The sequence below is a fragment of the Fistularia commersonii genome, chromosome 14, assembly GCF_037954325.1.
Source record: "Fistularia commersonii isolate RoL2024-O1a breed Wild chromosome 14, RoL_Fcom_v1.0, whole genome shotgun sequence".
In the NCBI taxonomy this organism is placed as follows: domain Eukaryota; kingdom Metazoa; phylum Chordata; class Actinopteri; order Syngnathiformes; family Fistulariidae; genus Fistularia; species Fistularia commersonii.
In genome coordinates this window covers 8911182-8971608 of record NC_141297.1, presented here as the reverse complement: position 1 = coordinate 8971608, position 60427 = coordinate 8911182, and the positions used below count along the sequence as shown (strand labels likewise).

The following is a 60427-nucleotide window of genomic DNA, read 5'->3' as shown; positions in this document are numbered from 1 at the left end:
CACACCTACTGGTGCAGCCTAGACACATCATCAGGGATGTAACCCTGATGTTTTTGATGGCTTTCTTGATTGCGCAGTCCTCTTATTCCCAGCACCCTAAGAGCCTTGCAGATCGACTGGCCTGCGAATATTCAGAATCCAACCTCGATCTTGCAAAATCTAAATCAGAAATTCAATGCCCAGTCTTGGTTGCGAAAATTATTTTCAGGAGAATAGAAGAGTAGCTTTCAGGTAAAAAAAATGCTTAATTTGCCATGTTTTTTTTATCCAGTTCAGTAGAAACGGATATCGCTAACCAAACGGAACGAGAGCCCCCGGCTCACTAGGCTCATGAGACAATTGCCAAGATTGAAAAAGACAACAAAAAACACAAATGAGTTCATAATTCATTTTTCTTTTCGGCTTTACCGCTGAATATTACTGGACTTGATGAATGACCGTGTCGGTCTTGCTCCCCCTCGTGGTCACAGTAGGAAACTGCAATTCCACAGAGCCGGAGCGTCACTTTTTAGTTTACAAAATGAGTGTTTTATGTTATTTTTGACCTAAACTTGACTCTGAACTATTTTTACCCGCTCTCAGTCTGAATGTAGGCGGAAAATCTCCGCATTTTGCGGTACGAACTGAGGAGACCGTGAAAAACCCGTGGTCGACGTATCAAGTTCACCAAAGTTTAACCAGGAACGGATATTCTTGTGTCAAGCAAATAAGAGCCATGCGCATTTAGTCGTTTTATATCGAATTATCACATTATTGGATTATACCCCGCCGTCATATTAAAATAAATGATTTAAATTAACCTAAAAAATTCTCTAGTAGTATAACATATCGGAGTCCATCTGACGGTTCCGAAAACTCTTAATTTGAAAGTTTTAGCTAGCGCTCTGCTGCGAGCCACGTTAGCTTGGCACCGCTAGCAGCCACGTTCGAAAGTCTGCGTGGAGCGATTACTATTCCAGATGAGAGAAACATGAGTGGACTTTGGCTGAAGTCCCGAGCTCTCTTCGGCCGTGGAATATGAGCGGAAAGCCGGCTGGCCCCCCGATCCCTCATCACCAAAACAGACGGCAGCTAGCTAACATCAACTTCCTACTCCTTCCACCGCGGTGATTTTGCTTGGCGTTTAGCTCCGGTTGTTTATTGTCTGTAGAGATAACCGGACCGGCGTCCACTCGTGAGCAGGTAAGAGTCCACGGCTCAGTCTCCACGAAATTTTCCACTAGCTGTTTTGCAGGTTTGAATTGTACTTGTTTGGTGCAAAGTGATACAGATTGTTTGCAGCCGTGGGTCTTTTCTTTCTCTCTAAAGCGTTTATATTTATTTCAAAATAAGTTCAGTTCGAAAATCCCTGCAATTTGTCTGTTGCCCGCGTCTCCTGTAATCAAAAACTTGATGCAAAGAAAACAAATCAAAGACAAGCAAAGAAAACGATGATATGCAAACATTAAAAAGTAAGAAATGAACGTCTGTCTTTTTATGATAAATATGACATTATGTTACTCTGGTTTCAAAGTTTCACCTCAACAAAGCTATTTACCTAACCCATGCACCTTAGTTTTTTTTCTTTTGACTTAAATAGATGTTTCCCCCCTTTTTTACTAGTTGCTTATTGCAAGTGTTTAAATTGTTTGTTCTAAGCTTTTCCTACTGTTTTATTCCTGTTGTGAAATCCTGAGTGTGAAATGAGAAATAAATACTCCACTGCAATTTCTTCTGTCACCTGAAAGGCTTTTTTTCCCCCTCCTTCAAGGAAGACATAAATACTATCAAGTATTTTCAGTGCCCCCTGCAACTACAAACCCTTGAAGGAATCAATGACTGATCAGAAAATGGACTGACCATCAAACCTCAAAGAAGGACCTCGACACAACCGTCTCATTCCCCTCCTGTTGCCCCGCATCCCACCCGGGGCCCTCAGGTGGCAGCAGTGATGCCAGGCAGCAGGCAGGCCACCAAGCACCCACTGTGGCGGCTACTGTCACCATTTCGTGCCCGGCAAGAGCGAGTGGTGCTGGCCCGCAGCGAGAGCCTGCCAGGGGAGCAAGTGCTGAAGATCACAGTCACAGAGACAACAGTGATAGAGGCCGAGTCGGGCGTCTGGAACTGGCGCTCTCTGAGCTACTTGGGCCTCTGGTACTTCTTTAGCTTCTGCACCCTGTTCCTCAACAAATACATCCTGTCGCTGCTGGAGGGGGAGCCAAGCATGCTAGGTAAGGACACAGAACAGTGTGTGTGTGTGTGTGTGTGTGTGTGTGTGTGTGTGTGTGTGTGTGTGTGTGTGTGTGTGTGTGTGTGTGTGTGTGTGTGTGTGTACGTATATATCCACACACACATATATATATAGAGGACTGAATGTATAGTAATATGTATTTGGCAATATCCACTTATGGATAATAGTACAAAATCCAAGGCGATGTTGATGCTTAAAATTTAAGGTGAGGCATAAAGTTATACGTTGCTGAAAAAAGAGCACTATTTTACTGAAATGTTTGCAAAGTAGATTTCTGTAGAATGAGAAAGAAAGTATAGAATGAATATATCAACAGCTCATCCCAAAAAGTTATTCTTGCTTATGTCACCTCAGATTCATGCCCAGCAACAGTGTTTGTTTTGTAATCTACTTAAATCCTGTGAGCACACATTAGAGATTTAGATCTTAGTTTCAGTTTTACAGCTCTCATATTTGAAGTACCTTGTACCATATCTTAGTCAGATATGCACTTGCAACAGAGATCCTCTGACAGCTTGCATTTTTTTTTTTCATCAAAGCTACTTGTGGTTATATTTTTGGTCTATGTTTTCATAAATAAGATTGTATATAGTTTGGCTCTTCAACCTTAGCTTAACAGCTGCAATGAACAGACATTAGGCTGCTATTCCTGCCCATTAGAATAAACCTGTTCAGCAAGCTATCAGTTTGTTTTTGTACCTGGGCCTAAAAAGGTATCAAGCTGTGGTTTTCATTTTGGATATCAAGGCAGCCAATAGTTGTAGATGGCTATTTCCTGCAAGTGTATCCATCAATAATATGTTGTTGTTTTACTCTCAGGTGCTGTTCAGATGCTCTCCACCACTGTCATCGGCTGTCTCAAGATGTTTGTGCCGTGCTGCCTCTACCAGCACAAGACAAGGACCGAGTATCCCTCTAATTTTATCATGATCATGTTGTTTGTTGGACTAATGAGGTGTGTTTCTCTTGCTCTCTCTAGTGCTTTGTCGCGCAAACACACACACACACATTTATATGTGCCTTAGTCATCATCAGTCACGGGTTCACAGATGCTTTTGTAGCGCAAGACATTTTAATAAATAATCTGGCAGTATGGCCTGCCAGACAAATCTGACAGTTTTGTCATCCACATACATAAATCATCTTTCTGTTGGGCAGGTTCACCACAGTGGTCTTGGGCTTGGTGAGCCTGAAGAATGTTGCTGTGTCATTTGCAGAGACAGTAAAGAGTTCCGCACCAATCTTCACCGTCATCATGTCCAGGCTCATTCTTGGCGAGTACACAGGTAGAATACATGCCAGACTTTCTTCCACTTGGAAATAACTAAAACTATCTTCTCATGGGTTACATCAGGGGTCGGCAACCTTTACCACACAAAGAGCCATGCGGACTAATTTCCCTACAGTAAAGAAAACACCGGGAACCACACAACCCTTTTCAAATTTAAAATGAATTAATACAGCATACATTTTTTTTTCTTTTGCTTTTTTTTGTATTTTTATTAAATCAACGAACAGAGGCAGAGGAAACAAAATTGGTTTTCTGCAAGCAACAAAATATTTTGAACTCTGAAAAAAGACGTTGGGTTGAAGATTGCTTTTAAGCAAAATACTCAGTCTATTTGAGTTCTTCTTGTTTTTATTTAAAAAAAAAAAAAGTTGAACTTAAATCATCCACCTGTAGCAAACAAAAAGTGCCGTTCTCTCAGTGTGCTGTCATCCTTTTACTGGTGCGTGCAGTCGCTTATTAACAGCGACAACATTTTTTTAACATTTTATTTAGATGGAACAAGATCACCATAATCTTCAAATTTAAAATTACACTTTAAAAATGAACAAAGTACAATAAAATACATTTTGATAAAATACTCGTTATCATAATCATTTTCAAAAGCCATAGGGAGCCGCGTCAGAGAGGGGTCAAAGAGCTGCATGTGGCTCCAGAGCAGCGGGTTGCCTACCCCAGAGTTAGATTTTCAAACAAATCTAACATATTTTAACCTTCCCTACTTATTTCCGTTTTATGCATACTTTAGAAAGACTAAAGTGACTGCAATGTTTTCCCATTATGTGTGACTGTGCAGCCCTCAATGTATTTGATTGAGGCACCTTTTCCTCATTTCCAGGGCTGTGGGTGAACCTCTCCCTGTTCCCTGTCATGGCTGGCCTTGCACTCTGCACAGCCACAGAGATCAGCTTCAATATGCTCGGCTTCTCTGCTGCACTTTCCACCAACATCATGGACTGGTACAGCAGAATGCAGCACAGTCTTTCCACTGCATGGTGCAGCTTTACCTAAACCATTTATCTCTGCTTTCAGTTTACAGAATGTGTTCTCCAAAAAGCTTTTAAGTGGAGATACATACAAGTTCAGGTAAAGACAGCAATTTCATCTACAGTCTGTTTGACTATAAAATCTGCTGTAACAAATTCAAAGCCCGTGGGCTTTCCACAGCCCACCAGAACTGCAGTTTTACACGAGTGCCGCAGCGGTCATCATGCTCGTCCCTGCCTGGGTGTTCCTCCTGGTAAGTCAACATCGTTTGTCTTGCTTAGGATTGCAATACTATTAGAGCTTCTGACGGCCATAATTGCAGAAAATGCAGTTGCATTGTGATTCATGATTACTGGTAATATTCCTCAATATATGAAAGCAGGTTTGGGTTGAAGAAATAACTTTATTTTGACGTGAAATCCTAAACACATTTGTTTTTAACAAATTAGTAACTTTTAGAGCTAATATAAACCCAAGGGACCACTAGCCAGTGCTTCCACAAACCCAGATAAATTCAGAGGACAGGCATCCTACGTAAAACCTGTGCCAAACTACATATTTGAATAAAACCTATGACTTCCATACTGCATGAGTCCAGGCTAGGGTAAGCAACGACCGCCATCAGTGAGGAGAAAGTTGTACTTGTGAGCAAAAGACTGGAACTGAGAGTAGAAATTTTGAATGTTGCGTCAACAACTCGAAAAACAAGAAAGTTGGCTGATATGAGTAAGAGAATGGGAGGTAGATATACTGTGTGCCAGGAGACCAGGTGGAAAGGTAGGCTAGAAGTTTAGGTTGTTAGTATTGTTGGTAAGAGAAACAGAGTAGGGGTCATCTTGAACAAGGAGTTGGTTACGAATGTACTGATAGAATGATGACTTAAGTCTGAACCTAGAAATTGATAGTGTAATGTTCAAAGTCAGTGGCTTCTCCCCACAGCTAGGATGTGCCTTAGAAGAGGAGCACAAATTCTGAAGTGAGTTGGATGAGCCAATGCTGAATATCCCCGTGTTATTACAGACTAAAATGCACATGTTGGTGCAGACAGCAGAGCAATTAAGTGATTAAGTGAGGGGCAGAATTGGTATCCAAGATAGGAATACAGTAACAAATGGTGGTAGACTGTGTAAAGGCAGGAACATAAGGTAACTTATACGAGCAGAGGCAGGTTTACTACATCTTATATAGACAATGTGCTATGAACTAGACCATAAACTGCAAAGAAGAGTTAGGTTCAAAGGATCGCTGGTGACAAGGAAGACGAAGAGGACAAAGACAATAGTGTGATCTTGAAGAAAAGTAGATAAGAGCACATGGTGGTGGAATGAAGAAGTGCAGGAGTGTGTACACAGAATGAGTTTGGCTAAAAAGAAGTGGGCCACTGAGGGTAATGTAGAGAGCAGACGGTAGTACAGGGAGAAGCAGCACAAAGTGAAGGTAGAGGAAGGGCAAATGCTATGTATACATGCTATGCTGTGTTGGACAGTAAGGAGGGAGAGACTGAGTTATACAGGTTGGCGAGATGAAGATGTGAAGGTCAAGTTGATGAAGGATAGAGGATAGTGTGTTGATATTCATTTTGTATTTTTTCAAACCTTTTACTCTGATATTTTATTATTTATTTATTATTTGCTAATCGAAGTAAGTTTGTGGAAGTTTATTTGTGGAATATTGCAGATGATATTTGTTGTTTCCAGGACATTCCAGTGATTGGGAAGAGTGGCCGTAGCTTCATCTTCAGTCAAGACATTATTCTGCTGCTACTCTTCGACGGCGGGCTGTTCCACCTGCAGAGTGTCACTGCTTACGCGCTCATGGGACGCATTTCCCCCGTTACTTTCAGGTAAATGATGGGCAAAAACACAAATATCTGAAAAGCAGAAGATTTATATCCATCTTGTGCTCCGAAAGCCTTATTACCAAGGATGTCCACTAAAGCTTCTGTTTCCTACATATGGTCATACTGCTTTCATTACCCATAAGACCTTGTTGAGCCTGAATATCTTTTAATCAATCACCTGAATTTTTGAAAAGGTAATTCTGGAAGTGGTCCACATATGCTAGCATGATTTTAGATTCTTCGCGAGATGACCTTGTGCTCCTTTCTATAGTTTACAGTAGTTTTTCAGTTTATCCCATTCACTCCAGATTTATAGTAGATGCATGTTAGTGTAATCTAGAGCATTCAAGTCAGTGTGAAGGCATACTGAGATTGTAGCAGTAGTTCCGTCGAGCCACACGTGATTACCCTGTTACATCAAGACTATAATTTGACTTGATGTTGGCTAGTATTATCACAACAGTAAGGAAGATAAATATTACATTACATTGACTTTGGTCACTTTCCAAATCCGAACATAACCTGGGGTTTCACTGCCTTACCATTGTTCATTGGGACCACTGCATTTTGTTTAATATTCATTTTCTCTACTTTATGTCCACTTGAATCGAATCTTCCATTTGGTATCTTTGTCATGCTTTTTAACAATATATTCAGCAAGGCACTCGGTGAAGGACTTAGATAATAGATGTGATCGAGAACCCTTGTGTGCTGAGATGACAAAAGTCATCCCGCTGCTGAAACTCATCCCACCAAGAATCAGGAATAGGAACGATTTGTGTTGTGAGCACAGCTGCCGACGCAAGCCCTCTCTTGGATTTGTTGTGAGAAATTGGGAGTAGCTGGTTTGCTCACAGCCTTGAGCAAGGTATCTCAATCAGGTTTTTTTTAAAAGACCAAAATGATTTTCTTCAGCATCAACACTAATTATGCCCGTGAAGAAGACACCTGGATCATGTTGGTCACTTTAAGTGGAAATTGACATCTTTAGTTTCGTAAAGATGTGAACCAAGAGACCTCTGCCAGTTCTGAAGAAAACAGTTGCCATGATAATATTGGTCAGTGAAAAGTAGTGGTAATAATAATTCTCTCTATGACAGTGTTGCCAGTACTGTCAAGCACGCCCTGTCTGTGTGGCTGAGTATCATCGTGTTCAGTAACCACATCACAGTCCTCAGCGCCACTGGCACCGTCCTCGTGTTTGTCGGAGTGTTCTTATACAACAAGGCCAGGCAGATCCAGAGAGCAACCCTGCAGGACATGGCTGCTGAGCAGAACCACAAACCACTTGTGCAAGAGCAGGACTTCCAAGCCAAACCATCCGAATAGAAACTGAACCACTGGAAACGTAATGCTACCTGGAATGGGATCAAGCCGTTGACAATTTTCTCTGTTTGGATGCGTTTGTACTAAATGTTGTACACGAATCAGCTGTAGAGGACCAACTCGGAATGTTTCAGGTTTCATGTCACTTTCCAGAGTGACTGCTTTGCTGACTGGTCCGGCAGAGCCAACGCCACTCCGGAGGAATCTTTCTTCCACTTTATTACCTAACTACACCTCTTAGAATTGAATCACCTGGTATCTTTTGCCATGTCAAATACTTATTTAAGGAAAGGGATGCCCAGAGTTCTCTTCATATTTTAAAGGGAAGTGATTTTGGTAAGCCTTTATCTTGCGTTGGCATTGTGTGTCTCATCTGTGGTAAAGCTGCTGCTGAATCTTGGCTATTGTGAAAAAGCTGTGGATCCTCATCGTTGAAATGTGTGATGGTTTTAATCTACACTGTATCATACAATGCACAGTCGCATCTTAATATGAGATGTGAATCTGGCTCTCTGCCTGAGACGAGAGGCTTCTCAAGCCAAATTTTCAAGACTTGCTGTTTGACACATTTTACCCAATGTGTGGAACTTTGGAAAGCCACATACTGCATTCTAGGAATGCTGATCATCATCTCCTTGGATCTATGAAAACAGGGGACCATTAACAAAGCTAAGACACTGAAGTGATATATTCAGTTATTGTTTTTATTTTTGTAATTACAGTTATGAATCATGTCCGACAGTCAGATAAGAATTGGCAAAAAAAACAAAATATAAACAAGTTTGTTTGATAAACTCACATCAGTCATAAACCAACTCTCATTCTGTTCAGTTATATTTGTTTTACTTGTTGCAGTAAGAATGTTCTTGTATGACGTTTAAACATTTCTCATAAGAAACTGCGCTTGTAGCCCACAGCAGTTTTATAGCACCGTTAAAATCCATTAATACCACTAGTTCGTAACATTCAGCAGTGTGCGAAAATGCAAAATCATGTCTTACGTTGAGTGCTTCCCTTTTCTAGTCCTGAAACTTATCACAGCACCCATGTTGAGCATGAAGCTTCTCCCAACTTTGCTCCTTCCTTGTAATAAGAGTATCTTGCTGTAGCAGCTGCAAACTGCCAAGAAATGTAACATGATTCTGTAGCTACACCTGTAGTGCTTCTGGTCTCCTTTGCATTTAGCTTCAATGACTCCAGGGTTACCATGAGCCCGGAGTAACAGTCCATCAGGTGTCTTGTGGAGATGTTTATCTTGAGCACATTGACTGAAATTTGGGTTGTGTTTTTCTTGTCATGTTAATTTTTGTGCCTCGATTAACAGTATTTTTTTTTTCCCAGTTTGCACTGGAAGTTTGTCGTCCGCATTGAATAAGACCAGAAAGTTTGACTAAACATGGACGTTTTACTATCAAATCTACATTAAAAGCATATTCTCTAGTAATAGTTACTTCTTGTTATTGTTCGAGAAATTCTTTCTCCATGAAGTGCTTTTACCAGATGTGGCTATGCTCTAATAATCTCTTTGAACATTTGAAAAAAAATATATAAAATTTCATTTAACTTCCATACAAGCCTTTCAAATGCTGCCTCAAGCCCGCACGTTATGTGGTCCTGCATATTTTCATTATTCATGTTTTAACTGTGGAAAATACTGAATATGTTTTGAACAGTAATGGAATGTGCATCTTGTAAAAATCTTGAATTGTAAAAATCCGTGATACATTTTCATGTCAATCTGACTGCAGAGAATAAAAATGAACGTGGTTTTTATCAGATTTTCAAGGAATCTTTTTTTTTTTTTAGTAACTTAGTACAGTATTGATTAAATTACACTGGTGAAGTATTGTATATTCCATGAATGGAAAATTGGTCAGCGATTATAAAAGTCTTCTAAGAGACTAGGAACTCAAAATCTTACATCTGTTTTGTATTCATAACACCTCTTGAAGAGGATGTTAAGGTTTTCAAAGTTAAATAGACACTTTTTTTGTTCATTAGATCAGCTTTGTTTATTTAGGATTGAGCTGATCATGCAGGCTGGCTTGGTGTTCTAAAAACTAAGGACATGCAATCTACAGAACGTGAGGATCAGAAAGGTCAACAAATTTACAGGCAAAAACTCAACACAACTTCAGACATACATTGAAATCTTGACGATCGCTATCAACAATTGACTGTCTTAAGACGTTTTCTCTGTCCTCATCACAGAGTTTATTTGCAGCTTTTAATTATCCTTGATGGGAGACATACATCTTTAAGTTGAACAGTGCTGCTTGAGGAAAGCACATCTCCCTTTAATCTACCAGGCTAAATTTGATGAAAATCAGTCTCCCAAGTATTCCTATTATGTTGTGTGATGGTCTACGGCAGGGTTGGGCAAACTTTTTGGCACAAGGCTCGCATTGACTTTTAAAATATGACAGGCGGGCCGGGTCAGCACAAGATACGATACATATTAAAAAAAAAAGTTTTTGTTAACAGTACATATCAGACTCATCTGACATTTGCTTTGAAAATAAAACCAGCTTGGTTTTGAAGGCTCTGACGTTTGCTTGCATTTCATGCACAAGCTTGTTTTTCCCTTGTAGCTTCATGTCCAGCTCATTCATGTGTGTCAGTATGTCCAGAGTAAAGGCTAAATCACAAAGCCAACCTGTGTCATTCAGCTCAGGAAAATTCTCAAGAAGCCCCAAAAATGAACTCATCTCCTGTTTGAGCTTCCACATTCATTGATCCAATAATTCAATGATTCCCATTAAGTATCATCTTTGGCGGGCCAGATGTGGCCCGCGGGCCGTAGTTTGCCCATCCCTGGTGTACGGATAGACGTGTTCTGGGTACACAACCCATGTTTAACAAAGCTACTGTCCATCACCAACATAGAATTTCACTGATCAAATAATGTAACTCCTAAATTAAAATGTTAGCCAACCAAAGGTAAAAAAAAAAAAAAACATGCCGATAACAGCACTGTAGAGCACATGTCTCCATTTCTTAATAGTTTATGCGAATAACATTCTACACTAGTAAAAATATACAGAGCCTATCAGAAAAAAAATCATGTATATATATATGAGTAAAATAACAGGATTCCATGAAAACAACTCACATGGAATTTTGTCCCTTGTGTCCCATTTGATTCAGTCTCTAGAGCTTTTCTATAGCTAAAGATGCCCATGGCATTCCACGGTAAATCTTAACACCACAGAAATGTTTTTATGTTGTAAGGCAACGGGTGCATTCTTTCTTCATAAAGCGGGGGGTCATCAAGCCATGGGATAGAAAATGCTCATCAGACTTTCGTAGCTGAGGAAGGTCACAGCATTGACAGGAAAAGCCCTCACGCTGTTCAGTAGGAGGCCTTTGAAGAAAACTCTCACTCCTTCCTCATGGACACTTACCCTCATGCAGTGGATGACACCTTTGTACACGCGGCCCCCCGCCCCTGACATCTGGAGCCGGGCCTTCACCACATCCATGGGTGTGGCGAAGGCCCATGTAATGACACCTGCCACACCGCCTGCCATCAGTATTGCAAACGTACCTAAAGCCGGAAATGTGTTCACTTTAAAATTGAGCCAGACCTTCTGATTTGCAGAAATGTTGTCAAGAGTTTGATACTGAAGCTAAGAATTATGAAATTCTCGCTATTAATCCTGAATGAATCCAACGTTGATCCCTACAGAGAGAAATTGAAGTGCAGTAGTGTAGCTTTTAAGGAATCAAAGATTTCAAAAAAAAAGGGGGTCGGGATTTCAGAGAGTATCACATAATTACAAATAATAAATCAAATTCTGGATAAAGATTAGAAACAGTTTACAATGAATAAATGTAACTTCAAAGTATCAACTATTTAATTAGCATAAATTGCTGTCCTGTATTTTCAGCGATATCAATCATTTCCATTGACTCAACCTGAAATATTTGGTGTGACTATTTAACTACATTTCTGTTGATGTTAATTTTTCTGAGAATTTTAGGCATTTGGCCGGCACCTTATGATTTGTGGAGTCTTAAAAGTTTCGGAACCGTTGTTTTACACTGACCTGGTTGCTTGCCGCTCTCCGTCAGAGCCATACGAGTGACCTCATAGGGTAAAAAGTAAAGTCCGTAGCACGGGACGTCTCTCAGGGCGAGGGCCAGCCCACCTCTGAAGAGGCCCCGGGGCCCCTCCTCCTTCAGGATGACTGTCACACAGTGAAAAGGTCCACGGTATCTGGCAGCGGTTGTCTGACCCTGTAGACGCACCTTCACCAGATCAACGGGTGCAGTGATACACACCTGCATTTGGATTATTTAAAGGGTCAGTCAAATCCTCTGTGTCCTGTGACTCGTTTCTACAAATCACCACAGAGGATGGCACAGACAGAATTTCGTATATGTTACGTGTATAGGTAATACTTTGCCACGGCACTTTCTGCCTGATAAACATCAGAAAATACAATACTCAATCACATTGCATAGCAACCTCCACAAATCTTCAGTTTCAAATATATCCCTTTGTTATTAGGTGGGATAACACAAACATTTTTTGCATATGATGCTTTATTTTTTTGTGGATAAAATTATAGGATTAAATAATCATAATAGTCATTTGCATTGATTTGCTTTGACTACTATTCACACAGAATGAGTCACTACATGATATAAAAATGGTTGTAATTCTGATGAATAACGAATACCAATACTTCATCCTTCTCTGATGTTTTTTTTACAGTTGTAATTAATTGATATTAAATATTTTGGTCGGAGACGCTCATATGTTAATGTGGGCCGCAGCGTTCTTAAGTAATAACAATCCTTTTTTTCATGGTATTTACTTGGCTTTACGGTTTGTAACTAGTCTTTGTATTGAAACCAGTCACTGAATACGTTCGTACCTGCACCAACCCTGAGAAGCAGCCGGCAGTGAAGACATGAGCGGCCGAAGCCGACTTGCCTTGACTGCGGTCGCTGCGCTGAGACTGACTCAACTTATCCAAAGCATTGCTGTAGCAGCCAAAGACAATGGAGTTGGTGAGTCCATTGGTCAGCACCGGAAACCCCATACCCTTGAAGAATCCACGAATCTGTGTATGAGAAGGTGGCAGCACGTAGGGTTAAGACAGTGTTGAAAGGAACGCTCTGCATCAAAAAACTGGAAAGACCGTCGCTAGGAAGAGTTAGTGGCTTTTGAGACAATCTTCCACAACTTGGATCGGTCCAGGGACAGATCAACAACCAATCCATGTGACCTCAGTGACCCATCACTCAATGGAAGGGGTCAATGATCCTAAAAAATGATGGATGGCTGACAGTTTTTACAGACAAGAAACAAATTTTCATTCATAAAGAGCTATGTGTTGACAATAACAAAAGTTTACATGACATGAAACCTACCCCTTCATGAGTGTATGTTTTGGCGACACAGTGAAGTATCCCCTTGTACAGAGACTGAGCCTGAAGGCGCACCTGCAGATAAAACACAAGGTGTCAGAATAAACTACACTACACATTTAGGGTCAGTGAGTTGTTGTTTTTTTTTTTTTTTGTCCTGCAACCTTCACTGTGTCCAGTGGATGTCCCACTGTGATTCCCACAGCACCTACAACAGTCACATCAGCCCAGAGTTAGTTCACAACATGTAAACAAATGTAAAAATATGTAATCCAATATTATTGCTGTGAAGTCTTTTGTATGTTTATATGCTTATTACCTGAGATGCTCCCAGCTATAAATTCCAAAATAGTCATGACCGTTCAACCTATAATAAAGACAGGGTTCAGCCCTTATATTGTTGAACTACATTGTTATAAAACAGCACTTTGCCAACTTATACTAAACCTTCATTGTGTTAGATCTTTTATAGAAAATCTTTTTTTTTTAAATGATTGCATCTGTATTCTATCCCTGCCATTCTTCATAGTGAAAAATAGAGAAATGAACAACGGGAAAAATAAACAATGTCGGTAAAATACACTTTTGGTAAAAAATGAAATAAATTTAAAAAATATGTATATATACTTATACATATAATTGAACGCGAGCAGACTATGGATGGGTAGTTTTCAATTATTTTCAACGAGGTTTTCCTCGATCCTTTCAAAAAATAAAAGATATCTTCTAGTTTCACAAAAAGGACATGGAGGAAAATGCAAAAAGTTGAAGGAGGCGTTTCCACAATTATTCTTAACACCGCTTACCTTCTGACCCACAAAACACCACAGATGTCCCATTAAACCATGCGTTTATCAGTTCCGTTTACAACCCAAATGTTTTGGGTTTTTTTTTTTGTTATTGTTGTTGTTGTTTTTATTCTACCTCTAAACTGCAAACGTGCACAAAACTTGTTGGAAATGGCATACCTTCGGCTGCAGTCGCATCACAGGCTGGATGTCCCGGTGGTTCGAGGTTCAAGTGAAAATAGTTGCAGTCTCACTGTCGGCCTTCCAACTCGAATGAGCCGTCAATCACTCGGTACCGTTTCCTGTTGGACTTTTCACAATAAGAGCGCCATTCGGTACATGAAAAACACTCACTGCGGTTTAAAACTGGGTTTGACTTGGGCTCCCTTCCTCCTACTCACCCTACTGATAAAAACACATTTTTATTTATTAACTTGTATTTGACCAGGTGAAAAAAAAAACAAAAAAAAAAACTCTCTTTCGCAAGGAGGCCAAAGTATAAGCGGCACATGTCCTAAGAACATTTTTTTTTCAGAAGTGATAGTAAAATTGAAGAAGGTGACATTTACAGTGAAATGTGCAATGGCTGTAACACAACAAGGAAAAAAAAATACTGTCATATTAATAGAGCACTAAACTATAAAGCTGCACTTGAGTGTTTTTTTTTTTTTCGGTCTGGAGCCTACACATAATATTACAACACTTAATAAAAATTGAATCTTAATTCTTGAAAAAGGACTTTTATCATACATAATCACTTTACATGCCCTTTGTACTCTGTGAGAGAGATATGGAGAAGAGAAGTTTGAATGACAAATCATATCATGAAACTAATAATATTGCATTTAAGGTTGTATTAATAATATTCCATTGTATCGAAGAAGCAGGGAAATGGAAAATACAAATTAAGTGAAATGGCAGTGTTGTTTTTACTTTGCGATATTCTCAGTGACAAAAGCAGAAAAGGAACATACTATGCGACACTGACAGCCAACATTGGTGTTTGTGTATTAAAAACTGTGCAAAAAAGTACATCTTATACACTGGTATCAGAACAGATGTGCGAGTGCACAAGACCAGGTTGCCACCAGGGAGTTGGGACTATGTGAAAAAAAATATTACTGCGGAAGCCACCACTTAAATGCTACGACAACTACTTACTATTATCCAGGGCCCCTGTCAGTCCTTCCAATTGTCAAATCTTTTCTCCCATAACAGTTTCCCTGCACAGGACTGACATCCAACCATTTGGAATTCATTTCCTTTTGATGCAGAAAAATGCCATCAAATTGTAGTTGCTAGTTGATAGTTGGATAAAGTAGTGAAAGGTTAATAGAGTGAAAGCATTGGAGATAAACGGCAAGTTGTGGGCAAATCAGTTATGAGACTGAAGAGACTTCTAGCCTTTTCTTTTATGGTGCATGACTTTTTCCACACTACCAACAGAAAACGATTGCATTATCACTGTTGTAGAAGGTCAAATACGGGAGATAAGTACTCTGGCGGTCGTAAATTCCAGCAGCCATGGAGTCCACTTTGTGATCCATCCGTATTTTAGCGATGGATCAAACATGTCAAGAAAGGATGTCCATAACCCTGAAACAAATGAAAAAAAAAATTAATTACAGTAAATAACTCAGTGTGACAAGTTTCCATAGGGGAACGAGTGGTTTAACTTGGTGTAGAGTATCCTGTCAGGTTACCTTGGATGTGTAAAACAGAGAAGAATTATGACAGATTTATGACACAGAGACAGGAGAGAAAATGCCTTTCTACTATACAAGAACCTAACTTTGAAATTCATCATATACACTCAGCTGCTGGCATGTTCTTCCTCATTCCAAAGACTACAACAGGTCATCCAAATACTACCAAGATGTGAAGTTCTTTCTCCAGCAGAAAATAGTCATCCACTTTTTGGCATTTTTGTTAGTAGAAATCATTGCACTGTGTATCATCTTCCATCCCTAGATTTCCCCTTGAACTGTGGTATGATACATCCAAGCATCCAGGTGAGTTGTAGAAGGAGAAAGCCCCAAGTCCAGGCATCAACATCCTATCGTTGATGTTTCAAGGACAAACACGCTAGTTTTGATACCTGAATAGGAAATGTCTTTGGCAGACCCAGTCAAACAGACTGGATTTGAAGCTATAAACCCGGTGAGGATTTAGCTGTCGAATGTTTAAAGACCCACTTTGCAACTTGTATAATGGCTTTTTTTCACAGTAATGTTAATTGTTAAATGAAAATCTCTTAAAAACAAAACAAGTAACATATTCAACCATTTCACAGGCTGCCCATTCATAATTGCGTCCATTTTCAGAGTAATTGCTCGAACAGGTTTAAGTAAATAAGCCTTCAAAAGCTGTAACAAATTTGTGCTTATAATGATATAAAGAGCAGATAATGATCACAACAGCTTTTTAATAATATCACTACAATTTGACACATGAAAAAAAAAAACATTTAAGAGTGTGTTTAGATATATGGTCCAGATATAAACACATTGAATCGAGCGCTTGAGGCGGACTTGTTTACGTCATCATTATCAGACGGCAAGCGGAAGTAAACAGCCAGTGTTACGTCATCAAAACGCGCCTTGAGCCGAGAAAGATTTGGTTGAAGCTGCGTTTCGGAGATTTTCACATTATCTTACCGTTTTGTCCGTGTTGACGGGCCGCGGCAAACCTGGGCTATGATTTAAGTTTGGCTGGTTCGCGAATGTTTAAGACTTGAACGCGATATCTTATTTGACATTCCAGAGAAAGTTGTCTGAAAACAAAATATGACAACTCTAACTAGGCAAGACCTGAATTTTGGTCAAGGTGAGTCTACCTCGTCTCATTACCCAGACCAAACATCTGGTGCCTGGTTTCTAGCAGTTTCTTTATCAACGTACCTATTTATCTATGTGCAGCTGTGAAAATAATAACGGTATATATGGTGTAGTGTCATACAAACCAAGAGTGTATTTCAATCAAAATGTGCTCTTCAAATATCAAGGCCATTATATGAATCAGATGACTGCCATAAACTAGCTGTTTCTCTTGCTAGTGGTTGCCGACATCCTGTGTGAGTTCCTGGAGGTTGCCATTCATCTCATCCTGTATGTCCGTGAAGTTTATCCCTCTGGAATATTCCAAAAGAGAAAAAAATATAACGTTCCTGTGCAGGTGCTGACAAATATAAATTTCATTGCTACATTTACAAATACAAATACAAAGGCCTGATTTTTAATTCACGTTTCCCCAACTTATTGGCTGTCTGACGGTGTGTCCATCTTCTAGATGTCATGCCACCCAGAGTTGAATCAGTATATCCAAGATACCCTTCACTGTGTTAAGCCACTCATTGAGAAGGTAGGAATTGGTGGGCTAGCTAAGGTATCAAATGCCAACTGTCCTCTTAATTGTTTTCACTTAAAGATGTTTCCATTTCCTTCTCAGAATGATGCAGAGAAAGTGGTTGTGGTCATCATGGATAAGGAGCACCATCCAGTGGAGAGATTTGTGTTCGAGATTTCCCAGCCACCACTGCTGTCTATTAGGTTTACATTTTTCACCATAAAACAGCATGCTTAAAGAAAATAACCCATTTATTTTGCTAGGCAATATTAGTGGAAGGACTAACTGCCTTTGTGTTTCTTGTCACAGCTCAGACACATTACTGTCACACGTGGAGCAGCTGCTGAGAGCATTTATTCTGAAGATCAGTGTGTGTGATGCTGTTTTAAATAATAATCCTCCAGGTAATAACATCATCTATTGCTTGTATAGAGCTCTCGGTCAATTGATGTATAGCGTTCAGGCATTTTACACATGTGTTTGGTGCAAGGGCTTTTTTTTCATTCTTTTATTTATTTTTGTGAGTCTATATCTGAAGAGTTTCACTCTCTTGTGTCAGCTCCACCTGCAGCTCTCAGAGGTGGGCTATTCAGTCTTGCCTTTTACTTTTTGCCGTTTTCTTTCATTAGTGTGGAAGAATTAGCACTAAAAAACACAATCTTTCTCCAATTCTATCTTCATTATACAAGTACAGACTTCCTTTTCAGATTGAGGAAGTTTGACCATTGCAGCCCAACTGCAAAAATGTTCCCAAAATATCAAAGACATGTTTTTCAATTATTTATCCGGCATGTTTGTGTGTTATATCATTGTGTTGATCCATGTTAAATCCATGTTCTCCATGATCCATGTTCTTTTGAATTACAATAGAGAAAAATATCTTGATTGTTGAGTGAGATCTGCGGGGCCGATCCATACTTTTTTTTATATCTAAAGAAAGTGTACTGTAAAGCAGGACTTGACTTGAAATATCTTTGTTGCCTTTTATGCCCACAGGTTGTTCATTCACAGTTTTAGTACATACCAGAGATGCTGCTGCACGAAACATGGAAAAGATTCAAGTCATCAAGGTAAGGTTTTAAGACATACCAGGCAATGCCAGATCAAGTCCCAGGTGATCTGATCTTCATGCAGATGCCGTGTTGTTTAATTTGTGTCTTAGGACTTCCCTTGGATAGTTGCTGACGAGCAGGAGGTTCACATGCAAGAGTCGAGACTCATTCCATTGAAGACAATGACTTCTGACATTGTGAAGGTGGCCATAAAAATTTCAAATAAATGAGACGGACCATTTAACTGCAAATGCACATTTGTATGTCAATGTCAGCCTTATTATTGCATTTAATGTTTGTAATGTGAACAAGCAACAATGTTCTTAACTGTATGTTTGGTCAGATGTCGTGAGTGTAATTTTTTTGCAAAACAAAAAGAAATGCAGTTCACCTTAGTGCGCAGGATACCTGATCATACACTAGGAGCACGGTAAAATACAGTGATAGGTTTTCAAAGACACTGAATTATGCTTTGAATATACAATGGTTTTTCATTCTCTAGTTATCTTACCACAGGCTACCTTCAGATAATTCTGCAAATACATGGTAGTGAGACAGAGATGATGACTCCAATTCATTTTTTACAACACACAGATACATTTTGTAACAGTTGAATGGTCCCGGATTATAATCTCCCTGAAAATATTAAATCTACTGAATCTAAAGAAAAATACATTTAGAATGTGAAATCAAAAATTTTTCTCATCTCAAGACCATTACACTTGTTTTTTGTCTTTAACAGATGCAGCTCTATGTAGAAGAGAGAGCCCAGAAGACGTAGCTCGGGCTGATGTGGAAGTGGAAGATCCTGGAAAAAAGCAACCTATGGTATCACACCATGCAGTAATAAGAAAGGGAGTTTCTCTGAGTGAGATATTTAAGGAAAGAGGAATTTGTACACTGGGCAAACATAGAATTGAATTTGGTGCCACATGCTTTAGCTATTAAGCAGCTGCAAATTGAAAGGAGAATAGATCTGTTGTTTGATTGGCTCAAATCCAGATCGCTAAAACATGTGTTAACATTTGAATTCAAACTGCAGTTCTTGCCACAGTAAAACCATTTGCTCCTCATCACTTCCACAATATGTGGTTTCTTTTGGAATAGAAATTGTTTGCAAACATGCTTGTCAACGAGACATCACATCTGCGGGAAAAACAAATCCTCTCATGCTCGTTTTACAGCAGATAGCAAAATGATTTAATATGTTTGAATTCTAACCACTATAAAATGTTATAGTATTTAGATGGATTGAAAATAGTTTACAGGCCCATTCCAACAAGCCCAAGGTAATAATCACAGGATTTCATCCATGTGATGGTAACTATGCCAGTAAACCATTAATTTAGACTGACCTGCAGGAGCCCAGCTCAGCTAACTTTCCTAATTCAAGCAGTCACAAGCACAGATTTAACTACACCCAATTGTGCCAACTCCTAAATGGCAGCATGATGATTGTGAGACAGCAGCCAGTCTTTATACATTGTTTTTATTTCTCTAATTTCATTGTTGTGTTTTTCAGCATTTGCTATATATTGTAAATCAGTCTTTTGTATTTTTTACATCTGTGGAAGGAGTTTTTTGTGTCAGATTTCTATGTAAATTGGCAATAAACATATTGTGTCCTAAGTAAACTAGTGGATGTGAAAAAAGGAGCTACTATAACATGTAATTGAAAAAAATGTCTTTTTTTTTTTTTTTTTTTTTCTTCCTCGCCTTTCGGCTTTTCCCTTCAGGGGTCGCCACAGCAAATCAACCTTCTCCATCTAACCCTATTCTTTGTATCCTCCTCTCTCATACCAACTGCCTTCATATCCTCTCTCACTACGTCCATAAATCTTCTCTTTGGTCTTCCTCTAGACTTCCCGCCTTGCAGCTCCAATTCCAGCATCTGTCTACCAATATATTCACTCTCCCTCCTCTGTACATGACCGAACCGTCTCAGTCCGGCTTCTCTGACCTTCTAAAACATCTAACATGTGGTGTTCCTCTGATGGAAGGCAGGAAGCAATTATTTTTTTTCATTTGTGAAGCCTGATTTATTTGTAGTCAAATAGTCAAGATGCATTGAGTTCTCCTTCTTTGCTTTAATCCTTATTACACTCTATTATGATGCAGATATCAGCTCTGGAGTCATGGATTCATTCCTTTTGTCATAATTTCCAAATCCAATTGAGTAAAAATGAATCGCTATCCAGGGTCAGGTTTTTTTTCTTTCAGTTTAAATGTTGGAAAGACATTTTTATGTCTTGCTAATGTTTCTTTCAAAAATACTTCCCTAGAACCTTGAGGATTAGAACTTGTCTTTGTTGAAATTCCCCCAACGGCTTGTCAAATGAAACCACAATTTGAGTTAATTAGTCAAGCGCTTTCTATGACACATTAACTAAAACATGCAATGCTGTCTTGGAAGGTGTCCCACATAATGAAGGCCACAATATGGGATTATGTTTTTACTTAAAACTATCAAAAATGAACGACATAAAATAACACTTACTTGACGAAGTATTTGTTAAGCTGCCAGGTAATTATTTTTAACCAAAATACACCATTGCTTAGCCCGTAGAGCCTTTGTCAGAGGAAACATTCATTCACTACATTTAAAAAAAAAAAGACCTTTTCTTTTAAAGAACTTGATCTATTGATCATCACCTGCAGAACTGATATCATGCAAGTGAAGTATCTGTAATTTTACTTTTTCTTGATGTTGTGCGTTCACAATACGGTTCGTGTTAAATGTTCTTTTCCCCTAAATGTCTGTTCTGTTTTCCTACAGAGACACTTCAGTGTGGGTGTCTGGTAGGAACTGGTAATGAAAGAAGTTTCATCAGAAAGAGGCTGATATTTAATATCCGTCAATGTGGGATGTCACTCAGAACATTGATGTCACCACACATTTATTCTGTTCAGGAAATAAGAAGTTACATTTTTTTCTTCAGCTTACAGAGAAATATTATATTTACTTGGAACATTGAGCTGCATTGAAATCACATTACTAGAATTAACAGATTTTTATCCTGTCAAAGAGATACAGAGCATATTTTTTGCCCTTTTCTGTATTGGAGTGATGATGGACTCGCTTTGCTTTGTTTGCTGATATGACAACTCAAGATATTCATATTACTTTCGGTCCCCATTGTGTCAAGGTATAGTAACTTTAGTGAAATTGTTCTGTTTATGTTGTGAGTATCCTCAGAGAGATATAAGCTACCAGCTCATGTATGTTACGTCGTTATTTTATATTTTTATTCAAATAGATTTTGTTATCTCCGTTTTACTACTGGCTCATGTTTTTAATGACGTGGTGCAGCATAACATTCAGTCTAACTGTGTGATAGATTTTTTTTTTTTTTGGTAAAACATTAACTTGTCTAAGAGGCCATAAATACAAATCTATCTGTCAAGTTGCTAAGTTTGTGTGTCTGTCTGTGTCGGTGAATATTTGCATGCATAAGTGATTTAAGTGGAATCGGTAAGTTCTTAATACAAAATCTACTAGACACAACTGTGGTGTTGAGACCTCACAAGCAACAAGTTCCAACTTAAATGCAGGCATATATCACGCCATGTGTGGTGGCGACATATGTTAAAGTTATTGTGATACTTTAATCATTCCAAACAGACTAGCTAATCTCGTAAATCAACACCAGCCTCTTGATACAAGATTATAGTATCGTAATAGTATTATGATCTGAAATCCAAATTCGCATCTGTGTGTCCTCCAACTTGAAACAGTAATAAAGTTGGACTTCGAGTCGCTGAAACAGTACATTTGGTTTGTTTAAAATGCCTTGTTCTGTCTTCAATCAGTTTTCATTTGCTAACTTCTCAGTGTTCAAACACCTTCCACCCCCCGATGCTTCACTGGCATCGATGGATGTAGTATCCTGTCGTGTATCCTATGATGTAGATGGACACCAGGGCAGCAAGAGCTGCGGCTGTCTTCAATGCTATTCCAGTGCTTCCAACGCACATGCTGTTGTAGAATCTGAAAGAAAGGACGAAGAATCATGTAAGCGGCTTTTTTTTCACTGCATTATTGTTGTTCTAGCGTTATTCTACTGTTTCCACCATGCGGTTGCAGGGATGGTGCACATTGACCTGCAGGTTTATGATGCCTTGAATGAACTGACCATAAGTATGTACTCCTAGTAGGGGAACTGAGACAAATACTACGCCTCACCTCATCTGAGGAGTAGACTGCAATGCCTCGACGTTCATGTTGATGTTGTCATCGTTCCAGCGATCGTATTGCACCGTGCCAGCACTGTTGGAGTCCATGTGGGAAATCCCTCTTCTTCTCTGCTATGCGCACACTCTTTTCAACCTGGCACGACAAAAAATGTATCCGATTTATGTAATACTAGAAATTATAAGTCGCAGCGCTCTACATGTGAGAGATATTTTTTTGATCATAAACATAGAAGTACATAAATCACACCAATCAAGACTGCGGTTAAGTCAAATTAAACCACATGGTTGATATGATTGAGGCAAAATAGCAAAGATTCGATCGCTCTGATCCCAAATAAAATGCAGTTTGTTGAATTAAACACATGCCGTGCTTACCTAGATGAGTCCTGACAAGCTGCCTTGGAATGGCCACACCTGAGGCAAAGCTTCCTGCTTGGTATGAGATCCCGGTCATAGTTCATGTGGTCAACCTGCTATTGGTTTTTCTGTTGTCTCCTTATACCACTCATTCACAGTTACAACAGGCCAAATCAAGCAAAGCACTTTGCTCTTTCTTTTAACCCTGTCCTGTATGGAGTGTAATGCAGGACAAAGAATAGCATATTCCCTTCTGATTGAAGGAAAAAAATGGTATAAAATTGTTTGTTGATTCAAAGATTGCAATGCTGCTTTACTGCATGCAGACTTTATTTCACTTTTCATCAACGAAAAGATTGGTGAAAGCAGTTCTAAGCTTTAAACAGTACAGTTACTTCAGAGCTCACAGAATATAATGTAGAAATTTGATTTATGCCAGGAGAAGTGCACCAGCCACCTTTATTTTATGGCCACTAATATTTCAGTTATATCTTGCAGCCTGTGGCATTGAGTTGCATCCTGTAGCAAGAAAATTTTTTTTAAAAATTCCCGTGTGGCCACCACAAGGCCCTGTCTTGGCCACTTTTCATAACTTAGTTATAATATTAGACCTTTGGAACATCAGATGCATGAAATATATCCTGTACCCTTCTTATCTGTCACACCTGTACAGCTTGCATGAGAAAAAAAATGAGAAAAGATAAATCAAAACATGAAATCAAGTTAGAATTCTTCAAACAGATACCTTTATTCGTACTACCCTCCACCCTTCCACCCAAACATTCAACTTATTTAGTTGATTTTCACAACTTCAACAGTATCTTTTTTTCTATTTTCTGCAAATCTGTACTCTGTGCGTGAAGTAGTTGTTGCGAGTATGTCTGACCTAAGGCTGGAAAGATTTTCTTAGAAACCTCCTTTTAAGTAGGGGAATTTTTGTACGTGTCAATATCAAGCCTCTGAGAAGAGAGGGCGTTGTAGTTTTTGAGGATTAGAGGGCCTTCAGAGGCATTGACCGCTGCTAAAAAAAAAAAAAAAAATTCTCACATGAAAGTGCTACCCTGGGCAAAAACCTGATTTTTAAAAAGATTTATGTCAGAGCGGCTTTTCACACCGAGGCAGTCAAGACCTCCAGAGAGCACAACAAAAACCAGCCATCGGTTTGAGGTGTAAAGTCTTTCCTGTGGTGCAATACCTCCATATCTTTTTTTACGATCTGGGCCACTGAGGGCCTCAGCTCCGCGACTGTCAGACGACCTTTGGAATAGACTTCTGTTCAGTCAAATCTCAGCGCTGAGACAAGAGGGAGCAAACAAGGGAAGAGCTAAACTTTACCTTCTATTGTTGTGAACTACCTTCCAAAGTTCATATCTGCGAGTGTAACTATTTAGACTCCTCTCCATGTATTTTTCTAATAACAGTGAAATTCAAATTGAATTTATTTCCGTCAAGCCAAAGGTGGTGTTATGTTATCCTTCGTTACGTGGCTTCTTCCGATCCCCAACTTGCTACCGGGATGGCTGACTCTGGATTCAAACCCCCTGCATTGTTTACTTCAAGGTGAGCGGTTTGAACTTTGCGACATGTCATTTTTAAAATATGTAAGGTTTCTTCCGGTTGTGTTGTAAACAAATTGTTGTTTGGTCTACTACAGGAATAGTTGGTGCATGTGGGATCTCTGTGCTACGCTCCCTGATGAGAGTGCATGTATTTTTAGAGGGGGAAAGGTGAGGACATTACCTTTTTGTACATGATTCTTCTGTCATGTTGCATAATCTGACAAAGATGCAATCGACCCCCCGAGTGATTGAACAGTGACAGTTCAATACAGCTACAATGACTTATTTTAGCCCGTGATCCACAGCTCGAGTGACAAAGCCACATCGAATCAGATGGTTTCCCGTCTTCAGAGGAGGACTGAATACAGGCTTGTTGGGACGCTCCAGTTTGTTTTTATGACTGGGATTCTGGCCGTGGTGGGCTCTCGTGTGGCTTCTTTAGTGGTACTTGAATTTTGCCTCCGAGCTGTTTCTGGATGGGCTACAAACGGACAAGTAAGCACCCAATGAGAATATTAACATTTTTCCACATGCAACACAGTTTATGTCTATCTGACATTTCTTGAAAATCGACATCCCATCAAAAATTTCAGTCGTTTAAGAATCTCTTTTCTTCTTTCTTTTTTTTTTTTTTTTACACACTAGGAGTCCATGAATTTCCTGAAGAAGCTGATAGTCCAAAGCCAGTTCTCTTTGGGCTGTGCTCTGACCTGTGGTTTACACTTTCTCCACGAAGGGGCGCACCAGCGCTGGCTCTGCTTGCTCCTTGCAGCGGCTCTCAGCTGGTTCCTTGCAGGGCAGGCCACAAGCTTGCTGCACCATGTCACGGCTCTGTATAAACTCCACAGCTCGCAGCAGTACTGCGGCATATGCATCAGTCTGCTCACATCAGGCCGATGTCTGCTGCCCCTCCTGTGCAGGGCGATGCTCATTACCTCCTTAGTGGCGGTGATTGCTGCCGTATCCATCATAAATCATCACTTCCTCTCTGCAACCGAGGCACTGAGGTTTTGGACACCGTTGACCATCTGCTACACACTGCTGGTGGTGCACATGCAGGGTAGGGATACCCTAGGACCGCTAGGAAAATGAATGCGAGAGATCCCAATGCAAAAGACACCTTAAGGACATGCGAATCTAACTGCGCCACAAGCGAATTGAAGAAAGCGTAGCCCCTCACCGAGTGCATCCAGAATCATTTCAAACGTAATAATGTGCAAACGATCGGAGTGTTCATATCTATCCAGCTTTTCTCTCCATTCCTGTGTCTCTGTCAGAGGAGCAGCACAGTCTGCCTGCCAGCCAGACCGTTATGAACACAGTGGCGGTGCGCCTTGGCGGTTTGATGGTCCTGATGCTGACTGTTGGACGTTGGGCTGACGTGCTCCACATCCTAATGTGCTTCTTGGGTGAAGCCAGTTGTCTCCTCCCGACAAAAGATCTGCTAGACGCATCCTTCTCACGGGTCAGTGAACCTCCCTTGAAGCAGCACAAAGGTGTTAAAGATACTTGTGTCTATCGGGGCAGTCAAACTGGAGCACAGTCTCACTGTGTTTATGAGATGAGATCCCCCGGGTGCGACAGATCCTCAATTTTTTCACCCGAATGGAGATGTCATAAGACCCCAAAACACATTCAGGGTGAAAGTATTCTGTGCCAATGTTTTCTCTCAACATAGTAGTGCACAAACAGCAAATACAGGGAATGTGGAAAATTTTCCACATATACGTCCGTAATCAAAGCAGCCAAAAGATAAACAATGAAAAAAAGAGAATGGACTATTGGGAATAATTCAATATCTTATTATGTTAAAGAGAAATTTATAGAAGTCAGTGATTCTGATAGTGTCCTGAAGGCCAGCAGAGGAGGTCTTGCTAGCCCTGACAGTCCACCACTTGTGGACATACACAGAAGCATTTAATGTATTTAAATGGAATCAAACTGAATGGAGCCCAAAATCCAGACTACAATTTATGTATACCTTAAAACAGCTAAATATAATGGAATATTTTACAAATATTTATTACGTGTGAATCCAGGTAGAGAATACTGTTTCATGCATTTGAATCTGTATTGTTTTGTGTGCTCTTAGGATGAAGGCAGTGAAGAGGATTTGACAGAATATATGAAGAGAGAGCGCAGGCTGAGGCCAAGAGCAGCCGAGAAAAAACATTAACGATTATCACTGAGATGAAGGGGAATTGCACTTGAATTGACTCGTATCTTTACCTCTATTGTTGTATTTGTCATTAAAATATTCCGCAAAGCATTTTGGCTATGCGACCAAAGAATTTATGCTTGAAAAAGATTGCCTCTAACTTTTTTACTCATTACTTTTGATTGATGCAACTGGATTTAATGCCTCTAATGCTTTTCCTTGTTAAGACAGGAAGGCAACAAGTTGTGTGGCTTTAGCCCCGTACATTTGACTTTTGGGCCCCCTGGACGGAAAAGCCGAAAGGAGAAGAAGAAGATTGGACTTTTGGGCTGTCAGTTTGGTTATACTTTCTTAGAAAACAAACTACAGTCTTGGGGACTTTAGTGTGCTATTGACATTTTCAAAGCTGCAGGCTTGTAACAAGATTTTTTAGGTGAAATTCCTTAAGAGAGTCACCAGTACACAATTCCAATTTGTAAATTTTATCTATACAACACTTACAACATAAGTTCAGTGAGGCAGCTTCTGTACCAAAGAATTGAAGAATCCCTCAAAATAAAAGGCTGACATGGTCAAGGACGTGCGGCCTGATGAACCCAAATTCCAGATGTTAAGTTGCGTTTCACAAAACGAGAATGACGCAAAAGCATTTGAGATGTACTTTATTTAACTTTCAACGAGAGAAAAAGTAACATTTCCTTCTAAAACCAATAATTCAAAAAGATGAGCTGTGCTCTGTATTTGGACATATTTGAAAATAAGGCCATATTTGCACACAATCCAACTTGATGAAATACACAATACCTCTGTGGAAAATACACATTTCACAGACTGTCAGATGAGCTATTTGTAATGAGACCTAAGAATTTTTGTAGATTCCTGTGTCATGTCACATAGAGGTGAATATAAAAGAATAGAATAAAATGGAAAAAGTTAATTTGTCCCTAAATCAAACATGTCTATTTCATATTTATTGCACATAAACTGATATCAAGCTCTTTTGGTTTACATTTGATAACTATACAGCCTAGAGGAAAAAAAAATCTATTTCCTCATTTCAAATATGAAAATATTTAATGAGATCAGTGGAAAAAGAAATGATTTATATAACAGAAATACTGGATAAATACCCACTCAATACTTGATAAGGCCTCTGGTGTGGATGAGCGCAACAATGCGGTGTGACATAGAAGCGATCAGCCCGTGGTGCTGCTGGGTTATAAGGGAAGACGAGGATGCTTAATGGCTGCATTCAGCTCGTCTGGATTGTGGAGTCTGATATCCCATTGCCGATATCCCACGGATTCTCCGCAAGGTTCAGGTCGGGTGAGCACGCACAAACACTGAGGCCGGCAAATCATTTCTGTGTCGTTAAGGCACTGCAGGAAGTTGCCAAATATATCCTAGAAATGGAAAAATCAGCATCTGCATCAAGCCTACCAGCAGATGGAAGCATGAGGTGACGAAAGACTTCCTGGTAGATGCACTGACTCCGGACTCTTTGAAACACAAGTGGACCCGCACCGGCAGATGGCCCAGCAACCCAGATCACCTACACTTCACACTGGAATTTAAACAAGTTGGATACTGTGTATCTCCACTCTTCCTCTGGGACGTTACTTTCCAGAGGACATGTAAAAAAAATGAGTTGTCTTAAAAAAGGAGTTTGGGCCTTTGAGCAGTCATCCAGTTCTTCTCCGCAGCCCAAGGAAGAGGGCACTGTCGTTGCCTCGGTCACAGGGGTGTAATCACGCTCGGAACACAACCCGAGGCCCGTTTCTTGGACACGTTTGTGCGTGGTGCCTCCAGATGCACCGGTCCAGACTTCGACACGCTCCCTGTTAAGTAACCCCCGCCAGTCCGGTCGAGCCTTCGTTGCTCGCACGCCTGTCCCGGCCACGCTTTGCCCCTTGGGTCAAAATTTCCAACAACATGCTGTGTAACAGCCGGGCCTTTCAGCGATGATCTTCCGTGGCGTATAGCGGGGTAGTGATTGTCTTCTGGACAAGTGTCAAGTCAGCAGTCCTCCCAATTGTTTTACTGGACCTGATTTAAGAGATCAACGGTATATAATGTACATAGGCGATGTGGTCAAAGTGAAAATATCCTGATATTTTGAGATGCATGCTCTCTATCCTGCATAGCTGCGGGCCATAAATAAAAATGAATCTTGATAAATAACTGAAACATGTTAGTTTACGTGTAATAGGTCTAGAATATCCTGTTTTCGCGTTCTACATACAGCCGACACTATCTTTTCCATGAGATTCCTGCATGAGTGTCATTCGTCTTTTCTCGACTGCGAAAGAAAAAACCAAAATGGCTGACCGTCACGATAGTCTGTAAATTCACACAAAATGGCGCAAGACAAAGAAAAAAACAACAACGGGGAACACGACGCCGCTCTTCCCTTCCCCCGAAACGGGTAATTGAACAAGCGAATTCTATACGGAGTTAAACCAAATTTTCTGCCAGCTATTCTTTCTTTAAAACGAGGCAAGTATTCCGTTGCTTTCTGGCTACGCGTACATTGCGCAGGGTCTTTAATGCGGTGACGCTCCGCAATGCTTAACTCGATTTCTTTTGAGTTTGAGGTTCCCAAACACCCACATCAGATTAAATCCACATTAAGCGCCGGGATTGAGCCCATAAAATGGATCTTTATTGGGAACTGTACCGACAGAGGTATATTCCACCACAGGGGTTAGGTATACCACAGTCCCTCGATTCCGTGTCGACAAAAAGCGTGTGAAATGACAGTGGGCTACGTTGGCCTGGCGGTCCGTTTCCCCAAGATAATCCAGGTCTGAGAATCCGTTTTGGTGTCTCGTGAATCCACCAATATTTGGAATTGTATTCCCACGGGTTTATTAGATTTTTAACTGAATACGGTTCCGCGACAGGACGGATTCTGCAGACCCGGTGTGGCTGTTTCTCCTTTCGCAAACGAGAGGGTGAAAGTGCTGGGATGTTTTCGCCTCCTCCGGAGACTTCCAGACTATTCTGTCCTCATCTGATAGGCACGCCGCGCGCAGGCGCAGTGGAGGCGGCGCTGCTCCCTCGTTACCGCATATTGTGCAGTCCTGCCTTGATACGCATGCTTAAAATAGCAACAAAAGCAGAATAATGCCGCGGTATAGTAACAGGCGAGTGTTTTCCAAACCAAACAAAAACCCGTGGATGCAGCTTTCAGAAGAGGAATAACGCTGAGAAAGGTCGAACCAGTGTTTTCTTTTACTCGCGGTGTCACATGACAAAAAATAGAGACAACACCCAACCGCCCAGTCGCCTATCTTTTAATTGTCATGCTAACATGCCAGTGGCTACATAGTGAGCAAGTGGTGATTAAAAATAAAACCCATAAACAAGTTTATTGGCACGGATCTCATGGACTTTTGAACACAGGTCTGACGCCTGTGTTACTTATTAGCTCAAAACACTTCAGGTCAAAGTTCCCAGCTTTATCGCTGTGTGTTTTCAGATTCTTAGAAAAGACAGAACCCACAGAAATCAACTATTTGATGCAGTTATTGGAGAAAACAGCAGGCCATTGTGAATTTCTAGTACACAAATGAAATACAGACATTGTTGCAACTCATCGTAACCGTGCGTTATTGGCTCATCGTTTCCATGTGATGGCAGTTGGTCTTTCGTGTCACCTCAGTCTTGTGTCACAGACATTAGGGTTTTTTGCCGTGAAATTGATTCGGTCGATTTGAAGAGCTAGTTTCCACCCACTCAATAACCTCCGTTGAGCACTTACAGTCGGTGTTTCATTTTTTAGTTTTACTGTCTGCAAATATGTTTCGAACAGCGACCCCGTGAATAATGGACGGGTTCTCTTTGGAGCCATGCATCCTGTTGATAAAGTACTTTCCCTCAACTTCCCAATCTCCAGTAAAGCTACCCTTAAGTGTACATGCAATGATAATTATACAGAAAATTCACTATCTAAAGGAAAGCCAGCTATACTGCCTCTGGGCATTATCTCTAAATCTCACTAGAAGGGATGAATGCTTAAATGAAAAACATTTCACTGTATTTGTTCAAAGTCAATAAAGGTATCCTGAATTCCTCCAATGCATTTCCTCCCCCTCCTGTTCTTTGAGGATGATGAAAGAGTGCTCTAACCCAACTCTACCACAGATCCATAAGCGGGTTTAGATCGGGAGACTGCGAGTGGAATTAAATATGAACTATTCTCATACTCGCAACATCATTTTGCAAGTCCTGTGTCCTGTCTGGAAACATCTGCATTTCGATTTCTCTCGGCATATCCTTCAACCTGTCATCCAATTACAGCATACGCATGTTAGACATACATGGTGTTGGATATTTAAGAAGAAAAAATCTGAAACAAACACTGTAGACTGTTCCTACAGTCACTAAACAGATTTTCTGGTTAGTAGCGTGCATAAATATTCTTTGTCAAGTCTATGTCAACTTTCATTCAAGTCACAGACTTTTGCTGGAGTTCATGGGTTCAAACTCAAATGTTCTGATCAGTAATGTTTACGGGGTCAACAACAGGCTGTTGGTTTCCTGTTTCCTGCAGGCCCGAGTTTCTGTTTTATGTATCAAAATCATATGCGTAGCTTTTTCAACTGGGTGTCAACGGAAGACGGCGGGGTTAACAAGCGTGGCCTAATCCCCCCATTTTACATGGTCTAACTACTCAGCGGCGACAACAAGTGTAATATGTTGTGACTAAATATGTCCTCAGTAATTACATCCTTTCATCCATCCATTTCTTAAATGCTAGCTCTGATCAAGTTAACAGGTGGCTGGAGCCCATCCCAAAACACATCGGGCCCTTTCAAATTACACCCTCTGATTTGCAGGCCATACTCAAGAGTGATGAGTGACTGTCGTAAATCAGCAGTCCAAAGGGAGTGCGCCTGAGGCTTTGTGCTTCAAAAGTGATAAAAGGTAGCATTATCTAAAAGGCGAACAATGTGCGAATATCATACGTATCCCCGTGTGGATTAACTGCATCGTTGCATCAACCCCCCCAACCCTTGCACCCGCGGATGGCACTGATGGGATCCTCCTGAGTCAAAGCATCTCAGATGTCACCGTACGAGCTTTCAACCTGGGGTTTTCTCGCGCATGCGCAGTGGCGGGCGGCTATCTCATCGAGCGGAAAAAAAAGAAAGTAGTTCACACACAAAGCCACGCCTGCGCGGTGTGCCCCTCATTACGAGCGAACTTGCTGCATCTTTTTAGGAAGCTACATGCTTTCTTTCGACACCCAAAGGTCGCATGGTGTCAGGGGCGCGCCTAGTCACGGGAACAGTCCTAGGCGCGTTCACGAGGTGCAAGGTCGCGCTTTAACAGTGAAGAGTATCAAACAGCGTGCAGGGATCCAACCTGATGGTTTACATTGGGTCACAACGGCCAGTCAATGATTTGCGCCGTGTGTTCTTCTTGTCCGACGTGTATCTTGCGAATGTATTCTATTTTGCACGGGAGTAAAACTGGCATAGCAAACTCATCTGTATGATCGCGGAGCAGGAGCACACAGTATGGTCCGGGAAACCAGACATTTATGGGTGGGAAATTTACCCGAAAATGTGCGAGAGGAGAAAATCATTGAGCACTTCAAGCGGTAAGTAGAAACCCCGATAAGCGGTGTGTGTGTGTGTGTGTGTTCTGTAATGTAAGGACGAGTGCGCGGCCAGCATCTCTCTGTTGTGACACATTTCGGTGAAGTAGGGATGAAGCAGGAGGTTCCTCAGTAACAAAGTCCCGTTTGGCAACTGTGCTGTCAGCCTTCCGTGAAGCATCAACGCGGGGCTTCAACAGAATAGAAATGCCGTAGCTGGAGCTCCGGGGCGCCCACTTAATACACATATGGTCTTGTCATTTGGACATGGCTATTAACTGGTAGGCTAGGCGAACTTTATATGCGTGTTTATATTCCCACCGGGTATCCCTTATGACTTTTTACCTCTTCGCCCTCTCCACCTGGTCCTCAAAAAAAAAAAACATTTCCCTAAAAAAAAAAAAAACATCCCCTTCTCCTCGCTTATCATTGTAACGTCATCGTAAACAAACTTGCAGCTAGCAGTGCGTGAATTACCCATTTCAGTCTGCATTTGGCTGTACAGTACAATCGCCGTGTGTGTGTGTGTGTGCGTATTTTCAGACGCCTCAATCAGTTACCCGGTGTTTTACTTGACGCTGTGTGTGTGTGTGTGTGTGTTAGAGCACTTGCACACCGTCTGGTTAATTCGCACACTATCCGGTGTACCTGCCGTAGCATCTGGGCAACGCCAATGCGTTAGCCCCCCCCTTGTTTGACACGAGTGAGTGAAAGCTGACGCGACATCCAGGTTCATTGTTGGCGAGCTGGATGCGACTGAAGTGAATGAAAACGAAACGTGGCTCTCCGGGGCTACTTCGATCACCCCCCTTCTCCTCAACGATCACCCGAAACGGTTATCTTTGCGACGTTGACGCCGTCCGTGCGCAATCGGACCAGCACTTTGTTGGGGTTTGAATGATCTGCACTGTGCACGGTGTGCCGGAGCGTACGGAACATCCGTATCATCATCATCATCATCATCATCATCATCATCGGGGGGCTTCTTTTGTTGTCCTCCTCTGTCCGTGCAAAATCGTACATGAGAACGCTCCGTGTGCGCGCTCACGCCTTCCGACTGTCAAGGAAAACAGCAGTCCGCCTCTCCGTCCACATGCGCCGGGGGTGGGTTTGGGGGGGGGGGGGAGCGGGGCTGCCGGGAGCCGTCGGTCTGCCTGCATGAAGCGGCGCGTAGGCGTCGCCATATCCGAGCAAAAGCTGCAAAATTACAATCATCGATATCCGTATTTTATACCAAATTGTGCAAACTAAATTGTTTTTTTTTTTAAGGATCGTGCATGCATACTTCCATTAACCCATCAGGGTGCACAATAACGGTATATCTGCGTGCACTTTTTTTTTATTTTTTATTTATTTATTTTTTTTAATTTTATTTACACCACACCGCTACTGTGATGCACCCCAACATTGGACGGCGATCGGGCAGCGTGTCGTTTTGCAACAGCGGAATCGGAAGCGAGCGTGGCGCCCGAACCGCAGCCTTCACCCGGGGGCAGCCGGGGGGTGCAGGTGCATGACAGCCCGGTGTGTGTGTGTGTGTGTGTGTGTGTGATAGAAGTCACTGAAGATGGGGGACGGCAGAATGAGTAAGCAGTGAGAACTGCTCTTCTAAAATGGCGTCGGCTGCCGCTCAGCGTTGGGAACTGGCATGCCAATAAATTTATGGTACCCTGCTGTCTACGTCGGACTCGGAGGGAGGAGGAGGAGGAGGAGGAGGAGGGCTGATGATAGCAGGCTTTGTAAACCTCGACTTATAAATTTTTGAGTAATGGGCTTCCCATCAGTCAATGCAGCCCACACCTAAGGGGCTTGTTTTGTCGTTTACAGGCTCGTTAAGCAAACAATAGCATGCACATCTATCAAAACATCCAGAGATAGGTGTCCCGTTATTTTCAATTTTTTAAGACGTGCAATTGCCATAAAAGCCGTCGCCTATAGTCAAACCCAGTGAGTCTTCCGGCCTGTTAAATGCATATCGATTCGATAAACCCACACAGAGCAAGAGAGGCAATCTTTGTGCTTTCCAGTTGCTCCGAGCTTATGAAGGAGGCTCCAAGGAAAAATGCTAATGTTAGAAACATATGCATTTATTAACATGCAGCGTACCAAGGTTGGAGGTCCAGTTGCTGGGTTACTGTTGCCACCACCCAGCGAAAAAAAATAAGCAAAGTCACCTCCCACCCCTACTCAGACATGTGTACACACACACACACAAACATAAGCGCACACATCGGATTTCCATCTTCTCTGCGGCTGAGTTGGTTTCCTTTAAACAATTTTTTTGACCTTTAAAAAACAAAAGGAGCTGTGCTTGTGTGACGAATTTTACTGCGCAAACAGATGCATGTTACCAAAGCGTGACTAAAAACCAATACGCTCACAAATTCATCCCCATGCGATATAATTCACTCGGAATTTTGAAGCGGAAACCCAGGTTTCGAAATTCAAAAAGCTATTGTTGAAAAGACAGTCATCTCCTCGTTTTCTCCCTCTGCTTTCTCTTTTAGATATGGTCGCGTGGAAAGCGTCAAGGTCCTCCCCAAACGGGGTTCGGAAGGTGGAGTCGCAGCCTTTGTGGATTTTGTGGACATTAAAAGTGCTCAGAAGGCTCATAATGCTATCAACAAGATGGGAGACAGAGACCTGCGCACAGATTACAATGAACCAGGCACAATTCCCAGTGCCGCCAGGGGGCTGGACGATAGTCTGTCCATAGGCTCTCGTGGCCGGGATGTATCAGGGTTCACAAGGGCGGCAGGGGGGGTTGTATATGGCCCCCCTACGTCGCTCCACAGCAGAGATGGACGCTATGAACGCAGACTAGACGGGTAAGTGGACAAAGTTTCTCTGAAGGCAGGGGGAACCGCGGTTTCCCGGTAAACACGTCACCTCCAAGCATCTTTCCACCATCAATTCATTTATTGTCCGGGGGTTAAAGAGGAGAAAAAGAGGTCATGCTCAAGAATGAAATCCTATAGCGATCCCCATTTAAAGTCAAGAGCGTGGCCAGCGCTCCTGGATTCGTGCTTACCGGTAGGATACCCAGATATTCGGTAAAGTGAGCATGTTGGTGTATCTGTTTCTTTAGAAATAGTCCCCGGTGTAAATGGCTGTTCAGGAATATCCCTGTAAGTTAAAGCATCTCTATGAGTTGGATGTATCGTTTGCGGAAAGCACGGGGCAACGATTGGATATCGTAAAATTTCCCGGGATTATTGGAGAATCCTAGACAGGGAGAGGGAGAGAGAGAGAGAGAGAGAAAAAGAGAGAGTGGTCCAGCGGCCAACCCTGGGATTCCGCCCCAAATCTGGAGTTGTGTGCCCGGCCTGGTGGATTAATATCACCGTTTTCCTCATGTATTAAAACAAGCAAGAGCACGCATTATGTGTGTTGTTTGGATTAGAGTAATTTGGTTTTCAATTGTGCACAACTCACGGAAGTGTTACTTCTCTGGTGGGCTGGAGTCTTACGGATAACCCTACACAGGATACTTACCCCCGGTACTGGATTAACACTGGCCAGACACCTAAAGGATATTCTGTCATTCTAAAGGTATGGGTCACTTTCTTGGTTCTTTGTTTTTTTTTTTTTTTGTTTTTTTTTTGTTTTTGTTTTTTTGTTTTTTTTTTTTTTCATTGTTTTATTTCGGATTAAGTCTGAAATCAGGGCATTGCAATTTAAGTGCTGGGAGATCTCTGCTCAGTAGAGACAAAAGAAGCAAGTGAGCAAATGAACCATTTTGACGCCTCATTTTTGTGGAGATAATGTTTTTTTTTTGTTTAGTTTTTGGTTTTTACCTTTCAACCAATGAGACTTAAAAGACTCTCCGAGGACAAACACGGTCTAAGCCTGGATTGTACAATTCAAAGAGAAATGCTGGAAATTGTGACTGGAGATTTGTGCCATCCTTGCCGTTGGAGATAAATAACCTGATGATTGTGGATTACCTCCTCCTTTTCTGAGTCTGGAACTATTACTAATCATTGGATACAATCGCACACACAATTTGCAATGTTTGGCCCTTGAAGTGCATTTCTCATTGACTCTGCTCGGGTTCGGACTTACGCGCAAGCTCCTCTGCTCTGAAAGGAGAATCGCGGATAGACAACCGATACGAAGATCAAGGACACATGTTCTTCTCACTGGGAATGAATACGGTGCCATTTCTAGCAAGAAGATGGATTACCATTGATAGTCATCTTTACTCTTAATCCGTCATGACCAGATTTCCCACCGTCTGGTAATGGAATTAGACTGCTTCGCTGCTGTTAATTGGATCGTGCTGGCCGTCACAGATGAAGTTAGAGGTCTTAAATTTTCTGTCAGCTTTGGCTTGTAAACCATCGATGGAAATCATCAATGTCCTTACCTGAAGACTGACCTTTGGATATCACGCGTGTCTTTAATTTGCGACACTACTCAAAATTTGGATGGATATACTGACTCGGAAGTGACATTTTCTAGCCTACAAAACATCGGAACCCGGATGCACAGAAGACCGTGTTTCTTTTCATCATTGTAATTGAAATAAGACTCTCCAGCTCATCTCCAAACATGAAGTGTGTTACCCATGAAGATGAGGATTACATTTTTTTTTTTTTTTTTTTAACATGAACTGTGTTTCTTCATAATTTCCCCCTCCACTCGACATTTTTGCCCACTTTTTTTCTGCTCACAAAGCTCTATCTCCCTAGATTGTATTTGGAATTATAGGTCAAGTTACCACTCTCTCAAAAGGTTGGTATGTCCTGCCCTGTGTATTTTAGCTGTCCTCTCTAACCCCCTAGTTTGAATCCCTGTCTCTCCATTTTTTTCCCACTAACCGCAGTAGCTGATAGTGATGTTACTGCCTGTATGTCTGTATGCAGAAATCTATACCATACCCGTTTCCTTTTCTCTTCCACTTACCCGATCCCACCTTCAGCTGCTATTTTCTGCTCACGTTTTAATGAAAAACACAAAACAGAAACGTCACAGCATTTTTCATGCAAATATTAAAGCAAAAAGTATTCTTTTAAATATACGTCAAATGGATGGTGGAGTCATTTTTTTTTTTTATTAAGGGTCATGTAGCATTCAAACAGAAAATACAATATTTCATATTGTTATTTTATTTTAAAGGATTACTTTTCTGGTCTTGTCACACATAAATATGGTTTTTGATCACAAAATAACAGCTTGTTGATGATAGAAATTTAAATATGACAATATGAAAGGGGAAAAAAAAGAAATTAAATGTCTTAGTGAGACAGGCACAGCAAGATAGTTCCCGGTTTGATTCTAACCGGGGCCTCTCTGTGTGGAGATTACACGTTCTCCCTGTGTGGATTTTCTCTTGTTTTTTCGGCTTCGTTTTTTTGAATTTGAATTTAAATTATTTGTCCCCCGGGGGCGATTGTGAAAACATTTACTTCCACAATCCAAAGACATGCGGTAGCTTGATTGAAGACTCTAAATTTTCAGTACTTGGGAATGCGAGAATGAATATTTGAATGTGTCCTTATGTGCTCGACCCTCCATGTTAGACCAGACCTCGTGCTCAATGTTAGCTGGGATTGACTCCAGCCCCACCGTGAACCCTGGGGGCAGAATAAACGGTATAGACGATAAGTGAATTTAAAAAATGCTCCATGTCCAGTTTCTTTTGTACCTGCCTTGCAGTAAAAGGCAAGAACATCAATACTGTAAAACAGCCCAGGGTGCAAAGAATCATCCACTGGGAGGGGAATAGAGATATGACGAAATTATTATACAAAAAAAAAAAACACCCGCAGGACCTTTTTTCAAATCTCTTAAATTGAATTTTGGCGCTCCTAGCCATAGGTAAATTGTTGTTTATAGATGAAAAAAATTGCTAGGTGAAATTCCCTTAACTGGAATCTAACTCAGGGTTGTTATTAAGCTTTTTATCAGTTACAATCATTAGATAGTAGACTTTTGCCTTTCTAGCCTCCAGGCCTTTAAAACCAATAATTTGAAATCATGAATAATGTTTCTTTCAGTAAGCTATCTAGTATAAATTCAATAAATCCCAATTTTAGCTATCTTATATTTAACTCATAAATACAAAGTATTTTAAAAATGCACCACAAAAATATTTTGTTTAGAATTTGCACTATATCTGTAGTCTTTTGCTATTTTCCGATATGCGAAGCTATTCATATAAGTTATCCTGAAGTTGTCTGTCTTGCGTATCAAGCAGATATTTAACAATATATACTACCTCTAATTGGCAGCAGGAAAAATAGCTGCTTGCAAGTTGCATTTTGACACTTAATTCAATGACTAATCCGTTATTGCAGAAAATAATGCGTTCCTTAATGTTACTTAATGAATATTTACTTCAAAGACATGTTGTCTTAATCAGAAAAGAGGAACTGAGAAATATAATGCATCTTTCCTTCGCATACCGATGTTAAGTATTTACGCCTGGATATTTATGTTTGTGTTTTCAATTTGTACAAGAAAATGGCTGAGGAAGCTGTAAGAGATTTTTAATAAATATCCTACCACCTCATTTCCATTTGTAGGCAATGGTCAACATGCTATCGGATGGCAAAGGTCCTAGAAAAGGAAGGATACACTATTATTTAGGCACATATAGTTTGATACAGTCCTGCGATAGACTGGCGACCGATACAGGTTGTATTCCGCCTTTTGCTCCATGACAACCTGGATAGGTTCCAGTGTCTCTGCAATCCTAAGTGCAGGAAAAAGGGTAGATAATACAGTTGATATACAGCAATACATACTGCCATCCAAAGGCTAATATTGTTAATTACATTTGGTCCAAATTTCGTGATGAAGGAAGATTCACTTCTCGTTATCTTTTTGTCAGATTTTTTTCTTGTAAAAAAACAAAACAAAGCCCAGTTTTACCTCTTTTTTAGTTATTAAATATTTGCCTTCAATGGCTGTGCAGTCAGTATGATAATTCTAACTGCATTTAAATGTATCTGTTTAATAATCAATATCTGCTTCCTTATTCCTTATTCCTTACCTTATTCTTGCAAATGTATGAATTGCCAAGTGAACTCGACTCTATAAATTGCCATCAATACAACTACCATGTATAATGCTTTGAGAATTTTGGAAATTTCAAGTGAATTGTTTCACATGCATGGATCCCATCTCCTAACATGCTGCTGGAATGCATTACTTCTAATTAAAAGCTGCTCACGTAATGTTAAAAGCAGCAAATGTGCTTAGCATGCAGCAAACAGACTGGTAATCAAACACTGATGGAAATTCTGCCAAAAAAAGTCTTACTGAATTATATTTAAGCTTCATGAATAATGTAGAGCCAGATCCGTATAAAGTGAAATAGAAGGTTATCCATTGAGTGGTGAACGTACGCCAGCAAATTAGCATTTTTGAGAGCATCCAGGGGTCAAGGTAATCCATCAGTTTCACAGCAGACATCATTATGCCATAGAAGTTATTCATGAATCCTGCACACACGATTAAATCAAATAAGAAACAGAATTTTGCCTCTGACCTGCTGAATGTATGGAGAAGTAAAATGCAAATACAGTTCTAACCACATAAACAAGCATGTTTCTATCGTCAGGACAGAGTATTTTTATTCTATACGGTTCCTTTAGGCCCAGTGAGATCCTAATGACAAAGGAAATCAATAAAATACTTCAATTTATTACCTTAAGCAATAATGGCGTGTTTCCATTTCTAATATTTTACCCAAGTGAATATTTCTATTTCAGCCAAATGAGATTATCTGCATTATAATGGTTGAAAATAATGACAGACTAAACTTGTGAGCCTTGAAATGCAGTCAGTAATTGTGAAAAGACAGACAAAGATATCCGTAAAGCGTAGAAAATGAAAATATATTCGTACAACAGATTATTGTTTGGGACAAATAGTTTGTCAGATAAATGGTAGTAGCCTTCTCTTCCTACCTAATGTAATCAGAGATACTTAGTTTAAAAGGTCAGTGTGTAATAATAGAACTTAATTCATAAACAGTACTTGCTGTGGATATATTCACATATTTATGGAAGATTAAGAGTTTTACTTTGAATCACTTCATTACACCAAACTTTTTAAACACGGGTTTTAGCACTAGTGTTGTGGTTGTTCATGTTTATCTTTTAGTACCTTAGTTCATTTCTGCAACAGCCAAACCAAGTCATCCAAAATGCTGTGAAAAAAGAAAAGAAAATGTACCTTGGGAAATTGAATAACACAATTTAATACCTTTCAAATAAAACCCTTCAAATGTTCATGTTGATGGAGTCACCACATGTTGACAACTTATAAGAAAATACTCAGCTAAGACTGCTGCCAATTATGCTGTATCTAAATATACAATATCAACAATAACTTTCCCTTTCTTATGAAGTGCTTTTTTTTTAATTCATGAGAAATGACTTGTTTGTGTAACAGTTTAGCAGCAAGCAAGATATATCAATAGATAAGATGTAAAGTGTGTCTGATTGTCCAAATTGGTTTCTAATCAAAAAAGATTTGGAGGATTCTAACAATCGGAAAGAAAAGAGCAAACAAATTCCAAAGTGCTGCATTATTTATCCCGAATTTAAGACCTTCTAACATGCATTTCACATCTTACATTGATTTCACCCTGAAGGGAGATTGGAAGCAGATCATCCAGCTGATACCTGGACCGCAGATCAAAACAGTTTCAGTCGTTATTTTTTTTCTCTAAAATGTTGAAAGAAGTAGAAGTATCAATATTGTAGAAAGTGCTGATTTGCATGAAGTACTTGGACATGGAGTGAGAAAATTTGGCAACATAGAAACCAAGGATTATGTATTTGCATGTTAGATGTAAATGAAAATTTGGTACATCCTGGTACGATCATAACGTAGGACTTCCATCTAGAAAGCGCCACATGAATCTCTTTTTAGCAATAGACAAATCAAAACAAATCAAAACAGAATAGGAGAAGCATTTGCGGCAATCTGTATACTACAGAGAGACTATAGAAATGACAGTTTCAGCTTCCGTAAATGTTACGCATAAATAAAGTTACAGCTAATTATTGTGTAAAATTCTGATGGAATGCGAATTAGATTTAAGTCTTGTGCATTTTTTTTCTCACTGTAGGGCCACAATCTCTGATTTTTTTTTTTTTTTCATGCTGGACAATTCTTTAACTTATTGAAACCCATAAGAATATGTGATGCATGTATCAAACCATATTCCTCATTGGCCAACTATAATTTCATTAAAATTTAAAGAAAGTTACTGACCGTCCCACTTATTACCCAAGGGTTTGGTAAAATGAATGCTGTAATGTCACAGCACCTTATTACAGAGTTTAAATCTGATTGTTTGGATCACAAAGGTGTTAGGTCTGAACACAATGTTTTTATTTGTATTGTTTTACCTTAAACATGCCTTGAGGGCCTTTTGCAGTTTAGCCTGTGGTGTTAAATAATGTTCCATAATAAACAAAATCCTCACTGCATGGCTACTAAAAAAATGTGAGCTCGATCAACGAGATAATAAAATGCCTCAAGTAGTTATTTTTTAATAGCTGCTAGATTTAAAAAAAATAAATAAATTGACAACTCTCAAAGTACACATTCTCATCTTTAGTGTAAATCCTTTATTATAAGTTATTTTTTGAGTAGTCGTTTGTAATACTAATATGTCATAAAAAATTAATTTAATGGATATTTATTTTTTGGAACCCGCACCTTGACTTAAAACCCCTTTTCTGTTGGTGGATTGTAGAAGACTTTTCTGAAATCTTGCATTCACACATAGAACAAATATGACATGCATAATAGAAAGCTTTCGTATTTCATTATTCTATTAAAACTTTTGCTTCGAGGCAGAAGAACCTTTCGTCATCTACTGTATGAACACCGAGCCACAATACATCGGCAACGCTCAGGCACTTCAACCAGGATGAATTAAGTCTTATCGGTAAAGAATCGTTTTAGATGCTTCGCAACCCCCCCCCCCCCCCCCAAAGTATCTTAGTGCTCAATCTTGTCCCCTCTGTCTATTTAATTATAAAACCAACCAGAGACAACTGAAAGTCCTGTTTGTCCACTTTCTGATGATTCCTTCAATGTCAAAACTTTATCTGTAATGTGATGGCCTTTCTCTTTTCCTGTTTAGGACTACTGAGAGTCGGGAACGGGCATACGATCACAGTGCCTATGGACATCATGAGCGTCCTGGTAGCAGTTTTGAGCGCCAGCGGCACTATGAAACGGACTATTATCGCGACGCAAGAGAAAGGACTCTGGGCGCAGCTGGGACCGGGTCCGGCACCTCCAGTGGAAGCGGTACATCCGTGTCATCCGGAGTCGGTGGATCTATTGTCAGCGCTGTTGTCGGCAACACTGGAACCAGTGGATCGGCGGGTACCGCATCGGGAGGAACCGGAGGATCGACGTCGAGCGGGGTCGGCTTCTACCGTTCTCACAGCAGGAGCCCTTGTCGTTTTGAGACGCCGGAGCCTCGCTATGAGTCGCGGGCCCGAGAACCGTTTACTTTGGCAAGCGTGGTTCACAGGGACCTCTACCGCGAGGAACGGGGTCGGCGCGGGGATCGATCGTATCGCCACAGCCGCAGCCGATCTCCACACTCGACGCATTCTCGAAATCCCTCTCCTCAGAGACTGGCAAGCCAGGCCACCCGTCCGGCACGTTCCCACAGCGGGTCGGGCTCTCGCAGCCGCTCCTCCAGTTCAGACTCAGTTAGCAGCACCAGCAGCAGTACAAGTGACAGGTGAGTAAAGCTCATGTCAAGTTTTTAGGCGCTCGCAAGTGTCGAGGTCATAGTGGCAGCGCATTTGTAATTTCATTTCGGAAGTATTAAGAGGTAAGTCAATATTTGAAGTTCCTAGGTCACCTTATAATTCCAATTACTCAGTGAATCTCGTTCGATTTCATCGTAGCTGACTGTTCCATTTTTTTTTTTTTTTTCATCAATTTTCTTCAGGCTTTGCAAAATGCTTTTTCTTGAAGCTCTAAATACATTGATCAATGAATTGATTTTCATCCAGGGAGGACTTACTATTTTATGTTGTTCAAAAAAAAGAATGCAGATTATCTCCTCCCATTGCCTCTGCTAGCCTGTTACTTGTTCTTTTAAATTCTGCAACCACTTTTCAGTAGCACCTTCAATTTTGCTGAGAAGCCAATCCTTTGCATGCGCATTTATTTCTGGAAATTGTCAGAAAAATGTATACTTGTGAAATTTACAAGGTGTGCTCACATACATTTCATAGGGTTTTGTTTCTCATGCTATCGTCATATCTGTTCCGTCAGCATATAAAGAGTCTAAATGTTTTTTCAAGGATAGTCATGTCATTTAAAAGAAAAGCCTTTTTTTTTTTTTTTTTTAATTTCAAGGCATCTACAGCAAAACTGTTACAGATGGTGGTGCAGATGGTTTCCACAGCTCATTTGTTGTTTTACAAAAGAAGCAACACGCTGAACATTTAGGAAAAACATCATTTCCATTGCAAGAACCATGACAGACATTGCTGTTTTGAAAATAGACTTTCTCTGTCTCTCTTTTTGCCTATTTCCATGCTTTATCCTAGATGAGATATAAACAACGTGCAAGCGCTGCAATGCTGGAAAAATGCTTCACTTGTATGGTTTGATCCTGACAGGAAAGCTTTTTGAAATCCCTAAATGCAGAACGGTGCTTATGTAAGCATTTGAATTATGTAAAAAAAAAAAAACAAGGGGTTTCGTGTACAATATGAGGCAAAATGAGTCACTTCGCCGCAAGAACGGGCTGCCCAATGACAAGTTCTGAAAACAATATACGCACCTTTTGAGTTGCGTTATTTCTATTTCTTTTGGCTCAGGTGATCGCTCACGGGAATTCTGATTCGGGTCACTGTACTGCTGTTCTGAGCTTTCAATGGTTGAACTTCTAAAATAGAAATTTTAAGGGTAAAAATAAGGTGAGGATTCGCTTTTCAGATCTCATCCCAACGCAAATCCCGTGTATATCAATTCTAACAGAGGCATCTACTGAGGATGTTTCTGTCAGATTCTGCCAATCCAGTTTTAATTCTGAACCTCAATCCTTATGTTACTTCAGACTGTCTTGATGTTGATCTGCATTGTTAAGTAAAAACAAAAAATCTGCATTAAGCAGAGGATAGCCTTGCTCCTGCATTGCCCTGTTTTCTATCAGCTTTTTAGTTAACGGGATTTGCTGCACGGGATGGATTCACATCGCTCATTTACGGTCGTAATTGTTTTTTTTTTTGAAACGGCATCAACGACAGCCCGTATCCGTGCACATCATGGGGCGACACATGTGGTCTGATGAGGTAGTGCTGTGGGGGGAATTTCAGGAGACGGCTGGTATATTTTTCTCACTGCCTACCTCTGTGTATGGGTAATGCCCCCCCCCACCACCCCCCCGCCTCCGTGAGATCCAGTTGGAACTGGAAATTTCTGGCCAGTGCTGGCTGCCTGCCCACTCCCACAGGCCAGGCTCCGTCAGCAGCACTTCCGGGAGTGTCTGAGCCCAGGAGGAGAAAGTGAGAAGAAAAAAAAAAAAAAAAACAGCAGCGGGCCGAGAAAACGGAGAAACGGAGACAGGGATGGGAATGGGTTGAGGAAAAAAAGATGCATGTGGCATCCATCAGCGTATACAAGATGTGAAAATGTCTTTATATACTGATATTTAGATGCAGCGATGAATAAAACATTAGGGATCGGGAAAAGGAATATTTTCCTTTTCCAACAGATCCAGTCACTGTTGATTTGATGTGGTTTTATGCACTGTTATTTCTATTTAATCTATTTGCAAAATAATAAATAGCAGTATTGTCTAAAGATAAATTGTTTTGAAATAGCCATTTAGTAGGCTATATCACCATACCAAGGGTGTGTATTGCACTATTGCTTTCATCACGTATTAGCCACTATCCTTTATGCTATTATCCAACGAATGATTTGTTGGAACGCATGTTGCCCCTTAAGCTAAAAGACCAAATCTCTTTGACTATTTACATTTTTACATAAATGTTAAATTTGTGCTTTAGTGGTCTTGTGTTTCATTCTCAAAATCAGCACAAAAAAGCGTGAATGGTTTGAATTGTCAAAAAAAAAAAAAAAAAAAAAAAAAAAAACGATACGCACATTGTCCTCACTGAACATCCGGGTTTGTCCAATTTCAAATATTTTAACTATGAACAGAAGATTTTGTCCATTTTACAACAACAGTTACAACAACAGTTACAGTGACCCAGTTATGGACGGTCAGAGACACTCGGCCGAGAGTCGTCACAATTTATGTTGAAACTGACGACAGAAATGGAAAACAGCAACATTGTCAAGAGAACCAAAAGAATATAACCTACAAATGATAAACGTTTTTGAGTATTATCGGACTCTTGGACAAAGACATCAACCATTAGATAACCACTCTATTTTAAGGTGATAGTAGACAGAAAATGTGAGTTGGAACCACTTGTAATGGACCATTAAACTGTTTTGCTACAGTGATTCCAGCAGTAGTTCAAGTGATGACTCCCCAGCACGTTCAGTGCAGTCTGCCGCTGTTCCAGCACCATCAGCAATTCCTCTGTCTTCTCTCGACAAGGATGAACCACGTAAAAGCTTCGGTATAAAGGTCCAAAATCTTCCCGTGCGCTCTACAGGTCAGTTGCATGAGGATCGGCCTGCATGTGAGCACAAAGAACTTAATGCAAAAAATAACACTGACGCATGTAGTTCCAAAGCGAGTTTTTTTAACGCACTGACCGCAACTTTTCTCGGTATGCATTCTTTAATCATTCGATCTGTTTTCTGCAGATACAAGTCTCAAAGATGGTTTGTTTCATGAGTTTAAAAAACATGGAAAGGTCACTTCGGTACAAATCCACGGAGCGTCAGAGGAGCGCTACGGACTCGTCTTTTTCCGGCAGCAAGAAGACCAAGAGAAAGCGCTGGGAGCGTCAAAGGGGAAGCTATTTTTTGGAATGCAAATCGATGTCACAGCCTGGAATGGCCCCGGTAGGTTTTGACTTGTAACTCTTGTAGCAAGAGTACGATTATTAATCTGCGCGAGGTTTCAACCGGTCCCTATTTTTTCCAGAGACAGAAAGCGAGAATGAGTTTCGGCCTCTGGATGAAAGGATAGATGAGTTTCATCCAAAGGCCACAAGGACATTGTTCATCGGAAACCTTGAGAAGACCACCACATACCATGACTTGCTAAACATCTTTCAACGTTTTGGTGAAATAGTGGTAGGTTACTACTCCCCTTGGTTTGAGACCGTGCTCGATTGTATCCCCGTGCTTACTGACAGTATATTTTTCGTTTTAATACGTCAACATAGGATATTGACATTAAGAAGGTGAATGGAGCCCCTCAGTATGCATTTCTACAGTACTGCGATATTGCAAGTGTCTGTAAAGCCATAAAGAAAATGGACGGCGAATACCTTGGTAACAATAGACTAAAGGTACGGTTTCTCAAGCATACCGAGCAGAAGATCCCTACTTAAATCCCCCCGAATACATACTTGACAAAGAGTGTTTGTTAGCATGTCTTGTACAAAGTTGCTTGATGATATATCCTGTCTTTCCAGCTGGGCTTTGGAAAGAGTATGCCCACAACTTGTGTTTGGTTGGATGGATTGGCATCAAACACTACCGAGCAATTTCTCACCCGTCATTTTTGCCGCTATGGACACGTTGTCAAGGTAAGTCTGCTTATTTTCCGTCTCATAGTTGGCCATTGTTTACTTTCTGGCACCTTGGGACTCCATTTTCTCTGTCTTCCGCAGGTTGTATTTGACCGAATGAAAGGAATGGCCCTTATCTTGTATAACAACATTGAATATGCACAAGCGGCTGTTAAAGACACAAAGGGATGGAAGATCGGGGGCAGTAAAATCAAGGTAAATCAAACTCTAGTCACCGGAGATGTTGGTAAGTCACTCTTATGTCCGATCAGCTTTATGTCTGTAAGCGTAGCAATGCTTGTATTTTTTTTTTTTTAGGTGGACTTCGCCAATCAGGAAAGTCAGATGGCCTTCTATCGTTCGATGCAAGCGTCTGGCCAGGATATACGAGATTTTTATGACATTCTCTCTGAAAGAAGGTTCGTTATGTTTTGGAATGGAAAGACTTTACCTTCAAACTCTCTAATTGCTAGAATGAATGATACCTGACGAGAGTGAAATTATCAAATGAATTAAAGCTTGTGTTTTTGTGTTTACTAATACCAGGGATGATCGGCGCACTCCATATGAGTTTCAAGCAGAAAGACAATACTATGAAAATGTGCGAACATCGGGGTCCTATACAGAGGACCCACGTCGTAAATACCCCACCAGAAATCGGGAGTTCTACACCGAATGGGATCCGTATCAGGGAGATTACTACGATCCGCAATACTTTGAAGACCCTCGGGAATATCGGGAATATAGAGCTGACCCTTATGAGCAGGACATCCGCAAATACAGCTATTTGCAGAGGGAACGTGAAAGAGAAAGAGAACGTTTCGAGACGGATCGAGGACGTGATCACGGTAGAAGGACCATCGAGCGGAGCCAAAGCCCGTCCCACATTGCCTCACGTCGTCCTGCAAGCCCCACCGCATCTCCTTCCCTCTCTGAAAGGATCCCGAGCGACTCGGACCGCAAATTTTGCTGTCGATCTTCCGAAAGAAGCGGCAGCTGTAGTTCAATATCCCCGCCCAGATTCGAAAAACCCGAGAAGACGCGCACCGAAAGATACATCAAAAATGACAAAATTGAAAAGGAACGCGCTTTCGAAATCGAAAGAGGGAACTTAGCGGAAAAGGAAAAGCGGACTGGCCGTAAAGACCGAGGGGACAAGGAGAAAAGTGAGAAACAGAGGCTTAAGAAGCTCAAAATTGCATCACCCGTTATCCAAGCCTGTGAAACGGATCCCGAAATTGAAAGAGATGCTACCCCCGAGTCTTTACTTCGAAGTAAAAATAGTAAAACTGCAAAGGAAAGCTCAAGCAAAGGAAGGTTGGACCTTCTGCCTTGTGTGGTTCAATTAACACGTGTGAAAGAAAAGGAGGGCAAACTGATAGGGAACGCAGTTCAAGAAAAGCAAATACTGAGGGTTGGGAGTGACAGTCCGAGACTCGCGTCACCCTCAGCTGACCGAAGGAGTCCTCCGTTGCGTGCGGAGCCATCAAAAGGCGATATCCCGAAGCACGGAAAGGTACCTAGAGAGAAAAATTTTCACAGTTTAGTGGAAATCATCGAGAAGGATTCTAAAATAAAGCCAAAAAAATACGGGAAAGCAGAAATGACATTCGACGCCGGCATGTCTTTGGATATCGACCGTTTAGCCGCAAGGAAAAGGCGGTTCGAAGACTCGGGAAGGAATGAGCGACAGAAAAAATCAAGTGATGAGGACGTGGTTAGAACCTGTTTATGGAACAACTCTAAGGACACGGATCTGGACAAGAACCCTTTCACGAAGGGGACGCTTAAACAGGAGCACCACAGGGATAAAGGTGTTCGGATGGTGTCACTCACTAGTCCTAAAGATGGACGTGACTGTGAAAGCGGTTCCGCCGGCCTTTCACTGGAGCGTCGGGCGCAGCAGGGAGAGCTCCTGGATGATTCGATCGATCAGTTAGACTCCCCCTATCTCAAAACCGATTCGGAAGCCTTGAAAAGTGAAAATGGTTCCGGTCTCACAAAACCGTCGGACGACGGCAGCCTCGATCCGGATGAAATAAAAGAACAGAAGAAGACGGTTTTGTGCGAACAAGGGCGGGCAAAGTGCCGAGACTCGGATGATGGGGAAGAGCAATTCGAGCACATTGACCCGACCGGCGTTTGCGCAAAACAAAACGAACAGAGTCATTGGCTCCGACCTGCACTTTGTGACCTCGAAAAATACGCCAAGTACGATACCCCGCCTAGAAGTGAGACTCGAGAATTTGAAAAGGACTATATCAGGCATGATGCTGGAAAACCATTTCAGGATGTGACCAATGATGACTTCTTGTCGTGCAAACGTAAAAAAATGGACTTTGAATTCGATGGCAACGCAAAAACAGTCAACACAAAAAGAGAGAGGAATTCGGCAACTTCCAAAAAGTTCAGCGAGGACATTCATCAGAGCGTAACATCCTCAACAACAAGCGGTCCATTTTTTACGACCGAGGAAGATGAAACAGCCCATGTGTCTTTGTCAGTAACAAATAAAGAAAAAAGATCATCTCCAACAGCAGATGACAAATTTCCAAACACAGAGTCTTTGAAAAATAGTTTGGGCCTGACACCGAGACATTTTCAGGCATCTGACGCTGAGCCCCCGAAGCTCAAGTCCTCTCTGATTGGCTGTGATGAGGATTTGATGCAGCGTTGGGAAAGAAGAATCAAATCAGACTCGCTGAGAATGGAAATAAATTTTCCGAGCGATCACGCAAAACGTGAAAGTATTCGAAAATGCCTTGCGCAAGATTTAGAGCCCGGAGAAGTACAGACTGATTCAGATGAGGACGGAGAACATAAACACATCACTGCCAAGTCCAAATGTTCCCTATCATATATTCTTCGGGAGAGAGACGAAAGGATGACGGACCTGAAACTTTCTGCGTCTTTGGAAAAGAACAAATTTTATTCATTCGCATTAGATAAAACGATCACCCCTGACACAAAAGCGCTCCTCGAAAGAGCCAAGACATTGTATTCCTCCAGGGAAGACAACTGGTCCTTTCTTCCCTCTTGTTTTCCAACATCACACAGTTGTTCAGATAAAGACAAGGTAGAGCTGGCACCACGACCCATTCCTTCTTGGTATATGAAAAAGAAGAAGATTCGCACCAATTGCGATGAAAAGATGCGTGATAAAAAGGAAGAACTGAAGCCTCAGGACCAAGAGCGTCAAGAACTGTTCGCCTCTCGGTTTCTGCATAGCTCAATATTTGAACAGGATACCCGGCGTTTGCAGCACCTTGAACGGAAAGATCAAGATTTAGAAAGTGGCGTCAGTAGGTCTTTGGGAAATCCTTGTACGACAGAGGTTCAGCCCGAGTGCGGAGGAGGTGAAGTCCTACAAGAGCCTACAGTACTATTCCATAGTCGGTTTTTGGAACTTCAACAGCTAAAAGACAAGGACCCCCATAATTCTGAGAATGATTCAATAGCAGAAGAGATCAAACCTACCGAAGAGCCAAATTGTGACGACGTGCTTTCAGACAAGGCAGTTTACCCGACATTGAAAGTCGACGACGGTTTAGCCAGTCCGCATAATACCTTGTCCACTTCCCCGTTGGCCCCCTGCCCTAAAGAAACGTCTCCGATTGATAAAAATGACGTTTTAACACCTTCCTCAGATCAAAACGTGACATTTCTCGAAGGGAAAGTGGATTCAGTCGTGGAGGCGTCGCCATCTCGTGCTGTTCTCACAGAAGACGTAAAACCGATACCTCCCAAGCTAACAATAACTCCTGCGATTGTCCTTCCAGATCCAGTAAATGAAACCGAATCAAAAGTAGACTTAACTGAACCCAAATCAAAAACGGAAGATACTTTGACAGTGGAAAAAAATTGCAATGTTGTAGATAGACCTCCCACTCCCGGTGGCTCCCTAACAGCTTTCGAGAGGGTGGCTGTGGAATTCACTTATTCTGACTTTACCAAGATTGAAGAAGAGTCTGAAAGTACCGAAATAGAACCTAATATCGACGTTCAACAAACAAAACATCTAGATGAGACTCAGAAAAACGAGGCGGATATCTCGGCGTGCATGCCAGAGCTGGAGGTCGAAATCAAACCATTTCCAAACAGGAGACAACCCAAGAGCAAAAGGTCGAAACCACTGTCGGTTTTACGTACTTCGCAGTCTTCCCAAAATACAGAAAAACCAGCAACGCGAAAGAGTGAACGTATAGACAGAGAAAAACTGAAAAGGGGCTCATCACCTAGAGCAGAAGCCCCTAAAGCGGCGCTTGAGTCCAAAACTACGTCCAAATCCCCAGTTAATGCATCGGATTCTGAAAAAAGCCTGGAGTCGAGTTTGATACTTGGAAGAACCCGTCGCAGAAATGTGAGATCAGTCTACGCCACGCTTCATGAAGGAGACCAAGTTGGCAAAGAGGTAGTGGAGACCTCACGCTCCATGCGCAAACGTGGCACCGATAAAGAATCGATACAGCAAGATGTGCAAATACCACCAACCATTACAAGGCGAGGGCGGCCACCTAAAAGAGGTGTCAAACGAAATGATGATATATCGCCTGTTAAAGGGGATCAGCAAAAACTACTCGAAGACAAAACAGAAATAAGGGAAATGTCAACCACCGTGGAAGTTGTCAAAGTCTCAGAGGGATGGCGTTCTCCCCGCACCCAGAAAGTTCAACAAAGCCAGCTGACTTCATCTCCTCCGCTTAACAAGAAGGCATGTAGAATAGATAAACAGTCGTGCAACATTACTGCATCGGCTGAACAAGCTGAAATTGAAAATAACGAGGAGTTGGGCCTCAAACCTAAAAGCGATTCGGAGCTTTTTGGGAAAGTCTCCGAAAAGATCGAAAACCCAAAGCCACTCGTCCATAAAAGGGAAAATAACTTGAAAGATCCAGATGTGAAGAAATCTGATGAGGGCGTTCTTGAAAACATACGAACAAGCTCCCCTGAAAGAAAACCGACTGAGAAGAATATTAAAATGAAAACACAGAGGTTGAAAAGAAATAGCAAGCAAATCACAGAAGACAAATCTCACAGCTTGAGAAATCTGGAGATACGCGTAAGTGTCGATGATGTAAAAGGATTACTTCGATCTGATGACACTGAGTCATTCGAAGCACCGGTCATTCCGAAAACCAAGACAGTGGTACAGGAGAATGAAGAAACTCTGACATGTTTTCCAAAAGAGTCAAAAGATCAGGATGTGCAGGAAAAGGAAGACACTTTTTCTGAACCTGAACTTCCCGCTGACCCAGCCGCAGCTCTCTGGGCACGTCAGATGGAACTAGAACAGGCAGTTGAACACATCGCAAAGCTTACAGTCGAGCAAACCCCTCGACCTTATAAGATGCAACCTTCAGGACAACCAGCCGCGCTGCCACCTGTTGAAGAGGAGCCAGAAGTCGAGGTCGAGGAGGAAAAACGCGCGAATCCTGCGAGTGAAACCGAACTCGCAGCCGCTATCGATTCCATCACAGCCGAAGAAGCAGATGCAGATGGATTCACGTCTCCTCCGACTTACACCGCTCTCGTTCCGACCCCCGATTCCTTGATAAACTCCTCCTCGAGTGAAATAATGGAACCTGAAACACACATGGTTATCAACAGTATTCTTGCTGCAGATTCAGACGACAGCCCTCTGACGCTCAGCCCGAAAGGACCGCTCGGAGAATCTAAGGCAGCTGAGCATATCCCGATAATTCAGGCACCTAAGAAAACAGGAAAAGTCCGAGCCAAAACGCCCAAAAAGTCAAGAAGTCGCAAAGGCGCCGTTCACAAGAAAAGCGATATTGCCGAGGAGGAGGTTTCAAATTTGGAGCCTGTGCCTCTGAAGCTACCTGAGTCGATACCAGAAGACCCAGAAACCATAAATCCGAAGGCTGCCGCCGTTACAACAGGGGCAACGGCAGCGGCGTCCGTGGTCACCGCTGTCGCAACATGTAGGCGTGATGTCACAAGTTCTATAACCGTGGACACGCCCAAAGAAGCAGAACAGCCCGAAGTCGAACAGCCTGTACCAAAAGAATCTGCCTTTCATTCAGGTACAAGCAACATCTCCAGCTGTAAAAAGCATCAACAAGCAGCAGACCCATCTACTCCCAATCTTGCTCCCGTCCCCGCTCGCCTACAACCTGTATCGCAGTTCAGCGTACCCGTGTTGCGACCTGCAAAAATGTCAATTTCACCAGACTGGCCTCCCAGATCTGAAGAAAGTAGAATCTGTGTTGCTTCTTCATGCCAAGTCACAGTGGTCACACCTTCGATACCCGTTTCGGCTTCACTCGGAACGTCTTCGATAAATCCCCCGATGCCACCCGATACCAAGGCTTCAGATGTTGACCCAAGTTCTAGTACCTTGAGGAAAATCCTAATGGAACCCAAATATGTGTCCGCATCAAATAGCAATTCTCTATCAACCACAATAATGTCGTCCGCGCTGTCGGATCCCTCACGGATGTCAGAGAACGAAAATCTGCCTGAAACCATGGCTTCGAGACCGTTGCATCCAGAAGAGAGACCGTCTTTTACGGCTAAGTCCGCATCTCATAAACCGTCTCCATTGACTGAGTCGCAGCAGAACTGTGGAGAGAAGACCCAGCATACAGTTATTTCTCCCGCTACCTCAGTCATCAGTCGAATTCCGCTGCCTTATGATACGGAGGAAACCCCTCGAATTTCCCTGAGCAACCGAAACATCGGTCTGTCCATTTCCAAGCAAAAATTTAGATCAAACCCCAATGAAAACAATCGTTACCATGGCATGGACATAATAGAAGATGGAACAAGAGGCCACTCAGTTGTTGAGGCCACCCCTTACAGTACAGGTTCAAGCCGTGGCCTGAGGGTCAACACGTCAGAGGGGGTTGTCGTTCTTAGCTACTCTGGTCAGAAAACAGAGGGACCTCACAGAATGAGAGCAAAAATCAGTCAGATTCCTCAAGCAAGTGCTGGAGACATGGAGTTTCAGCAATCCGTCTCCAAATCTCAGATTAAGCAAGACCAAGTCATCACGTCGTCCCAGTCGCCAAACTCAAAAGTAACCCCGATTCCTACAGCTTACGCACACACGGGAGTTCTCTTGACCGGACAGTCGTATAACTCTCAGCCTGTCATTTCCAGCACCAAACAGGAGAGCCTCGGAAGCGACAAATCTGAAGCGTTATATCACACGGCGTCCCAGAGCAGTGTGGTTAAAATTTTTCAACAGCCGGTTAGCTCTCCTCAAGTCGTAATGTACAACCAAGCTGTGATACAACAGCAGCATTCGAAGAGGGGTATGGGAACAGACCCCCTACCGAAAAAGATGGATCTCGGCAAAGCTGTTCAGCAGCCTAACCTGAGCCCGGTCATGAGTCCACACCATCCGTCGCTGTCGGGAACATGTATGAGCCCGAGTCCTGGCATCCCGACCGATCGCGATCGGTCAACGCTGCACCTAAAACAAGATCCCCAGTCCCCTCAAACCTCTGTACACTCTCCTTCACCCTTTGCCAAAGCCTGTCCTCCAAGTAGCTCGCCTATCGGAACTTCTGTTGTCCTGGGTCATGGCATGCCTTCAATATCTACATATCACTCAACTATGCATCACCCGCACCCGGAGCAGTCGTCCGTCATAATTCAACCTCATAGCGTTACTCAGTCGGCGGCTCATGAAGCCAGGATGAACACCCCGCCGATGTCGGCCATAAACTACGGAAGACGAGGCGAGTCCCTTTCCTCTCCCCTCCCACCGGTGCAGCGATCAAACACTCCGCAGCCCAACGTCATCCGCGATATGGTGCTTCAGTCTCGCTCAAGTCCGCAGGGATCCATATCAAGCGCCGGTGGTGGAGGTTTAACTGAAGAAGACAGCAGACACTTTAACCAAGCCCTCAGTAGACCTTCGCTGCCTCAGCTCCAATCGGATGTAATGTTGATTCACGGCGATCACAGAGGACTTCATTCGAACATACGTGTGGACCAGTACAGAGACATACATCAGTGCATCCTCCAGCACCAGCAAATGGGAGAGCAGGCCGCTGTCGAGACAAGACTGGCGCGTACCTCGGAGACCGGAGCGGTTTCGACCAACATCTCCGGGCCTTCAAAAAGTCCCGTCGTGAGGAAAAGCATAGAGATTTCGGCAAAGGATTCACTCAAAGCATTGGAAGGAAAGCTAATACATCCGCCAGCCAATGAAAGTAGAATCAGAGGAGTCCATGCATCTAGTCCTATCATGGTGTCTCCTCATACTCACGGGGTTCAGCTGATGCATCCTGGAGGTACGGGATCCTTTCCGGTTTATCGGGACGTGAGGGGCTTCCAGTTTCCCGGGCATCATTCGTCGGGACACGGTCTGGCAAACCAAGGCATCGCTCCTACACAGGTAACTTGGGACACATCACTTGTATTTCAGCAGTTTTTTGTTTTTTTTTTTATCTTGTAGCGTGTGATATAGATTTCTTAATTTTCTTTTATTTGTTTTCAATTAGGTCCCTCCGGAGCCCGATCTCAGCCACAGGAGTAAAATATCTCACTCGGCAGCGGGAGGAAGTGAGCCCAAGTCCGACAGCTCCCATCTTCGCCACACCTCCTCTTCAGAACTGGCGCACATGTCGCGGATACCAGGAGATAGAGTCTCGCCTTCGTACCAGCCCGCCATGACAAACCCGATGAGTCTTACTCATAAGTCAGACCTAGTTGTGCAGAAAGGCCCTCCCGCATTCTTGCCAGCGCCGCTGTCAGCAGTGCCTTCATCGAGTTCCCTGCATCCACGGCCTGAAGCGAAGCTAGAACATTCAGGACATCATTCCATCGACATGGTTCAGCTTTTGACGGTAGGATGGGTGGAATCCTCAAAGTTCAGATCTTAATCATCCAGTTTCTTGACTCCTAACAATGTTATCTATGACTATTCATTGCAGTGTTTGTAGACCGGGTGTGTGTTCATTTATATGATTCTCAAAACTATTTCAAAGATGACGTTCAGTTTATCAGATGTACTCCTCCCTCAGTCCTCACAGTGTTTATGTCAGAACTCGTTGTTAAGCCCATTGCTTTTTTTTTTAAATACTTTTGCAACCTCAAACTTGCGGCTGAATGCCAACAGAGCCGAGGTCACGAGAAGCAATTCTTTTCGAGAATATATCTCGAGCACATCGGGCTTTAAAATCCACTCTGTCAACTTTTGTCGCAGAAATATCCTATCGTATGGCAAGGCCTCTTGGCGCTGAAGAATGATCAAGCTGCCGTCCAGTTGCATTTCGTTTCTGGCAACACCGTACTTGCCCAGCGCTCGCTGCCACCCCCAGATGGAGGCCCTCTTCTCCGAATTGTTCAGAGAATGAGACTCGAGTCTTCCCAGTTGGACAGTGTAGCACGTAGAATGGCTGTGAGTATTTCGGTTTGTATGCCAATGGAAAAAGCAGGCTCTGAAAATCAACGTTTTTAATAGGTTGCGTGTCGTTTTTTTTTTTTTTGTTGTTGTTTTTTTTTTTTTTTAAAAGTTACGTTAAAGAAATTTATTCACGGCAGGTGGAGAATGACTACTGTTTGCTATTGGCTCTGCCCTGCGGCCGAGACCAGGACGACGTCCTCGGTCAGACCCAGGCCTTGAAAAGCGGCTTCATCACCTACCTGCAAGCCAAACAGGCCGCCGGCATCATCAACGTGCCCAATCCTGGCTCCAATCAGGTCGGTCTTGATATTTTACCGCACGTTTTAATTTTCAATTCGTCAAATGTCATAACGATGTCAGAATTTTGTTCCCTTTCTCATCATTTTTTTTTTAATATCCGTACTCTCAGCCAGCCTATGTGGTGCAGATTTTCCCCCCCTGTGAGTTCTCGGAGAGCCACCTTTCACGCCTGGCGCCGGATCTTCTCAACAGCATCTCCAGCATTTCCCCTCACCTCATGATTGTCATAGCTTCTGTTTAATTACCTCCATTTTTTTTTTTTTCCTGAAAAAAAGCCAACACCAGCCCTCTTGAACTTGTCCAGCTTTGTAAACTGGAACTGCCTCATGTTTTTTAATGAGTTTGACTTTTTTAGATAACCGTAATTAGCATTTATTCAACTATTTCTCCTTCACTTCACCAAGTCCTTAAATCACCCACTGACATTGAAGTCCAAAAAAATGTAAGCTGTTCTGGAGAGGATATGAAAGGTCAAGCAGGATTTGATATCCATTTCTGCTCATTTCATTTTTTGCCATTTTTCGAGGTGTTGTGCATAGCATTCTCTGATTCATAGCAATGATAAAGCTATGGATTGAGATCTTCCTATTGGACTTTTTAAATTTTTTTATTTTATTTTTTACCTTCCTAAAAGTGATTCTGAATTTTTTTGTTGTTGTTTTGTTTTGTTTTGATTTTTTTTTTTCAGGAGAAATCAATGTGATAAATCATTGCACTATGTTAAGGAAAAACAAAATTGTGAATTGTACAGATTTGAGTTTTAAAAATGATACATGTTATGGAATGACTCTTGTGATCAGCCATGCTTGCGCAAGAAAAGAGGAAATAATTGCCTGGAAAATGATCGAATATCATTTCGATCATACCGCTTTGCTTCTTCACCATCAGCCAACTTCTACTTCATTTCCAGACTCAACTCCCCGTCCCGAAGTGTTCCCTGCCCCAGGAACTCGCGAGGGGAATGTTTCGAGTTGTAGAGTTTACACTCAATGCCTCAACAGGGGACTATAAACAATATCTGATTTGTTTATATTTGTTTGCATCTTCTTTAAGCTTAAGGGTATTGTGGACAATTGTGAAACTGTAAATATTATAAATATTTAAAGACTGAAGCAACATGGAGAGACCAAGTGAATTATTTTACAAGACAGATCATCAAATCTCAATGTTTTCTTTCTTTCTTCAGGCAGGGGCAAAAAAAACAACAAAAAAAAAAAAAAAAACAAAAACAAAAGAAAAAAACAAGAGGACAGATGGAAAGGATCTGTGCAGTATCCGGAGTGATATTCACAAAAAAATATTTTTTAAAATTGATTCTGTGCCAAAATGTCTTGCAGAACATACACGATGTATCTTAAAAACAAAAAAAAAAAACTGATCAGAACCTATTTTCATATGTGAGTTTGTATTTTGCCACTCAGAGGGCGCACTTGATACATGTTTTCTTTTTCTTTTCCTTTGTATTGTTCATCGAGTGAACTGTTATGACAGTACTGAAACATTTTTTGAAGGAAACAATGTATTGCAGGGGTTTCATTTCTGTTTGTAGTCCTAGTTTCCTCGCCCCCCCCCCCCCAGTACAGTCCTCTACTGCCCCCTGCTGTATGAAAGTTATCCCCTGCCATAAAAGAACTGTGTTCTGAGGTCATGTAAGCCATGACTCTTGACAAATGTGCTATAGCATGCTTTGTTTTGAAATCTTGAAGGGTAATCATAAAGGCAACGAATGTGACTTGAACTTCATCACGCCGCTCATGGATGTCTCCATCGTCTGTCTCCGTCCCCTCCCTTAAATGTGTCCATGAGCCAGGCTGTAAATAATACTGTCCTCAATCCGTGCTCTTGTGTATTTCCCCTTTATAATTGTCTTTCTTCAGGGTCCTTCTTTTTGTTTTGTGCAACAAAACAAAGCAGTCTGAAAAAGACGGGAAATGAGGTGTGCGAAAACCGATGCTGAAAGTAAAAACCATGCTTGTCAGTTTTGTGGTGCAAATATTTCTATGACTGCAAGCTGAAAACTATTATGTTTATGTTGAAGGCACTTATAATTTTTGATAAAACAAATCAGAAAAAAAAAAATCATAGAAAAACTTAAAAGGGTGATTAATATGAAACCTGTCTTTTGATCAATCTTCATTTTGAGTGTACTTTGCTGTTCCTCCATGAGGACATTTTAAACTGTAAAATAAATTGTTGTTTAACTTACTTCTGAAGATCATTAAATGGTCCATCACTCTGGATTGTTTTTTTTTTTTTCTTTTGTTTCCGTTTTTTTTTCCTTACTTGTCAATATTGAAACTACATTTTTTTTTTTTTCCTCTGGGCTGATAACGCTTAAGGAAAAAAATAGACAAATTAATGAATGTGTGTGTTGAGAGTTTAGTAGACTGACTCATCTGGATTAGTTGTGCAGTCCGTTCAACGGTCAGGAGACGTCAGGGCCTCCCTGAACACTGCTGAGGTTCTGACCGTTGGAGCCAATAAGTCTACCACAGGAATCGTGAGTAATTTCAGTTCAACAAGAAAATGATTTGTTTCCCTGCTTGTGTTTTGATAGGGTTGTTCTCCAAGAGTCTGGATGTCAAGTTTTTCAACATCTTATTAGAACGTGTCAGAAGAGTCCGTACGACCAAGACGGTTAGTTGAAAAACACTTGCAGCCAATGTTTTCGGGTGGAGAGGGATTTGAGTGGAGTCTTGCTGGTGGCGGGACCGTCTACTTTTGTACATCCATGCATGTAGAAGACGCTTTCATCACTTTTATTTCAAGCAAAATGTATCCGTAAAGCTGAGGTGTGCAGAAATGACAGTGAATGAATCTAGGAAATCCAGATTATCTCGCTTCTTTCTCCACCCACCACAACATGGAGTAAAACATTTCTGAAAGTGCTATATTTATGAAATTCTCGCTCTTAGAAAGCTAAAATCACCACGGCTGTCAAAGCTGTAGTTATAGGCTCATATCCGAGGCCATGGTTTGGGGAATTTTAAGGCTGTGGCTCAAACATTAGTGTTTCCAGTTGCACTCGACAAATTCAAGAGCGCTCGATCCCCCAGCTTCCCCCGGGGGAGGCCCGGAGAGATTTACAGCCGATCGGAACTCTTATTTGGGAACATTTTGCGGTCAAAAGTGCAACGTATGGGTCATAATTTTGGGAAGTCCTCAGAGTACAGTTAATTGCAATCAAATGCAAACCTGAAAATAAAACTTTGTAGTTCGCTCTATTCGATTAAGCTTAAAAAAATACATGAAATACACTGCTCAAAAAAATAAAGGGAACACTTAAAAAACACATCCTAGATCTAAATGAATAAAATATTCTTATGAAATACTTTGCTCTTTACACAGTTGAATGTGCTGACAACAAAATCACACAAAAATGATCAATGGAAATCAATTGTATCAACCCATGGAGGTCTGGATTAGGAATCACACTCAAGATTAAAGTGTAAAAACAAACTCCAGGCTGATCCAACTTTGATGTAATGTCCTTAAAACAAGTCAAAATGAATCTGTGTTGCTTCCTGAGTGGACACTATGATTTCACAGAAGTGTGATTGACTTGGAGTTACATTGTGTTGTTCAAGTGTTCCCTTTATTTTTTTGAGCAGTATATATAATTGGCTGTTGTTTTAGTGTGATGCAGTTGGTCGGCCTCATTAAAGAAATAAATTGGTGACCGCGAGTCTTTATCACCAACTTCCGTTTGTCACAAATTTGTGATAAAGCCTTTGCTAGTTAACTCCACTCATTTGTCTCCTGTCATTTCGGCTATAGTTTTAAAAAAAAAAAAAAAAAAAAGTGAGCGTAACCATGCAAGAGAGGTGATTTATTGCACCTTCACAGGCCACTGCTTGGGCTGTTAATCGACACCCTTTGCACAGCATGAGAAGAACCAGATCAGCCTGAGACACGGTGAGGGAAAAGTAGGAGGAAAAAAAAAAAGATGCAGAAGATACCGCTCACGCTTTCCCCCTCCT

General features: G+C 41.5%; 6 protein-coding genes and 1 long non-coding RNA gene across 9 annotated transcripts; 4 read left to right on the top strand and 3 right to left on the bottom strand.

Moving 5' to 3' along the window:
* Window positions 1-626: 626 nt before the first annotated feature.
* On the top strand, window positions 627-9413 carry LOC147227207 (solute carrier family 35 member E2A). 2 transcript variants are annotated; one of them, XM_086159839.1, is made up of 9 exons: window positions 627-1182; window positions 1755-2210; window positions 3050-3185; window positions 3389-3516; window positions 4357-4477; window positions 4551-4604; window positions 4686-4758; window positions 6203-6348; window positions 7446-9413. In XM_086159839.1, exons 2-9 carry the CDS (start codon window positions 1931-1933, stop codon window positions 7672-7674), a joined length of 1167 nt encoding a protein of 388 aa, XP_086015965.1. In that variant the 5' UTR covers window positions 627-1182; window positions 1755-1930; the 3' UTR covers window positions 7675-9413. The 2 variants fall into 2 exon arrangements, with proteins under 2 accessions (XP_086015965.1, XP_086015964.1); XM_086159838.1 differs by having other exon boundaries at window positions 1751-2210.
* Window positions 9268-14098, bottom strand: slc25a45 (solute carrier family 25 member 45). Its single transcript, XM_086159840.1, has 7 exons — window positions 14019-14098; window positions 13370-13417; window positions 13215-13258; window positions 13054-13125; window positions 12555-12743; window positions 11721-11955; window positions 9268-11218 (listed from the first exon to the last, which is right to left on the bottom strand). Exons 2-7 carry the CDS (start codon window positions 13404-13406, stop codon window positions 10941-10943), a joined length of 855 nt encoding a protein of 284 aa, XP_086015966.1. The 5' UTR covers window positions 13407-13417; window positions 14019-14098; the 3' UTR covers window positions 9268-10940.
* Window positions 14099-16440: 2342 nt separating this feature from the next.
* On the top strand, window positions 16441-19864 carry mad2l2 (mitotic arrest deficient 2 like 2). Its single transcript, XM_086159178.1, has 8 exons — window positions 16441-16664; window positions 16894-17012; window positions 17127-17198; window positions 17286-17386; window positions 17493-17587; window positions 18180-18253; window positions 18346-18438; window positions 18978-19864. Exons 1-8 carry the CDS (start codon window positions 16625-16627, stop codon window positions 19014-19016), a joined length of 633 nt encoding a protein of 210 aa, XP_086015304.1. The 5' UTR covers window positions 16441-16624; the 3' UTR covers window positions 19017-19864.
* A 2093-nt stretch (window positions 19865-21957) lies between these two features.
* smim1 (small integral membrane protein 1) lies at window positions 21958-22826 on the bottom strand. Its single transcript, XM_086159179.1, has 3 exons — window positions 22805-22826; window positions 22419-22562; window positions 21958-22223 (listed from the first exon to the last, which is right to left on the bottom strand). The coding sequence occupies exons 2-3, from the start codon at window positions 22514-22516 to the stop codon at window positions 22097-22099; spliced, it is 225 nt and encodes a 74-aa protein (XP_086015305.1). The 5' UTR covers window positions 22517-22562; window positions 22805-22826; the 3' UTR covers window positions 21958-22096.
* A 900-nt stretch (window positions 22827-23726) lies between these two features.
* tmem82 (transmembrane protein 82) lies at window positions 23727-26613 on the top strand. Its single transcript, XM_086159165.1, has 6 exons — window positions 23727-24346; window positions 24441-24513; window positions 24651-24840; window positions 24991-25405; window positions 25623-25810; window positions 26438-26613. The coding sequence occupies exons 1-6, from the start codon at window positions 24253-24255 to the stop codon at window positions 26519-26521; spliced, it is 1044 nt and encodes a 347-aa protein (XP_086015291.1). The 5' UTR covers window positions 23727-24252; the 3' UTR covers window positions 26522-26613.
* A 536-nt stretch (window positions 26614-27149) lies between these two features.
* On the bottom strand, window positions 27150-29693 carry LOC147227202 (uncharacterized). The gene is made up of 2 exons (XR_015107143.1): window positions 29114-29693; window positions 27150-28549 (listed from the first exon to the last, which is right to left on the bottom strand). It is a non-coding gene; the product is annotated as an uncharacterized LOC147227202 (long non-coding RNA).
* A 2056-nt stretch (window positions 29694-31749) lies between these two features.
* Window positions 31750-58652, top strand: spen (spen family transcriptional repressor). 2 transcript variants are annotated; one of them, XM_086159177.1, is made up of 15 exons: window positions 31750-32111; window positions 34616-34936; window positions 42223-42837; window positions 45585-45742; window positions 45897-46097; window positions 46180-46331; window positions 46424-46549; window positions 46676-46789; window positions 46874-46987; window positions 47090-47190; window positions 47318-55136; window positions 55243-55587; window positions 55947-56141; window positions 56285-56443; window positions 56557-58652. In XM_086159177.1, exons 1-15 carry the CDS (start codon window positions 32029-32031, stop codon window positions 56686-56688), a joined length of 10635 nt encoding a protein of 3544 aa, XP_086015303.1. In that variant the 5' UTR covers window positions 31750-32028; the 3' UTR covers window positions 56689-58652. The 2 variants fall into 2 exon arrangements, with proteins under 2 accessions (XP_086015303.1, XP_086015301.1); XM_086159175.1 differs by lacking the exons at window positions 31750-32111; window positions 34616-34936 and adding an exon at window positions 35678-36845.
* The last annotated feature ends 1775 nt before the right edge of the window (window positions 58653-60427 follow it).

Excerpts from the sequence above, each read along its gene's own strand:
- mad2l2 (XM_086159178.1), top strand. The coding sequence starts at position 16,625 with ATGACAACTCTAACTAGGCAAGACCTGAATTTTGGTCAAG. Across the intron at positions 17,387-17,492 it reads CCACCACTGCTGTCTATTAG|CTCAGACACATTACTGTCAC; the intron begins GTTTACATTTTT and ends TTCTTGTCACAG. Across the intron at positions 17,588-18,179 it reads TTTAAATAATAATCCTCCAG|GTTGTTCATTCACAGTTTTA; the intron begins GTAATAACATCA and ends TTATGCCCACAG.
- slc25a45 (XM_086159840.1), bottom strand. The coding sequence starts at position 13,406 with ATGACTATTTTGGAATTTATAGCTGGGAGCATCTCAG. Across the intron at positions 12,744-13,053 it reads AAACATACACTCATGAAGGG|ATTCGTGGATTCTTCAAGGG; the intron begins GTAGGTTTCATG and ends TCTCATACACAG. Across the intron at positions 11,219-11,720 it reads GGAGAGCGGCAAGCAACCAG|GTACGTTTGCAATACTGATG; the intron begins GTCAGTGTAAAA and ends TTCCGGCTTTAG.
- LOC147227207 (XM_086159839.1), top strand. The coding sequence starts at position 1,931 with ATGCCAGGCAGCAGGCAGGCCACCAAGCACCCACTGTGGCGGCTACTG. Across the intron at positions 3,186-3,388 it reads TTGTTTGTTGGACTAATGAG|GTTCACCACAGTGGTCTTGG; the intron begins GTGTGTTTCTCT and ends TCTGTTGGGCAG. Across the intron at positions 3,517-4,356 it reads CATTCTTGGCGAGTACACAG|GGCTGTGGGTGAACCTCTCC; the intron begins GTAGAATACATG and ends CCTCATTTCCAG.
- tmem82 (XM_086159165.1), top strand. The coding sequence starts at position 24,253 with ATGTTATCCTTCGTTACGTGGCTTCTTCCGATCCCCAACTTGCTACCG. Across the intron at positions 24,841-24,990 it reads GATGGGCTACAAACGGACAA|GAGTCCATGAATTTCCTGAA; the intron begins GTAAGCACCCAA and ends TTTACACACTAG. Across the intron at positions 25,811-26,437 it reads TAGACGCATCCTTCTCACGG|GATGAAGGCAGTGAAGAGGA; the intron begins GTCAGTGAACCT and ends GTGTGCTCTTAG.
- spen (XM_086159177.1), top strand. The coding sequence starts at position 32,029 with ATGGTCCGGGAAACCAGACATTTATGGGTGGGAAATTTACCCGAAAAT. Across the intron at positions 45,743-45,896 it reads TCTTCCCGTGCGCTCTACAG|ATACAAGTCTCAAAGATGGT; the intron begins GTCAGTTGCATG and ends TGTTTTCTGCAG. Across the intron at positions 47,191-47,317 it reads GACATTCTCTCTGAAAGAAG|GGATGATCGGCGCACTCCAT; the intron begins GTTCGTTATGTT and ends TACTAATACCAG.
- smim1 (XM_086159179.1), bottom strand. The coding sequence starts at position 22,516 with ATGGACTCCAACAGTGCTGGCACGGTGCAATACGATCGCTGGAACGAT. Across the intron at positions 22,224-22,418 it reads CAGTCTACTCCTCAGATGAG|ATTCTACAACAGCATGTGCG; the intron begins GTGAGGCGTAGT and ends CCTTTCTTTCAG.